The following is a 68,991-nucleotide window of genomic DNA, read 5'->3' as shown; positions in this document are numbered from 1 at the left end:
CACGTTATGGTATGCCATGTTTATTTGTTACATGTCATTAGTCATACGTATATTTCACGTCATGTTACATCATATCATTTTTACTGTACATGTTTATCTGTTGCACGTCATAATTACATATCAGGAGTCACACGAGTCCATCATGAAATATTTTTCAAGTTAATCACGCAAAGGCTACTCATAACGGAATCATTTTGATTGTCAGAGTACCTCCAGTAAAATAATCAAGGCCTAATCATTCTGATTGTCTGAGTATTTCCATTTTTTAAACTAGTACAAGATACTCCTGGCAGAATCATTTTGATTGTTAGGGTACCTCTATTTAAATATTCATGGCTTAATCATTCTGGTTGTCTGAGTATCTCTGACATAATAGTTTGGACAGAAACAATTTGTTTATTCAAGTTCCCAACGAAAACAACTGACTAAATCATTCTGATTGTTAAGGCTTTTCATTTTAACATGTATATGTCAAGTCAGTTTCAGTTATGTTAAGCTCGATTCAATCAAGTCATGTCACATCTATGTTTAGTCACATATTTCCAGTCAATCACATTTTATGTTTAAAAAATCAGTTTATTATTGAACAAGATTCCAAGTTCATGTTCAGTTTCATATTTAGTTCAAGTTAGTTCATGTTCAGTTTAAGTCAGTTCATGTGAGTTCAATTCACGTTCAATTTTAGTTCATGTTAGTTACAGTACATGTCAGTTAAGTCCACATCAGTTTTCTAGTTATGTCAACATCTATCATGCTATTTGGCAAGTCATGTCACTCTCATTCATGTTCATGTTAGCATTCATGTTTTTTAGTGTCATGCATGCATTTGTGTACTGCTTGTTTGAGGTGGTTGTTAATTTGTCGAGATTTGTAATTAAATTTCACTTGGTAGTCCTAACTACCATTGCCCTCAAAATGGTAGATCATGCATCAGGATGGGGAGAGTCAACAGAGGATCACCAAGAGGAGGTCGATTTGGCCACGACTCGATGACAAGGAGCTTAACAGTTTAGTGCTCCAATTTTTAGATAGGATCATGGCTATCTTAGCCGAGTTGCGCAAGCCATTCATCAAGCTAGCTTAGTAGTTATGTTCTTCTTATTACTATACTTAAGGAGCGATATCTCCAGTACTCATGTTGTTAGATACCTTTTGGACAAACACTGTAACATTTGGACACCTGTTATCATATGGTTATGAAGTATGTTTATTTTATTTTGGAATATGTTATATTTAGTACATAGTATTGCTCAAAGAAAAAACATTATCTGCATACTAAGTGCATTGCATCTTTATTTTTCATGAACTGGGACAGATAATTTTGTGTTGCATGTCTCGACACTTCAAGCCCTGCCAAATCCCAAGCAGAGCCTAGGGGCGTCACATCACAAGTCTATCAAACAGGCAATGCCTCCAAATTTTTAAGGCAACTCAAAATCATGAGTGGGGTAATTCTACTCATGACTCTTTAGTTGACGAGAGGCGTAAGCAACTACTCATCCTTCTTGCATTAGTACACATCTAAGGCACAATTTGGATGCGTCATTATAAACCACATAGGATTTCTAGGGCTTAGGCAATGCTAATACTGGTGCAGTTATCAATCTTTTCTTCATATCTTGAAAAGTCACTTTACATTCTTCTCCCTCGACAAATCAAGCGTTCTCTTTTGTCAAAGTATTGAATGGTTTAGAGAGTTTAGAAATTACAAATTGTTTGTGATATCCAGCTAGTCCAAGGAAACTTCTGATCTCATGCACATTTGTTGGTCTTGACCAATTCATCACTACTTCTATCTTGCTGAGGTCTACTACTACACCATCACTTGAGATTACATATCAAAAAAATCTATCTTCTTGTAGCCAAAACTCACACTGACTGATTTTAGCATATAACTTGTGTTCCCTTAATCTATCTAGCACTACACTAAGGTGCCTTTTGTGTTCTTTGTCAGTCCTAGAGTAGATCAGGATATGTCATCAATGAACACCACAAGAAAGCTATCCATGTATAGTCTGAATAATTTGTTCATCATGTCCATGGAAGCCGCAGGAGCATTGGTTAACCCAAACGACATCTGCAGGAACTCGTAATGTCCATACCAAGTTTGGAAAGCAATTTTCAAAATGCCCTATCTCTGGTTTTCAATTGGTGGTATCCTAATCTTAGGTTTATCTTCGAAAAAACCGACGCTCCTTGCAGTTGATCTAAAAGGTCATCGATACGAGGTAACATATATTTATTCTTTATCGTTACCTTGTTCAACTCTCTACATCCTCATAGACCCGCCTTTCTTCTTTACAAATAAAATTTTGGAAACGAACTAGGGCGAATGAATAATTTCTCTAACAGTTTCTCAATATACACTTTTAATTCCATCAATTCTGCTAGAGCCATTCGTCAGATTAAGGTTGTGGTTGGCTCCAATTTATCACAAATTCGATCTCTCTATTAGGGGGTAACTCTATCAAAGCATCTTAAAATTTCAGAAAAATCTTCAACCATTGTTATTGTGACAACCCCAGATTCCGCTTGGGATCGGACGGACATCCGAAGCGTCGGGACCTGCAACACAAGGTTACCTGCCTCCGTTCATGACATAAAAGATGTAATGTTCTTAACATGCATATAGCATTATGCAATATTCGCAGTGGTTATTTTTTTTTTAGCAATACTATGCACCAAACTTATAATATCGCAAATACTTAAAACATACTTCATACATAAAGATATACTAAACAACTGAGATCATAACACTAGTCCAAAATGGTTGAGAACAAAAGAGTGCTGAAGATTGAACTCCACAAAATACAAGTAGTAACCTAAGGCAACTACATCTAAGTCGTATCGTTGCTTAGTCGACAGTTTCCAGTTGGTCGATTCCCGGTTCTCCTTTAGATCTTGTAACAAGATCTACCATTCGGGGGAGATGGTAATTGGGATTACCACAGTGAGATTTGATTACAAATCTTAGCAAGTTAACAGGAAACTTCCACGCAGGTTATTGATGCATGCATGTCAGTAAAAAGTATGAATGCATAATCAAAGTCATAAGTAAGCATAGCATAACTTGACATATAGCATGGCATAAATGACATAACTTGAACTGAAATTGAAACTTTTCTTCACGTGACATGGCATGTACGTGAACTTAAAATGTAATGTGGACTAGCAACATAACATGAATGTGAACTTGAAACATAACATGGACTTGAAAGATAGCATGAACGTGAACATACATAATTTGACCATGAATTTAAACATAACATGAACCTGAGCATGACATAACATAAATGTGAACTTGGAACATAACGTGAACATGAACATGACATAACATGCACGTGAACTTGAACATAACATGAACATGAACATAACATGACATAAACATGAACTTGAAACTTGACATCAACGTAAACTTGAACATAACATAACGTGAACATAATCATGAACTCGAAACTTGACATCAACGTTAACTTGAATATAACATAACGTGAAACATGACTTTAACGTGAAATACATGAACATGGAATCTTATTCAACAGACTTAATTAATAAAAGTGACTTTACTGGAGCTACACGGGTCCCATTGAGCCATGTGTCCCAGCCGATTACCGCATCACAACACAGGTGTCTATACCAGCTGTGAGTGCGTTAATACGTACTCCACAATTGTTGTGGCCCCACGTATTCTACGTGTCACAATTACTGTGTCTCACGTAGTGTATGCTTCACAGTTGTTGTGGCCCCATACGTCATGCTCCACAGTTGTTGTGGCCCCATGAATTACTTGTGCCACACTTACTGTGGACACACGTAACATAATGTGTGGCTCCATCGGCGTTAGTGCCTGGCGCGCTCCGGTGACCAGCTAGTTAGGCCCCATTTGCAACCTATTTAGACACTCCAGCGTGAACTAAGGAGTTCCACTAGGATATTACCTCATCCTAGCGCTTAGGGTCGTGATTGACATGAATAACTTAACTGACATACATGACATTTCGTAACGTGCCGTGACATGAACGTAACATAAACGACAGAAGTCGTGACGTAGCTTAAAGTGGCATGGATGTAAGATGACAGACATGACATAAAATGTAATAGACAACATTTTATAACATGGCATACATGTAACAGACAATATTTCGTGACATGGCATAACATGTAACAGACAATATTTCGTAACATGGCATAACATGTGATAGGGAATATTATGTGACATGATATACATGTAACAGATGGCATACGTAATGTGACATACTTGCAACAGATAGTAACATGTGACAGAATATATTATGTAACAGATAAGATTTTCATGACAAAATAATTCGTGTAATAGATAAACATGGGATGACATAGCATGGCATGGCATATAAAACAACATACGAACATAACTTGTAGTTCCCTTACCCATCACACATACACAGTAACCCGATAGTAAGTTAAGAGCTAACTTACCTCAATCGTTGCGTTCTACGAGATTAAAGTGTGAAACTCGAGGAACTGTAAGAGGGTATTTTGAAAGTTAGAACTTTAATTACTAACAATTAGAAATGTGAAAAGAGACAACTTAGAGTAAAATTACCATTTTACCCTCAATATGTGGGAAAATGACTATTTTACCCCTAACTTAAGGATTTCACATCCTAACTCCAAAAATTACCAAAATTTACATTCCTAAGTTTAAAAATACACTTAAAATAACCATTAAGAAAAGCTAAACATAACATCAAACGTTTTGTAAAAAGACCCAAACTTTTTAACAAAAAGTAAACCCTTAAATCACAAGTTTTGACCTTAATTAAAACATCTCCAAGAATTCCAAAACAAATCAAATCTTACTTCTAACATATTCATAACATCATCTTAAGATAAACCATGCTTTAAATCATCAAACAAAGTCTCCAAAAATCACAAAACAACACTTGGAGTTCTTGGTTTTAAACTTAGTGCAAAACAGAAACTTTTTCTCAACTAACTTTGATCAATCTCTTGATCCATGGCTTAAAGACATGTTATCTTCTAAATCAAACATCACATGGTTTAAAAATGTGTCCTAAAGAAGATCCAACCATCAAACTTAAAATCACATGGCTAAAATTCAATAAAAGATGGATCTAACTCAAAAACATCAAATCTTAGGCCTAACTGAAATCCTCTTGCATAGAAAAATCATATCTTTAAAACTAATACTAAATATCTTCAAAATAACATCCTATCATGTATATAAGAGGCTTAGGATCATCATATAAAAATATCAAAGCCTTTGGAATAGGATTAAGCCACGAAATATTCGAAACTTCACAAAACAAAAACTGTTTTTCTACTTCCAGTTTTCAAGTCTCTAAATCTAAGGAAATCTACCATCAAAAGCTTTATTTGTGCAACAAAACCTCAATGAACATTCATAAACACATGCTAACAACACTCCATAAAATTTTTTGACCAAAATATGTCCATTAGCTTGGTCAAAAATTTCAAAACATATCATACTCTCTAGTTTCACTCCCAGAATTACCTTTCCCTGGTTAAAAATACTTTTGACCGATCAAATGAGCATAGAATGAGACTAATAAGATATCCACGAAAACTAAACTAAAAAATGAACAACTTATATGATGGAATCATCGTGCGAAAATACTTACAAAGGGTCAAAAATGGCAACGTAAAAAGACACAGAAATCTGGCCGAGAGAGCGTTTTTGGGTTTCTCTCTAAGAACGGGGCCAAGAAGTGATAAAATGGAGAGAAGTGTGTCTTGCACGACTTTAGACTTCTGGAGGGGGAAGTTATGGGCTTGAATGACCCTTGATTGGAGGTGGCTATGTGACATAAAGTGGAGAATAGTGAGAGGCATGGACTGCCTGCAACAGCTATGAGAGATAGAGGTTGATGGAGTGGACTTCTCTTCACATCAAGGCACTAATGGGTTCCAGCTAATGGAAGTGGATGGTCTGCCATGTGGGGGAGAAAACTTCTTCAAGAAGCTTTGCCAAGGTGGCCAATTTTGTTGTCCTTGGTGGGCCCCAACCAAGTGGACTTCAATTTGGGGTTTAAATGGGGTTTGGTTAGGGTTTGAGATGCAATCAAGCCCAAAACCAATTTTTCTTTGCCCAATCAAATTTCCAAGGTTTAAAAGGTTGGATAATGATGTCATAACAAGGATTTGATTAATTAATAGCATGTGGAAGTGATTTAATCAAACGATTAAACACAATGCTAGAAATCGGATTAAAAAGTGTTTGGAGGCCAACTTTAGGATTTGGGGAAACCGTTTAGGATTTCGGTTTCAACCAAGTTTTTGGGGTTTCAATTGGATTCCAACCATATAGGGTTTCACTAAGATTGAAACCTTCTTTGGTCTGGCACAATTTGGTTGATCAGATTAAACAAAGCTTTGATTAGGTGGCATGATCTCACACCTTGACTTCCTTCACAAATCCATATAATGGTTCCTCTTTGTGCCAAGTCTCTAATATTATTCACTATGTGTGGTTAAGATCTTGCCTAGTGTCCAAATAAAACTTCTCTAACCTAATTTGGACATTCCACACTGTGATTTTGAAAACACTGCACTAGGTGTGCTTATCGAGGTTACTATTCACTCCAAAAAAAGCATAATAAACTTAGTACTGAAAAATTCTAAATATTCACGTTAACCTATAGTGAAAATCGTTTACCGAAATTCAACCCCGAAGTGCCCCTAAAAATAATTTCACAATTTCTAACAAACGTTTCATTCGGAATTATGAAAATAGGCTATTGCGCCATAAAATCCTAAATCCTCCACTGAGTCTAATGGCGTAGACCATAATGCATTTTGACACTTCTAACTACCTCAAATAATTAAACTCATAAATCTAGCACCATAGTGAGTGATATATTGATTATGATGACAGGCTAAAACCTGAGCAATTGGTTGATTCGTAGAAACTTATGGGGTTTTCACGAGTTTCCTAAAGTCAATAGAAATTCCACTAATGAATTTCTAGAGGGCTGTTACAGTTATTTCCTAAATTTTCTTGTTCTCGTCAGACTTCTCTACAACTAATGCCAAAAAAGTCAATGCACCGATGTAATGCATCTTCTAGCTTGCCATGCCAAGATTAGTGGAGGGCTAATTGTTTCTCCAACATATTGGATTCTATCTTTAGCTAGAAATTCAAGCACGACTTCCCTTCTATGACCATCTATCTTAGCGTAGTGTCTTAATAATCAATCCATTCTCAGTATTATATCAGACCCCATTAAATAGAAAATGATCAAATCAACCCTCAGTATCTTCCCTTCAACTTCTGCTGGATAGTCTTTGACCACTTGGATACAATCAACTGTACTCCCATAAAGAATTGTCGCCACAATCTTCTGAGGTAACAATTTAGTTTGAAGACTACACATTCATGCAAACACTTAGACACAAAGGACTGCGACACGCCCAAACTGAATAATGAGCAAGATGTGTATTTCAACAGCTTGACATTTCCTAACATCAATAGTAATGCAAACTACCGTTAACTAGTAATTAACCAATTCAACCAATTCAAATACACGTAATGATTAGGAAAATACCAATGATGACTCCAGCATCTTTAGTCTTTGAAGGATTGGCGTCAACTTCTCCCGATGTAACAACATACATACGGGCTTGCAGAGGTGATCTTTGTCTCAGTTCGATGCTAGGGTTGGGTGTAGCCACATTTCCTATGGCCTGGCTAGCCACACTTGAAGCAGGTCCTCACAACATATTTGCATTCGCCTCCACTATTTCTATCATACTCGCGGCACACAAGGGGTGAAACTGTTGCTTGCCTCCCAATAACTATACCCTTTCCAATCACCATTTTCTTTCTGCACTTCCCTAAGCATCATACGAAAGAGCCTTATTTCTTTGCAAATTAATCTAAGCAATAATGATTTTCTGCTCCGCCTTGGCTATAGATGCCACATCTACCAATTCTTGGAAATTTTTTATTCACAAACAAGCAATGTGATTGTGTATCCTTGACTGCAATCTCCCTTGGAACTTTTGGGCCTGCATTTGCTCAATGGCAATTAGTTAAGGAGCATAACTTTTTGGCTCCATAAAATAGGCAGCATGCTGTTTCATAGTCTGATTCCTTTGTACCAGCGTTGCGAATTCTTGGGCTTTATGCTACTTGACCAATTATGGGAAGAAACGATTGTCAAATTCTTCCTTATCAAAAGTTTCCTTCTGGTATCCCACTAGATACCAACCTCATCTTGTAATAGATGCCTAGGATATTGAAACTTTCTCTCTTCGATACATTCATTGATTTTGAACACTCTGTCCAAATCGATCAACCAATTATTTGCCTTCATCGGTCCCTTATTACCCATAAAATTCGAATATCGATATACTAAAAGTTTCTCATAGGAGTAGCCTATAGTCTCTGCTCTTGGTTGATTCTGTCTATATGCTTGGCTTGTCGTTGTAGTTGCATTTTCCTAAGAAATAGTTCCTGCTGTTGTCTCATCATTTTCATTTGATGGATGGCTTCAGCAATTGCGTGTCCCCAATCCACAGGAGGATTACACTCCTTTCTATCCTCATCCACTGGTGGTGGATTTTTTTTCCTTCTGTCACGTGCCATTGTCCTTCTTGAGACACATCGGCTTAGTGTATCAGATTGATATCTAACACATTTTTTACACAGTTCAAGCCTATACATTCTAATATGTCAAACCTATGTTCTAGTAAAGGTTCCTAGTGACTTGTAGGTTTACCCAAAGACACCCCCAACCCCTATCTTGCGATTTGACAGCTATTAAAATGTCGGAACATGCAACATTGGGTTATATACCCCCTTCATGATAGTTAACATGCAATGCACTTGACATATTTCTATAAATTTGAATAAGTCACAGGGAAAGTATGTCCATTTAACAAATTGTACCAGAATACTAATATCCCAAATTCAAACATACCTTCAAATAACACACATAATAGAGAACTTAAAACATTGTACTGGAGTATCAATCTCCTTAGTTGTATCATAACTTCAAATATTGTTTCCAAATTCATCAACATAAATGAAACATTAACAAAAAATAGCATCAATAACTCCATCATTCCAATGTGAAAAACAACATCAATAACTCCATCATTCCAACTTGATCGAATCCATCATCAGTGAAACTCATCCAAACCAATTTGCTTTTCTTCATCCTGGCTGGCTACCTTCTAACCTGTCACAACTTCTACCATTTCGGAATGGAGTTAGTAGTAAGACTATCACGGTGAGATTTATTGAAATCTCAGTAAGTTATACAACAAATATATATATATATATATATATTGTGTAAACATGACTAATAATAAACATGAGTATGTATGCATCAATATGAACTTGCTTTACAAATATGTATTTTTTCTCCCATCTAAATTCCTCATCATCTTTCATAAAACACCATAATATACTTTCTTTCGTAAAACATCATGCATCATCTTTTAGTCAGGCTTATGGTACCTTATGACTCCTCATAAAAACCGTGTGCACCTACTGGTTATGTTCACCACACGATAGGTAATTCCCACCTACGACTTTATCTCAAGAATACTCAAGTTTTGTGAAACATTTTTCACCATAAGTACTCTAGCACCCCCACTAGCAAGAAGACTCTTACCCTCACTCCGAGACTGTTACTATCCCATTTGAGGTCGTTGATTATTTTTCGTTAACCCAAGGATTTCACTCTATATTTACTCATTCTAGAGTGGACTTGTAAGTTCCACTAGGATAATACCCAATTCTAGCTTGGGTTGTGATAAAACATTTTCAATACTTGACTTATACTTCATGACATGTGTTCATGCTTCATGAGAGATAAAAATATAAGCATGATATGAACATTTAACTCATAATATAGAAAATAAAACATGTACGCTTTTCAATAAAGGGCATTTATCATCAAGTCATATGAACACTATCTTTGACTAAGTTAGAAGCTAACTTACAACTCTCTTGCTTACAAAATATTCTTCGTGTGCTGAAATAAAAGTATATTAAGAGAAACTCTACTTGCACCCGTGGTTGGGGAACCCCTGCTTATCCGTCCCTCCACGTGGGCAATAATGAAGCGGTGCGTTGCTAAGACCCCCAAAACACAAAAGATCAAACTTGACTTCCCCAGTAGAAGAAACACCCCCACCACAAGGAACAGAGCAAGTTGTAGTAGTAGACGACTAGAATAAATAAATGCACAATTAACTTACCATAACAGGTATCATTTTTGCACATTTAGCAAGTGTATGGACAAGAAAGTTGACATTTTTGAGTTGTAACAAGCCTTTGTCTATTGAGTATTCAGAAAAGAAAAAGGAAACATAGAAAACAAGCCAATTATTTTTGCCTATTGAGTGATTAATAATGCAAAGAAATGTGAATAACCATTGGAAAATTTGATTGATTCAAGACACATTGGGAGAAAAGCCAACTGAGAATAACCAGGAAGACCCAAGCCCACTTGTGTCTTCAGAAGAGCTAACAAATCCAGATGCAACCTTGGATTTGTGTTTTCTGAGCTCTAGCGCTACCTAGCAGAAGCAATGTTTAAGGTGTTTCACTTTGAGTTTCATTGCTTTCCCTCTCATTCTGTGTTGTTTTCTTCTTTTTAATATATCGGCTAATGTGCGATTCCCCCAAAGGTACCCAACCCCATGTAACTGTAGCAGTATTGGTATACTAATGTTAGAAAACCTTTTAATAATCATAAAAGATCATAAGGACTTCTAGTTTTTTACAAAATTTTCACTTTAACCCCTGAACTCTTGAAAATTGCACATTGGTCCCTAGACTTTCAGTAATTGAAATAGCGCTAAATCTATTTTGACCTCAAAACATCATTTTTCATACGACAAACCAAAGAAAACTCTAAATCTGAAACATTTGAGCTTAATCATTCACTAAATAGCTTAATCTAACACTCGTAATCATTCAATCAAAAAATTATCACTTGATTATTATGAGGGCTTGCCAGCGGAAAGGGGATGGACCACCATTGGAGTTGAGTGGAAAGAAAGACGAAGAGCCAGTCGATTGGTTTGGTGAAAAATAGTTGCAGGTGCTGCAGACTAGAGCTAGTCCAACACGTGGGCGAGCATGCACCTTGTAAAAGGCTTGGCAGACACATCCTAGCGCAAAATGGAGATGAACGTCTAATCATATGGTATGTGGGCTAGATAAGTGGCCCATTGTAAAGGCGAGAACGAGGATTTGAAAAGGCCATTGACTTTAATGAGATAAGAGTTACCCCTCCAACGGAAGAAATGGTTACTTGCCCAAGGCGAGCAATGGTCTAGGAAAGATTGGAGTACGTATGGTGTGATGCCCCTAGCCCCCGCTTGGGATTGAACAGTTACTGAAGTGTCGGGACATATAACACAAGGCTACATACCCCTCATACATGACAGTTAAGATGCAATGCACCTATTGATATCTAATAGTATGCATCATATCGCAGTGAAATTCTACTTAGGTCAAATAAACAAGACAAATATCATGGTATCGAAGCACATAAATCCCAAAGCAGAAATGTTCATAATAGTCATCAAAAGACTTAATTGTTCCAAAAAACTCCCAAAACGTGGGACCATCACATCAAGTGTCATCAAAATGCATCATTCATCAAAAGGGTCCCATAACATAAGTCCTTTAGTGAGGCCGATCCTACTTGGCCTTGTCCTGATTCATAATCCTCCTTAGTCACTTAAAAAGCTGCAACACCTCGGTAATGAATTGGTTGATAGCTTCCAACCTTTCCAAAATAGACTGCTCCTGAGAGACCTCGCGTCTCTTCAGAGTCTCCTTATGAATTTGGAGAGCTGGTCTCTTGCATTTTCCCATGACTATCCTCTTGGGTTCCTATCACAACTTCTACCATTCTAAGTAGGAAAATGGTAGTGGAAATAGTGAGATTTTGAGAAAACTCAGTAAGTAAACAAATAACATGTTATAGATATAGTAGGCATATGTAAGCAAACTCAAAATGAATGCATAGGCATGAAACTTTACTTATGCATTTGACTTTTTGAAAATACCATGTACATCATGGCTTTCATAACTCTTTTTTTTCATAAAACATCTTTTCGTCATTTAATCCTTGTTCATTTACATACTTGTGAGCTCGGTTTCTTGTTCATATAACATATCATAGCATAACTTGGAGCTCAAGGCCTTTCTTTGACTTACTTATAAATAGCTACCTCACGGCTCTCCTATGCACCGAGTGTTCCCTGCTAGTTACCACATTAACCACTGCCCACTTTGACCAAGGTGACTACGTCTTACTCTTAATCATTCATATTACAGCAATCTGTTTTCTCTTTCACCATAGGGCACCCACTAGCTTTAGGTACAGCCCCGCTCCGGTATCATTTTCTTTTAGGAATCATTTGAGGTCCGCCGACTATACTTTGTCAACCCAGGGGTTACCACTCTATTTTAGACACTCTTGAGTGAACAGAAGAGTTCCACTAGGGTATTTCCCCATCCTAGCCTTTGGGATTGTGAAAAAATTTTAAAAGACTCATTTTCTTTTTGAAATATTTCACAAAACCAATGCATGTGACATGAACTATGAAACTTTGTACTTTCATGGGACACATGCAATGCTGAAACTTAATCATGACCATATAACAAACAATCATGAATATCCATGTACATTTCACATTACAGCTTATTAAAACATGCGACCATGTTCTTTTTCATAAATTCTAAGGCATTCAATCAACAAATAAAAAAGCGAACATTCACAACTTCACATGTATCATGCAATGGCCGAGACACATAAACACTAGCATGCATGAGAATTAATTTTACACCTTTAAAACTCTAATCACATCATGCTAACCCTTCATCTATGGTCATGGCCGAAACCTATTATTCTTGAATATACATTACATCAACTTTCATGAACTTAGAATCTTCTAATGTCCTTAACAAAACTTTATCAATGAACCTTCACGTATAGCTGAAACATATGAGTGAGCATGCTTAGGAAAAACAAGTAGTTCTCTGAGTTTAGTCCTTTTAAAAGATTAGGTAATACAACAATCTCCATGAACATATTAAGAATCATGCAAAAATCTGAAACCCTAAATATGGCCTTCCACTCCAAATTCATGAAATAAGATAACCATAATGAACCATTTCAATCATAGTTGATCATTCAGACAAGGATCCGATTATATCACATAGAAGAACATCATCATATCAAGCATACTCATACAACCAAACAACAAGTAAGTTCATATTGCATATACATAAAATATCAAGTACAAGTTAGAAGTTTACTTACAACAATCCACAATCGATAAACAAGCAAGCTGAAAATATATATACAAAAATCATTAGGTTTAGTTATTTAAAACCCTAACCCGTGTGTGTATGTGTAAGCTCATGATATCTTGTCTAAGGAAAAGCTCCCAATATTTCAGATCTTCATTCCACAAGTTTGAAACTTGCATCAACTTAAGCCCTAGTTTAAAATAAACCCTAAAACCATGTGTGTATATGTGTGAGCTCATATGGAAAACTCCATAAAACAAGAACTAACTTCCTCTATATCAAGTGTGTGTGTGAGAGAGAGCATGAGTTCATGGTGAACTTGCTAAAACCGAAACTTGCCTCTCATGGCTATGTGTGTGGTGGAATGGAAAGGTGGTTTTTGGCTTCATACCTTATGTGATTTCCTCCTTAGAAAGTATCCTCTAACTTTGCTTGCCCTAAAAATGGTGTTTGAAAGAATGAGTGTAGTGTGGATGGTGTTTGGATGGTGAGAAAGTGATGGAGACTAGAGAGAAAGGTAGTGGCCGAAAGCTTTAAGAGAAAATCCTCCAAGTGACTAAAAAAAATAGGGTTTTCGGCATCCTCTCCCTTTTATAGACATAAGAGGCTTCTTGTATAAGCTAAGTTTATTTGCATGGATGCCAAGTGGCACCTCACCCTTAAGCCTCTTCCCCTTCTCCATCGTTTGATTGTGTTGGGAACACAAGAGAGCTTTTGGACAAGTGGCGCCTCCCTCTCAAAACCGAAACCTCCATCCCCTAATTTCCCTTCATCTTGTGTCTTGGTTCAATGAACCTCATGGCAAAATGGTCTTTTACCTAACTAAGATCTTCCTCAATCTCCAACAAGTGTGTTGTGTGCCAAGTGGCACATGAGGAGTGTGTGTGTGCATGATGACCGGAAAGTCCATTTCTTCCCAAGAAGATTTTTCTTCTACCAATGATTGGCCACAAAGGTGACAAAAGTGCACAAACTTCCTTGCCCTAGACATCCACCTCAAGGGATTTTCTTACAAAAATACTTCTAGAAACCCTAGTAGGTGTGTAGCCCCTTCTTCCAACAAGATCTTACCCTTTCCCAAGATGAGACTCCTCACCTTCCATTTGCATGCATGACATATGACAAAAATCAAATCATGTCCCTCTATGGTTGTTGTGCATGCCCTTTGGGCTTTTCTCAAGTTCCAACTTTTCATGTCTCTTCATCTTCCTTCTAGAAACTCTCCCCATAGTGACAAATGTCACCATACTATCACCTCACAAGACAACCTTCTTACATGTATGACACATGGCAAGAGGGAATCCATTCCCTAGGGTAGGCGTGTACCCTAATTCCACTAGAAGGCCGAATTTCTCATGGACTTGGGCCTTCCTCAAGATCTCATATGCCTTCTATTCCAACATAATTTCTCATTGGGTTATTCCTCCTCTCTTGGCCCAAATTAACAATATTTAATAAAATGCATAGAAAGCTTAGCAAAAATATTGGTCTTCACATATGGAAACTTTCCAAAACGACACGAAAATACTCAGAAGATGGGCATTGTCTTCCACAAAAGCTTATACTCCATCTAAAGGGTCACATCCGCAGTGAGCCTGCATAAGAGGGCATGACTCGACAGGTCATATCATATGAACCCAGAGGTATGGCCCAATGCCACGTGAGAGACCCTCATTCAAGGAAAGACTGAGTTTGCAGGTTGTAAGGAGATGTAGACCATGCCCTGGCCACCTGTCTTTGTCATCCTGCAGTATGACAGTTGAGGCCAAATGACTCCTATCTAAACATACTTGGAGTCATAAGTATGTAAGAAGGATGTTTGACAATCCCGCCCTATAAAAAAGGAGTTGGACATGGGACAAAGTCTCCCTTATGAGACAAGGAAAGAGCAGTGAAGCGACATAGCGATCCTGACTCTAAGAGGTAGGTTAGCTTATAAGACAGTACTGGAGAATGTGGAGTGAATGTTGTATGTAAGAGGCATGTGCATACTCTGTGATCTTTCCCTTTTTGATCATGATTAAATCTAATTTTTTTTCATTATGTTTGTTCCAATATTTACTCCCTAATTCTTGAGACTTAATGTGTTTACTATTTTCATTTTTCTCTATTTGAAAAATCCTTATCTTTGTGTGAGAAACCATTATCTCTATGTGAGAAACTATCATCTCTATGTGAGAAATTATTAACATGTGTCTATCATCATGGGACTGGACGGATAATTTTACAAACCATTCCCGTGAAACGTTGCCACAAGCTTCATACGGGAATGAGAAATCTCAATAATGATTAGGGTGGAGCAGTATCGTATTGGTCTCACTTGATGGAGGGAAGGAGAATTCTCCAGACATATCACGTGTGGTGTCCTCGAGTTGGTTGGCCAGCTAGACAATTCATTGGTGCAACATGTTATCTCTGTGTGAGACATTTGTGTGACAACTTATGTGCGTTTGAAATCAATACAATTTTATGAACTTTGCATACTGGAGCAAAGGGTGATTCCTTACCTAGGTAATATTATGCTTTAAAATATATTGCCTAGAGGGAAACTTTTTGGAAGGTGATTCCTTGCCATACTTATATATGTGTATTTCACAAAAAGGGTGATTCATCGTCGTGTATACATATCCATGTATCTATGCCAGAGAGATTGATTCCTCACCATGCATACATATATGTGTCTTTCCAGTGTTTACATGAAACTGTTCATTGCATATTCATGAGCATTATTTCTCATCAACGGTTATCTTATAGAACCATAAACTTTGATGCAGAGTTAGAACCAATGGTGATTCTCAATGGAGAAGAGTTGATCCTGTCCAGACCCTAAGTACGGAAACTTATCTCTATTGTAGGAACTATGTATCATTTTGAATTGTACATAGTCATTTCAAAGGAATGATCACTTGTACTCAGTCTGCCGCCCTTTAAACAGCGAATGAAATATTTGGATTGTATGTATTTCTAAGTTTCTAATTAATAAGGAATGACAATAATTATTTTTATGATGTGATCTAGACTTATGGTACACCAAGGTCTTAGCGTACTAACTAAACCTCTATATTTTTCGCTGCGATTTTACATTTGTAACTTGAAACATGCACTTCCATCTAGACAAGGCAAGCCCAGTCTCGACCAAACCCGGGGCATTGACTGATAGGCTGGCATCCTTGGTACCACGGATCCTTGCTACATCCTTTACCAAGGAACTAGGCGCCCTAACATTTACAAAGATTTGAAGAAAATATCACACGCACTTTGATATTCTTGAACATATATCATTCATCTACTTGTATTTTAAAGCTTTCTTAAATATTTAAACAATGCACATCATTACAAGCAAAATCTGAGTCCATGAATATAACATTATTGAACATCAAGATACTAACCGAGACATGCATTAACTCTGAATAGGATTTTAAACTCTAATACTTTAAATCTCAAGCAAGACTCATACATCCAAATATTTTATTTCATTTACAAGCTCATCAAAAATCTGTACACACTATTTAAGTCATAAGAATCCAACTTTTACAAAGCCTAAACTAACCCAAAGCTTAGTGCATAATGCCCACTTACTCTCTCTCATGTGCATGTTTTTGTGACAAATGGACATCTTAAGGTCAAGTGGAAAGATGAATCAACATGTGTTTCAAACTGCTGCAGACTACTTTCTAGGGGACGAAGATAACAAGACTGATTACGTGGCAAGGCTAGATGCCATGTGTCAAGTCCGAATTGAGCCACTCTGTGGCACATCATCACAAGAATTATTATTGCTCTATAAATTTTTAAGAATTCAAACTAGAGCAATGATACCAATCATTTTTCTAATTATGAACATATCTCAATTAAATCTTAAAAGTTTTGGTTTTCTTAAGGATCATAATTTAACTTTGAGCATGTAATAATATATTTTCCCTTTTAAGTTGTGGAATGGTATATTAATGCTGGTTCCACCATTTTTCTCTTATCAAACTCAATCTATCAAAGGGTAAAAAGAAGGCTTCTTTAACTCTCAAACAAGTTGTCACCAACACAAAACTCTCACCTAGACAATGCAATACTTATAGTCTAAAGTAGTATTTACTACTTTTTAAAAATGTATTGCTTTATCGTTTTTTGTATTGTAATTTGTACAATGTTAGACAATTTAATATACGTAGTGTAGTATTGTAATATGCAAGTGCATTTTTTTTTTATGTCTTTTTGTAATGGACAAGGTTCATTGTACCATGGTTATAATTTTTCAAATTTGATGTTTTGAAATTAACTTCATTATGTCTCTTTGTTACTTTTAAATCATCATATTTTTCTTGTAAATATTTTAATAAAAATAAAATATCTTAGTAAAAGGCTAATAAAATTACTCATCACTAAAAAAAAGAAATACACAGGCCCATAAAAAACTTTTTTTAAAAGATACCAAAAAAGCCCTTGCAATTGGATGGATTAGACTAAATCCGAATATTTAGTTATAACCTAAATTGTTCGAATATTCAGGCTTTTATCCTCGGCTAAGGCTAGATATCTGCCCGAGTGGATATACATCTTCATTTATGAACCTGGATGCATATATGAGTTTTGTCAGAGACCAGGATCTGCACTTGGATAAAGAGTGCTAGATCAACTTCTATATAAATCCTTGGCAAAATATAAAGGAAAACCACTTCTATATGCGTGTGTTGGACTAAAAAGAAGAAAAGAAAAACAAGTTATATTAGAGCATAATTGACGAATAATGATATGGATATAAAAGGAACCCGTGGGATCGAAGGAAAAATGAAAGTAAATAGTGAATCTCGGTGAACTTCCTAAATAACTCAGTATGGGGAGTGAATATTTGGTTCAATGAATAAAATATGAGGTCTCTATGATGGTAAGCGGCGACATTGGCTTGAGAGTGGAATAAGAGGAGAGAACGGCTAGGATTTTCGACAAAGGGAGAAGAGAGAGGGAAGTGAGATATAAAAGTCTCGACAAAAAGGCTTGGCGAAGGAGTTAAATAAAAACTAAATGAAGTTGTTTTGATCTCAAATTTGTGGTTTGATCTCAATCTTGTTTGATTACTTACACTATGACAAATCCAGTGATTTTTTTTCATTGGATGTAAGCCCAACTTGTTTTTGAATATATAATTACAATGATGTGATCTGTTCCTCAAAATTTTCAAAATTATAGAAAATTAAGAATGTCATGTCAATCAAAAGCCTGTAATTAACATTGGAGTCTTGTGATTGTTAAAGACCCAACCATTGATCCAAAAGTCCTAGAACTTTGGATACTAATTTGTTTAAACTTGTAACCCTTAGGATCATAACATTCCACCACGTTTGCTAATCCAACATCCATGATGGCCCACTCTATCGACACTGACCCGGTGGTAGCCCTTTCCTTTTTGGTGACTTTACTCATCTATTAGTATTCAATGACTTGACATTATGCCTATACATAGTACCAAGGTATTTCAATCCAGCCTATAGGTCGCCCCCTCCGTGACTTGAACTCGTGACGTGATCTTTGCTCTAATACCAATTGTTAAAAACTCAACGATTGGTTCAAATGTCCTAAGACTATTAGGTACCAATTTGACTAAACCTTAAACCATCATGAATGAATTGTCTCAACCCTTCTTAAGAAAACTTGTTACAGTTTTCTTCAATAATATATTGATCTATAATAAGTCTAACGAGGACCACTTGCAACATCTCTCCATGGTGTTGGAGACCTTAGCAAAACATACATTATTTGCTAAGAGGAGTAAATGTAAGTTCGATTTTGCTGAGATTGACTACCTTGGTCCTAGTGTCTGCTGATAGAGTGAAGGCAAACCCTTCTAAGATCAAGTCCATGGTTGAATGGTCAGTGCCTAGATCAGTTAAATCCTCGAGGGGATTTTTGGGCTTGAGTGATTATTATAGAAAATTTAAGAAAGATTATGGTTTATTGTAGCACCCTTGACTGCTTACAAAGGAAAGATGCATTCAGTTCATGTACTGAAGCTTCTGCCGCTTTTGAGGCATTGAAGAGAACTATGGCAAACCACTAGTCCTTGCCTTACCTCATTTTATTAGGATATCTATAATTGAGTGTGATGCTTCTGGTGTGGGAATTGGGCCATTTTTTATGCAAGTTGACCATTAGCTTATCTAAGTCAAGAGTCAAGCCTTTAAGGAGAAGACTTTAGATTTGTCAATGTAGGAAAAAGACCTACATGCTCTTATTTATGTTATTAAGAAATGGAAAAGCTACTTACTGGGAAAAACTTTCTCTATTAAGACATATCAGCAAAGTCTAATGTTTTTGTTAAAATAAAAAATTGGCACAACTTCCCAACAAAAGTGGAATACCTCCTCCTACTTTGCTTCAATATATCTCAGGCACTACTCAGAATGCTGAAGTGGATTTTCAATTAAGATCTCAAAGGAGATCTTTGAACTATTGAGGAGGAATTTGTTAGCAGATCAGGTGGTTATGAAGAATCAATATGATAGACACCATAGACCTCAAAAATTTGAAGTGGGGGACATGGTTTATTTGAGATTACAAAAATACAGGCAGCATAGTGTATCTCAACGTGCTAATTACAAACTAGCACCTATATTCTTTTGGCCCATTCAAAGTATTGCAACACATTGGGAAGGTTGCATATAGATTAGAGTTGCCTTCTAATACTATTGTCCACCTAGTGTTCCATGTTTCTTCTTCGAAGAAGCATGTGGGACTATCAGCAGTTGTTTCACCTTCTTTTCCACTGATAGATATACATGTAGGATTTAGAATTGAGCCAAAAGCTATTTTGCAGCTATGTCTAGTTGACAATGAGCCATTCATTGAGCTTCTTGTTAAATGGGAAAGTGCAGCAGATGAGCATTTTACTTGGGTCCCTGTGGATTAAGAAACCAATACCCTGACCTTGTGGGCAATGTCTTTTGATGGGAAGGGGATGTTGTGATCTGTGAAGGAAGTGGAAGATGGAGGTGCAATACTTGTATGAAGTGGATGCAGTGGAGGGTCGAGGAGCAGTAGGGGAGAATTAAAGATTGAGTAGGCCTAGTTTGGATAGTGAGTTGAGATGAGATGAGATAAATTAAGATAGGTTGTGAATAGTAGTGAGACATTTGAGTTGGGATGAGATGAGTTAGAAATAGTTTGAGTTAAAATGTTTTAAGGGATTTTGGGAAAGGAAAGAGAAAAAGTTAAATAAAAATATTATAAAGTTAAAATATTGTTAAAATATAATTTTTCAAAATAATTTTTGTTTTGAAACTTAAAAAAGTTGAATTATTTTTTGTGTTTTGTTTGGAGGCTTGAGAAAGTTGTTATAATTAGGTAATGATTATATGAAAAAGTTGAAGATTTGAAATTAAAAGGTATTTGTGTTTGTGTTGTTTGGATATTGAGATGAGATGAGATGGAAGCATCTTTATATCGAAACCCAGCCTAAGAGTTCAGTGATTTAAGAGCATTCTCAATGGCTTATGTATTATACAAAAAATGTAAATTATTTAAAGAATTGTTCATAAAATGAGTTCCATCCGATTATATAAAAGAACATGCAAAATACAAATTGCTACAGTAACCCGCTACATGTAGCGGGTACTGTTCATCCTTCAAACAAATTTTTTATTATTTATACTTCATTTACTCTCTCATTTACTTTTACTTTTACATTTCAATACAAATTCTTTTTATTGTTCATCATTTAAAACACCCCTATTTTATTTTTTTTCTAAAAAATATCTTGGAAATATTATTTATCCAATTTTTTCATATTTTGATTTTATTTTTAATTTTTATTTGGCTTATATATTTTTATTTTGTATGTATATGATTGAATTATATTACATTGTATATAATAATATATTGCAAATATAAAAAATAATATAGATATTAGAAATTTATTGGTAGAATGGAAATGTTTAAAAAGATAAAAAATATATTATTTAAATTATATGAAAAAAAATAAATAAGCTGATGATGTTATATTGTAAGAGCACTGGCATTAGATTATCCAAATGATAGTTTTTACAAATATTGGCATAATTAATCTTTAAAATGTTTGCATTGAATTAGTGAAATATATGATCTTATGACTTTGAGCTAGTGATCTACTACCACGTCATATTTGGACTAATACTATAGATAGACCAAATTATTTTATGTCCAGACTCCAACTCCACCCTCTCTCCCCTTTCCCGCGTAATCCCAAGCCTCCCTCTTTCTCTCCGTTTCTCTCCAATTTCTACACATAGTCCCCCATTTCTGATCTCCCACTTCTCTCCAATTTATGCACATCCATCTCTCAAAGAAGAAGTCGACGCACATCTTGAACAGAGAATATGATATAGCTTCCCTATTCACGGGCATCTTCACAATTCAGGATTCCTAGCGAGCAAGAGAGAGAAAGAGAGCCAACTTCATTGCCCCAAGCGATTAGCCTTCCTTACTTGTGCGACCCAAGCCTCTCTACCATGCTTCATCAATGGTGACCACGACGACTATGAATGATGTTTCGCCTTAATAGTTCGTGAAGGCCTACTCGGCTCATCTCAAGCGATCCGGCAAGGTATGTATATCCACCACCACCACACACACACATATATTATGCTTACATAGCCCGCTTGTTTTTCAAGGAAAGATGGAGTAGAAGATTAGAAGCTGTAAGAAAACAAGGCTCTTATTTTTTTGGTAACTAATTTATGGCTGATAAGGGTTTTTGGATTTGGCCCTAATTTTTTTTTCCTCCAAACATGAGCTTTATTACGATGTTATGACCATATTAATGAGATTGGTTTTGATTGAAGTAACCGTGAGTCTTACTTATGATGGCTGAGTCGGGTCTGTATTTTTCGGCTTTTTGTTGGCTGGGGCAACCGAGGAAAATAACAGACAATGAAGAAGTTCTATTTTTATTTTTGTGGCTTCTTTATTATAGTTGTTTAGCAAATAAATAGCTAGGTTAACATAGTGCAATGCATTCTTGTAATACCCTCCTATTTTTCCAAGAATTAATTGATCTAATCTAGTTTCTCCACTTCAATATCTATATGCTTTTTCAAGTGTAGTGTGTTGTTTTTTTTTTTAGATAAGTTAAAAATTTTATAAGCACAATGTAATAGGCGAATCCCAAGTAAGCAGGAAGTATACAAAAAAAACACCTAGTTACATTCTAATACTAGAAAAGCGAAAACAATAACTCGTTTACAACCCCTCCCTTGAGTACAATAGCAGAGACCCAACTAAGTAGAGTGCTTATAAAAAACTTCCAAAATGCATTTCTATTTCATTCCCTTTCATTAAAGCACCTCTCGTTTCTCTCCAACCAAATACACCACATAATACACTAAGGCATCATTTTCCATGCAGCTTCCACTTGGGAACAAGTATGGATTTGAAAGTTGGTCCAGCTTGCTAGAAAATCAACCACTGCTTCTGGCATAACCCAGCTCAGCCCAACCCTTCCTAACACTCCATCCCACAGCACTTTAGCCATTTCCCAATGAAGTAGTAGATGGTTCACTGATTCCGCTTCTTTCTTGCACATAAAGCACCAATCCAAAACAATCATTCCTCACTTCCTCAAGTTATCTATAGTTTGAATATTCCCTATTGCTGATGTCCATACAAAAAAAGTCACCCTTGTCGGAACATGAGCCTTCCAAATCCTCTTCCAAGGAAAGCAAATATGGTGCTGATTTAGTATCACCTTATAGTATGACCGAACTATAAACTTTTTAGAGGTTGTTTGTCTCCAGCATAGTTGGTCCCTGCCCTATCTTCTTATCTCCACTAAATACAACAATCTGAAAAAATCAGTAACCTCCTCTACTTCTCAATCCTGGGCAGATCTGGAGAAACTTACATCCCAAAGCACCACTTCATTGGAAAAACCCATCAACTCTGAAGCTGAAGCTTGCTTATTAGTCGCCAATCTGAAGACAACCGGAAAGGCTCTCGACAAGTCAGTATCCCCACACCAAACATCAGACCAGAATCTGATTTTTGAACCATCGCCAACCGAGAAGTTAACTTGTTTCAAGAAACAACCCCAACCTTTCCTAATAAACTTCCATAGACTCACTCCATATGAACCCCTACATTCCTTGGTACACCAACCTCCCCAATCACTACCATACTTTCGATCAATCACCCCCCTCCACAATGCTTCCTCTTCCCCATGGTATCTCCATAGCCACTTCCCCAACAATGCCTTATTAAAACTACATAAGCTATGAATACCCAAACCTCCATCAACAATCGGGCAACAAACGTTTTTCCAACTCACTAGGGGAGTTTTGGTCTCCTCTCCCATGCCTCCCCACAAAAAATCTCTATACAATTTTTCAATACGATTGGCCACACCAACTGGTAAAGGGAATAAAGAAAGGAAGTAGGTAGGGATATTAGAGAGAGTACTCTTTATAAGAGTAACCTACCCCCTTTAGATAAATATGTCTTTTTCCATACTGCCAACTTCCTCTCTATCTTCTCGACCACCCCATCCCAAATGTGTTTGGCTTTAAAAGATGCCCTAGCGGTAGTCCTAAATATTTTATGGGCAGAAAAGCAACTTTGCACCCAGGAATTCTGCCAAATTATGAATGTTATGGACTTTTCCCACCGGTACCAACTTCGATTTACTTAAGTTCACTTTTAATCCAGAGATGGCTTGAAAATACAGCAGGAGAGCCCTCAAAACTTGAATTTGTTCCCCAACAGCCTCACAAAAAATAAGGGTATCATCAGCGAAAAGCAAGTGTGATATTGTAGCAAGGCCATTAGAATTAGATCCCATTGAAAAACCCGAGATAAGTCCTGCTCCTACCACTGCCTCCACCATGTGATTCAAAGCCTCCATAACAATATCAAATAGGAAGGGAGATAAGGGATCCCCCTATCTCAAACCACTTGAACTAGAAAATACCCACAAGGCTGCCCATTAACAAGCATAGAAAAACGGATAGTTGAAATACAATGGCTGATCCAGCCACACCACTTATCTCCAAAGCCGCATCTTCTAAGCATATACAAAAGAAAACTCCAGTTTACATGATCATATGCTTTTTTCATGTCCAACTTACTAAGGATCCCCGGAGACCCTTCCTGCATGCGGCTATCTATACATTCATTTGAAATCAACACTGAATCTATGATTTGTCGTCCTCTAACAAAGGCATTTTGAGATTTAGAAATGATATTCTCCATCACTTTGCCCATTCTATTTGCTAACATCTTTGAAATAATCTTATAGATGCTACTTACCAAACTGATTGGGCGAAACTCCTTTAACTCCAAAGCACCCACTCTCCTCGGAATCAAGGCATTAAAAGTGGCATTCAAAGTCTTCTCAAACTTTTGAAACTCATAAAATTCATGAAATACCTTCATCACATTCTCCCGCACAATCTCCTAGCAATCTTGGAAGAATGCCATAGAAAACCCATCCGACCCAGGAGCTTTGTCTCTCCTCATTCGACAAACCACCCGATGCACCTCAAGCTCTTCAAATGGCCTCTCAAGCCAACTTGCTGAAAAATCATCCACCACTGCAAAGTTCAATCCATCAATCTTAGGTCTCCAAGCTTCCGTCTCACTTAGGAGAGAACTAAAAAACTGCACAACATGCTCTTAGATCTCGGCAGGTGAGGATAGTAGATTATTTTCAGTTCTTAACATCTCAATAGCATTGTTACGTCTATGAGAATTAGCCATTTTACGAAAGAAGCTAGTGCACTTATCTCCCTCTTTAAGCCAAAGAACTCTCAACTTTTGTCTCCTTGATATTTCTTCCCTCAAAAGAACCCTCACAAGTTTTATTTTTACTTCGTTCTTCCTAGGCAAACTCCCCTTACTATCCCCATCAGCTTCCAAGGATTGAAGCTCATCCCAAAGGGATTTTTTTTGTTGCTCAACATTCCCAAAAACCTCCTTGTTCCATATCTTCAAATCAGCTTTTAAAGCTTTGAGTTTACTAGCCAAAACAAAACTAGAAGTCCCCACAAACTGATATGACAACCACCAACTTTTTACCTTAGCAACGAAGCTCTCCACTTCCAGCCACATATTCTCAAACTTAATGTACTGTTTGCCCTCATGAATACCCCCACACTCAAGAATAATGGGAAAGTGGTCCTATCCTACCCTTGGAAATCATTTTTCGCACAACTTTGGATAGTGAGCTTCCTAGGACGATGAAACTAAAAGTATATCCAATCTTGAACCTCCTCTAGAATTGGACCACGTATACTCACCCCTCAGCAAAGGCAAATCTAGTAGTTCCAAATCAAAGATCAGCTGCGAGAAAACCTCCATAGCTGTAGTCATCGAAGATAGATCCTCCCGCTCACTTGGGAATCGAACTATATTGAAATCCCCACATATACACCAAGGTAAATCCCATACAGAATACAACCCTGATACTTCATCCCACAACAAGTTTCTATCCCGATCCCTATTGGGACCGTATACACTTGCTAATGCGCATGACCACCCATCTTCCATGTTTCTTAATACACATGCCACCAAGTAATCTCCAATGCACTCTTCTACCATCTCGACAACTCTACTATCCCACATGACTAGCACTCCACTAAAAGCACCCGGAGAGGCTAAATAAGTCCAGCCTACAAACAAACCTCTCCACGAGCTACTAATTACATTCCTGTCAATAATTTCCAATTTTGTTTCTTGGAGGCATACGACATCTATCTTCCAACTATGAATAATGGACCTAATGTGAAGGCATTTATTGACATTATTGATCCCCCTTACATTCCAAGACAATATTTTAGGCTTCATTAACTGGAATAGCTTCCCTCCCGTTTGATCTGTCCCTCTCCAATGTACCCTCCATATTGTCATAATTAATAGAACAATGCAATCTTTTCAACTCCCGCTCCTTTCTCACATGACTTCTTAGCCGTGGATCGACCAGCTTCAATGGCAACTAAAAGTGCCATCAATTGTTTTTCATAACCATCATAAAAGAGTCCCACACAACTTTGAATCTCCTCCACTTTTTTAAAACCCAGTCTGAAGTTTCCTTGGACACAATCTGATGAGGAGTCATCTATAACGGTGATGAACTACCCATCTCCTCCTCATAAATAGCTACTTCAAGCTGTGGGTCCAAAACCAACCTATCTTGCTCTTCCATTTCAGGCAGTTCAAACTCAACCTACCTGCTTCCTTCTACATTCAGAAAATGCTTTAGTAGACAATTACCCCTTCCACCATCCTCGTGTGAGTGACCACAGAGGTCAGAACCTCATTTTTTCCCTCAACAGCCTTGACAATTTCCCCTGCCTCCCTTTCCAGAACATGGTGGACCATCTCTAACCCACCCAAGGCTTTATCTGTACCTATCAACTCTTTCTATGCCAGAGGTTGAAACACCTATGCTATTATCTGCGTCGTTATAGTGTCTCGGTAATGTGTTGTGTGTTGTTCTCATTCATATACGTCTACTTTATGCTCTTGTATGAGGTTTTGGTGGTTCTTGTTATACGATCTGGAATGTTTTTTGTTTTTTAAATCAAAGTTTTGGTTGTCTGTATGCCCAGGGGTTTCTGGAATTATTTTTAAGTACAATTAGGATAGGTAGAAAAATAGTTGAAACGTGCATCTCAAATGCATGTTGTTTTGATGCACGATATCTAACAGCCTTTTGGCCATTCTTTGGCATGTTTCTTAATTGGAAGTTTAAGTTGTATCCTACATTGTAATTTGGTGTGGTTGTATGCTGTTTTTATTACATGTGAACTGATTTTCCTTTTCATTTATCTTTTGTGAGCAGATGGAGCTGCCGGAGTGGGCAGATATTGTGAAGACTGCAAGGTTTAAGGAACTGGCTCCTTATGACCCTGATTGGTATTATGTGAGAGCTAGTAAGAATTGTCTCCTCTCTTCTTTCATCCTGGTCTACATCCTAAACAATTTCTCTTATGCCGGTGGTCTGCAATGTGCTTATATATTTTTTATGTCTCCAAATCTTGTGCAGCCTCCATGGCAAGGAAGATCTACCTAAGGGGAGGTCTTGGTGTTGGTTCTTTTAGAACGATTTATGGTGGGGGTCAGAGGAATGGAAGTCGTCCACCCCATTTCTACAAGAGCAGTGATTTTGTTGCTCGCCACACTCTACAATAGTTGCAGCAAATGAACATTATTGACGTTGACCCAAAGGGGTGAGCTCAACATTATTTAAACCATTTTTCTATTGCAAAGATTAAGGTGATCACACTTGGTATAGACAATGATGCGAAGACAATAGATGCTCCTTTTTATGTATAGAAGACAGATTTAGTATGTTTTGCTTGAATTGGTGCTTATATCCCCATCAAGCAAAACATACAACCTTTGAAGGGAGGCTAATAGCTTGAGAGATATTGATAGTTGTCTTCTGATAGCGGTCTTAGGAAGCTAGTATGTTTTCCTTGAATTGGTGCTTAAATTCTGAAGGTCGTATGTTTTGCTTGAATTGGTGCACTTAGATGAAATAATTATATTATAATTTGATTATTAGTTAAGATATGAATTGTAGAATTGCAAAATATGATAAAAATAAATTAGGTAAAAAAATAATAAAAATAATAAATTAATAATATGTTTTTATTATTTTGGCTAATAGATAGATAATCCAATGTGGAATTAGTTTTGAGTGGAATAGCCAAATGTAAAATCCTGTCACATTATGCAAATTTTATATTTGCATTTGCATAATCCAATGTTAATGCTCTAAAAGTCGGTATGTAAAATAGAGAGTGAAATTTGATGATGTGTTTTAAAGGATAAGATAAAGGAACCATTGTGAATGCTTTTAAGGGAGAGTAGGTGCCATGTTTACTTAATATGGGTATTATAGAAATACCCTTTTCCATTGTAATGAGATTAATGGAAACTGGAGAGTTGTATAAAAAGAGAGACTGAATTGTATTGATTACTACCACAAGTAAATACATGATTCTTGTTTGGAGGTACCGATTTCTCAAAAATTAGAAATTTCTTCCTCTTCTTTCTCATTTTGTTTCTTAAATCTCTTTCTTTCTTTTGCATTTACACTGGAATAATACGAATTACAACTGGCGGGACCATAACAATGACATCTTTTAAAGCATTGGATACATCTCTTTCAAAATTAAGGATGAATTCTACTTTATCAGTTGTTTCAAGCATTGGCCAAGCAGGAGTAGGGATGGATGGAATCTTGTTTTACTTTTATAAACTAAAGACGAAGTACTTTATAAATATGAACTTTTAGGGACATTCAAAAGTTTTAACTATTTTGCAGGAGTTGTTGTTCACTTGCATGCGGAAACTAGCTTTGTTTTCTCATAAAGGTCGCCAACAATATATATACATTGTAGAATTAATGACAAAATACATACCCGGAGACCTGTTTAAGTAAGATAGGAATTACAACATATTTCCAGCCACAAAAATCTGCCTAGAGCATTTACAAGCAAATACCAGTAACATTACTAATCAAAGGTAAAATGGTAGTAATATCACATTGCTTTCATATTCAGATAAGCTGACTGAGTTGATGGTCTGGCGATGAAAGAAGTGAAGAGTTTATGCTCCCTTTATCCTTCTTGATTTGCAGAAGCTTGTCATAGACACACCATGGAAAACTAAGGAAATAAGCCCTATCCATTCCTTCATTGTAACGACCCCAGTAAGTATGATGATATGTGACATGATACCACACTAATGCCTTTGCTTTTGCATTATAAGTGTGAGAATCATCTCCCTCATCGAACCAAGTCTGAGCTTCCATTCTTAAGGAATACATAGCATATTTAATTGCATCTCTAATTCCCTTCCTATCAAGACGTTTTGGCATTTTCAAAATGTTGCCACTAAGTATTTCAGCTTCAGTTTTGATCCCATAATAGTCCATCAAATTCCCCAACTTGTAATCATAGTCACTTTTGTATTTCAAAGCATCACTGAGATAGTCCTGAAAGTCGTCTACTTCCATGTCAGAGTCATAATATTGGTTTGTTGTTTCCAAAGTAAAGGGCTTCATAGGACTCGTGCGCAATGCAATGTATTTCACTTCGCGAAAAAGCTTTCCTATAACAGATCTTGATCTGTAGGTCCATTTTTTAGGCTTTTCCATGAAATCGGGATACTCATGGGCACGTAGATGAGGAGGTATTTCAGCTGCAACACCAGTTTTCGGGAAGTCAATTGCAATTGAGTATAGCTCAGCAAGTTCCAAACATTTATGGTTCATTGCACTGCAAGGCTCCCTATCTGAAAAGACAGTGTGGGCATTTTGGATGACTCCTAAATTTTCATTGACTATGTTGTTGATGAAACACTCCTCTAATTCCTGTAGGACAAAAATAACAGGCTTTCATATGTTAGCTGTAGAAGAAAGTTGTTGCAAAGGACATGGAAATGTGAGAGGTCGAGCCTTTCATTCGATCCTACTTAACGTTTTTTACTTCACATGAAGATTCAGCTGCAATGCATGTTTGTTAAATATTTACAAAGACAGAAAAGATTTCTAAATTTTTTCTAAACATATTTTTATGTATAGATGTGCATTTGGAAACAGCTTCTTAGATCCCCAAATCCTTCTATATGCTCATTGGATGTGCAAGTATAGAGGCAACTATATATAACCTAAATGCTTAATTGTTGTTGAAAAAAGGTAAAATCCAACGTAATGAAGGCTAGATGCTAGATGATTGCAGCACGATGTATTCTCTCAACTGTAAGCGGATGTGAAGAAAATTATCAATGATAGCTAATATATATATACAAACACATACACATATATCATTCCATTCATATTGCAGTTAATAGGATAATTACTTGCAGTGACAAACTTGAAATATCAAATTCTAGCACTTGTTCTGTTGTTACTTTTTCAAATTAAAATGTACTAATAAATACCTCTATTGAACCATCATGATCCAATTGCAGAGTTGGTGCTGCAAAATATTCTGCTGGTTGAGTTTGCAGAGGAGGAATTAGATCATGGTCCCAACAGACAAAGTACTTATCTCCATGCAAACTGCTTCCCGAACATTCATTTGGATGAGGTCTAAACACAATTACTCAAATAAGGTCAGTAAAGAGTATACCAAAATAATGTTGCATATGACTTTTGAATATTGTGGATGAAGAAACAGCAATGCAATATAAAAACAAATAGCATATTTGAAACACCCTGCTTCCCGAAAAGACATTTTAGAATTTTCGGGGAGCCAGTGCGCTACTACTAAACTTAAACTTAAAAGCTTTTCTTTTTAACAAAGCGCCAGATGCGAAAGATTTCCATAAATAAGACAAACTTCAATAAATACTGAAAATCCAAAATAAAGTCTGTGGAAGCACTTATTTTAAAAAAAAATATGAAAGACTCATGTGCTTATCAAAATAATTTATTTAAACCTTAAACCATAAAACTAATCATTGCATAATTTGTCCAAGCCTCTGCCTCGCCTCCCGGGGTCAAGTCCTGTCCTGCAGTCTCATCCTCATAAATGTCATCACTTGGGTGGTTTAAAACATAAAAATATACAAAAATGAGTCGAATACTTAATAAGCAACACATCATATAGTAAACATAATAAACATAAGGTTTCTTGAAAAACGTGTATACTCACAAATACATATGTAATTAACATGAACATGAACTTATCTCTCACTTATCATAGGCCATTACTCACTGTTGACCCCCATGAGTTAGGGTTAGCGAATCTAAGTAGATTCTGATTCCGCCTATAGCCATGGGTTGTGGAATCTATACATAAGGAAGACATACCTGATGCACTACCAGCATGCATGACCTGGTAATCAATATGCCCATAACATAGGTACCGTCTTCATATCATAACATAGACCATTACATATCCTATCATAATCATACTTACATACTTGTCATTTCATAGATCTCAAAAGAAATCACATACATACTTGTCATATCATATCATAGATTTCAAATGAAATCGTATTTTTTTATAAATGTTGTGATATATGTTTCCTCACATAAATTCATAACTTTTCATAAATAATTTTATGCATAACCCTCACATAAAATCATGACTTTTCATAAATAATTTTATGCATAACCCTTGCATAAAATCATGCATGACTTTCCATAATTATTTTAATGCATAAATTATCACATAAGATCATCAATATTCATAAACCTTCACATAAAATCATGACTTTCAGATATTACTTTAATACATAAATCTTCACATAAAATCATGATTTAGGTACGTAAAAAGGGGCTTCCAATGAAGGGCATACATGCATAATATTTTTATAAAAGACAAGCAGTTTACTGTACATAAGTGTAAGGGTATGATCATGCTACTTATCTTGCAACGCTAATCCACTATTTTCAGTGCGTAGTCGACTGCCTATAAAAAATAAACACACAATTTTCATAAATTTCTAATTAAACTTGTGCCTTTATTCAAAACCTAAACTACTAAAATAGTCTATATTTCCTAAACCTAGATTCTTCCTAACACTAAAATATTCTCATCTTTTAATCCTAAATAGGCATGGGTATTTTTGGAAAAACAACATACTGGGCATGGGCATTTTGGGAAAAATAATGAAAAGGGGCATTTTTGTAACTGTATCAATTAACCTACTGAAACCTAAAACACATCTTATAATTTGTAGAGAAATAGAGGGTATTGGGAGAGTGGGAGAGAGGCTTGTATTTACAAGGGATGAAACTCACCGAGGGGAGGAGCTGCATGACACCGGGGTTGGGAGTCAAGGCTGCGTGACTGGGTTCCTTTGGGCAGGGTAGTGGGACGCCGAGAGAGAGAATGGAGAGAGTTTACACACCACGTAGCGTGCATGGGGGCTTCGGGCAGTGGTGCTGGGCGTCACTGGGCGGTGGAGGCTTGATCTTCAGCATCATTTGTTGCTGCTGATGGTGGCGTCGCGGCCTAACTGTGGCAAAACATGGCTCTCAATTTGGGTGAGGATGCTCTATCTCGATGGCTTCAAAATAGAGAAGCTCCAGTTTCCACTTTCCATGGAAGATGATAATGGTGGCTACTGTGTTTGGGCTGCTTTCGATGTTGGAGAGGAAGAGCTATGGTTGCTGCGTGTGGGAAAGCTGGTGGTTCTTGGTGTACTGTCGTATGTGTGGTTGTGCGGTGGTCTCGTGTTTGCTATACGGTAAGTGTTGGTTGTGTGTTTGGAGGTGGATAGAATCGAGACTCTCTCGGTGACGGACTCGCGGGTTGTGTGGCTTCTCTGGTGCCGAGGTGGAAGGCAACGGGAGGAACGGCTTGGAGGAAGAGGCTCACGGTGGAGGAAGGCTGTGTGCTCGTGGCTTACGGGGTGTGGGCTGGGCAGCGGCTCGAAAAGGTTCTCGGTCTGCGGCTTGGAATGGAACTACCTTAAGGTGGTGAGGCATTGAGGAGATCAAACTGTATATACATATATATATATAGGTGATAGAGAACATCCAAAATAAAACCTAGGGAAGAGACGTGCAATTAGTGAGATGACTAGACGTGCATGCGGAGCAAATGGATGCGATGAAGCTGTGCATGCAGTGGTTTGCGTGAATGGAAGACGCACGGTGGAGGACTTGGGGAGTGCGGCTTGCATTTTTTGTGAGTGTACCATATATATATATATGATTGAGAACCCAAGAGAAAACCCTGCATAAAAAGAGACGTGAATGTGCATGTGTGACTAACGGAGAGAGACGTGCATGGCTTGAAATTCAAGGAGGAAAATTAGTTAGGGGTTGTATTATGAAGAGAAATCTAAAACACTAACAGTGTTTGGAGTCTAACACACTACAAGAAATCAGGTTTTTTCTAGCGCGTCAAAATCGTTGCAAACACCCCTATTAATCGCTGCATTTGAGCATTTGTGGCGATTTTTAACTCGCTGCATTTTCGTCGAAATTAAAGTGTCTATTTTTATCAATTTCAGCGATAGGTAAAAATCGTTGCAAAAAACTACTATTTTCGGATATTTTTGTGCATCTTAACTGTCCCAAAAATCGATGGAAATGGCCTTTCCGTTTGTCATTAAATCGTTGAGAAAAACTATTTGTAGCAATATATATTGTCACAATTGTTTGTAAAATCGCTGCAAAAGACTCATTATTTTTTCTAGCGGTTATAAATTATCGTTGTTATTATGTAGTCCCTGCCATTTTCCGGCGAATTTACTCTCCGGAAGGTTTTCCAAAAAAGAAAAAGAAAATGCACAAAAACAGAGATGAACTATACCCATTTAGTTTATATGAAGTATAGCTTAGATATAGTTCACCTAAATAGTGCAGCAACCCCTCACATATATGTGAGGGAATGCTGCATTATATATAGTTACACATATATAATATATGTATATATAACTGTAATATATAATTAATTCACCTAAATAGTGCAGCAATCCCTCACATTGACTGTTGTTTTAATACTACATACACACACAGATATATATATATACATATCAATGAAATGAGAGATTGTGCTGGAAAATGATAAAAGCTCGCTACCTATTTATTATTTACTCATCCTCACAACCAATTTTGAAAGTGTCTTTTTTTCCTTAAGTAATCACTATATATAGTGTGATTCCAATGAGTACGAAGCTCATGTGTATGTAGTTAGTGTTGCATATCAAAGTGATCACAAGTGCCCTATGATACATGTTCTAAATGGAACATTAGCATTAAATGCAAGAAAGAAGTTCTATTTCTTAGAAAAATATTGCCCCCCACTTAACAAATAACAGAATCAGTGGAATTTTATCCTCAAGATACAAATAGTCACTAAAATCATTTATCGTTTACATTGAAGAAAAGGATAATAATCAGAGAGTTCTAGAAATAGTAGAACAAAGATATTTAGTTTTAACAAAAGGTCAAGGAATTCCAATCCAAATACTCTGAAATGTTACAACATTGAAACTCTAAAGCAGGGAAGCATATTTCATACTCACAGTGAACAATGACATCATTAGAGACCAGTTAATGGTCTTTAAAAAGTATCTGCGTCCAAAAAGAGTCACAAAATCAACACTTTCTTGCAATACAACAAAATTTTAGTTTGGGAGAGGTACATGAGAAACCAATAAATTTCTATTAAAAATGGAAATGTGAGAGGTACATGAGAAACATGACGTTAGAAATGTATACTACCAGAATACATAAAAAAGTGGGAAGCACAAAACCAGAATACATAAAAAAACGTATTACACATCCAAATTACACATCCATAAAAAACTTATTACACATCTAAGTTTACTCGCCGGAAAAGGAGTTTTAGAAAATAAAAAAAATAAAAAATTCACAAAACAGAATACAGGAAAAAATATTATACACATCCAAGTTTTGCAGGCTTCACAATTTTACCTTACACTATGGATTGCACTAATATTCTTTTTACATACTGAAAAAAAAAAATCCAAAGTCTATAGTAACTACACTAAGAACTGCACCAAAACTAATCTCAGACTTGTTAAAGGGAAAAAACAGAGTTGAGCAAGATCATTGAACTTAACAACAAAGTACTCTAAAAAAACACATTTGCAGGGAGCACCCTCCAAGGATTGAAGGGTATCACAAGAATGCCAAATAAAATTTGCCAATTAACAACAAAATTAATGTAACTTAGTTAACTTTTTGTAGATTTTATTTTCTTGTGTTGCCAACAATCACATTGCATAACCACAAATAGGCAGAACTAATAGCCGAATAATTAAGATCATATAAAATCTTTGTATTCACACTTCTACACAATCCTAGTAAGTGAAGAGACAAATCCATTTTATTCAAAATTTTGAGCATGAAACTTTATGAAGTCAGAAGTTAACTTGTTACATTATGTGTCAAACTAAGACAAGTAATTCCAAATGATTCTATAACTCCATAAAAGCACCAAGCCATTAATGGGATTGATTTGTAGCAACTAAATCAAACCAGAAACATAGTAATAATAGATGACAGTTTTTTTTTTTCACCTCAAACTTGAACAAGTTTAAGTTGTTTCTCTAATCTTCGTGCTTCCTCCTTTTTCTATAGACTTCACTATAGTTTTCGTGGTTTCTATGAAGGTTTTTCTAATGTCACATATCGAGATTTTAAGGTCATTTGGTATTCCTAATAGTAAGAAAACAGAAAGATCTACACAACTCAGTATTAGAATCTATTGTGAATTCTCTTACTGTTTGTTTACGGTCTCTTCATAATTTCTTCATTTTTTCTTACATAAGACTCCACCATTGAATCCCCTCATATGCTCATGATTAAAGTTGGTCAGTAGCTAGATAATTGAGCCCAAATAGAAGCAAAGCAGAAAATAAATGTCGCCTACAGCAGAGGAAATAATTCAGCAATAAATCAGATTTTAGTATTCTTTGTTCTCTGAACATTTCAACCACTTATTTTTCATTTTCTCTTCCTTTATTCCATCCCTCCATCTCAACCTCAAGAGGTGACATGAGAAGTACCAAGTGAACTCAAATTTCAAACAAAACCAGCTCTAAGCAACCAAAAACAGAATCCACAAAAATATTATACACATCCAAATTGTATGTTCGTACTCAAAAAAGCAATTGCACAAGTGGGAAGCACAAAACCAAACTTACAAATGATATAAAAACTAATAGCAAGTGTCACCAAGCAAGTAAAATATCTGAGTTGTAAAAAATGATGTGTAAGCAACCAAGCCAAATAACAAATAATTCATCAATGAGAGGCCCTATTTTTCCCGCTTTAGCAGGTTTAAGGCTTGAAATATACTTCTTGAAGCAATGGATATAAATGTCTAAGGTCATGAATAAAAGCATGGCAAATAATGCACACACATTTGAAAAGCATAAACAAGGTTTGAATCTACCAAAGGAACCCAATGATAAAGCTCATTCAACTCAATGATAAAGGATTAATAGAGAATAGCAAAAAGTTGCACTAAAAATGGTGAATTCGGAAAAGGTTCACCAGTTAATCATCTCTCAGAATTCTGTGGACAACAATTTCCTATGTACCCATGGCCATCTGAGTTTACTACTTGTGGAACTCATAAACATGAAACTGGTACACTAGACTTATCAATGTCATAAAAACTATCCAAGTTCCACAGCAAACAATCCCATTAACCGAATAGAAAAAAATATTGAAGCCAATCAAATATGGAAAGCTCACAAAAGAGTTTTAAGATTCAAAGAAAATCTTAAAACACAAAGGATAAGCTTAAGAGGCCATCTGAATCAGAGCAACCTAAGAACTAATAAGAATTTCTTCTTGGATACACAGGCCATAGCTAAAACAATAAGTCAAGAATAAAAAAAAGAACCCATGCTAGAAACCGTACATATAGTGAAACAAATGCTCCGCAAGAGTATCATTAGGCATGTACTCAGCAACCAGCAACCTCTCATCTCCATCACAGCAATACCCAATCATATTGGCCAGCCTCAGATGCCTCATCTGCCCTACTCCCCACGCTTCCTCCTCATTTGGTGGCAGTGGGTTGCGAACAGAGCAAGGGAGAGAGGCGGGGCCTCGGGCTACTGGCTAGGCGTAGAGGAGAAGGGGCTCCGACGGAGGACTGGCGACGGTGTCGAGGTGTGGGTGGTGGCAAACGGCGCCCCCAGCGACGGCGATATAGAAAAAATTTGAGAGAGAGAGAGAGAGGGGTGAGGCTAGAAAGAGATTGGCGTGGGGCTGGGGGAGAAGGAGGGGGTGGTTGTCGAGGTGAGGTCTCGGTGGTGTGCTGGGGCCATTGGCGATAGGCTGTGCGTGGCGGAGGCTTGAGGGAGAAGAGGGACTGGGGAGAGAAAGGGGGAAAGGGGAGAGACAGCTGGAGGGAACGAAATGAGGGGAAAACCTAATGCGGGGGTTTTAAATTTTATGAGCTTTTCCGGCGCTTTTGACTTGCCGCTAATAAGTTTAAATGGGCACGTGTTTTTATAGCGACAATGTTAGCCGTAAATAGTATATATTGCGGTAATTTTCTTTAATCGACGGAAATTTAATACCGCTACAGTTAATAATATATTGTTGCAACGAAAAAAATCATCGTAAAAGGTACAAATGTCGCTGCAAAAGTGAATTGTACATTTTTCCTCCATGATTTCCCAACTTCGTACTGAAAATTAAGCGGCGACTTGAAAATCGCTGGAAATAACCTCTATTTGCGGCGATTTTTTTGTGACGATTTTAAAATCGTTGGAAAAGGTTTGATTTCTTGTAGTGACACTAAGGCATTTGGAGTTTTTTTTTTTTAAATAGCCTTAACTCTAGGTTTAAATAAAAAAATAATAATTCTCTGATAATTCTCTTATGGCTTTAACTCATTTATTGAGCTTAAAAAAAATATCCATAATTTATCCCTAAAAAGATGGGATCGGGTCATTACAATAATATACATGTTAATGTAAATAGACAATTTATCTTTTAGGGTAGTTAACTTTATATGTGTAGTTTCTACTCGAGAAAAATAGATTTTGTTCTTTATCTATTGATTACATAAGAGCACAAATAGGTAGTCATGTTTTAGAAGAAGCTACAATGGGATATTAGAATCTTACCTTTTTCCCTTTTGTGGGAAAACAACACAATCCACAATGTGATGTAGAGTAGGCACATTAACAACTTTAAGTACTCGTACATCTCCTGGGTGTAGACATGGGTTTCTAACAACAATCACCTCACCTTCAAAAACGATGTTATTTGGGTTTGAACTGCTAACACTAAACATAACGGATGACTGGTTACAGAGCTCTTTACTAAAGCGAGAAACGTGCAAAAATACTTGACCGTATTCCAATGTCCTGGTTTCATCTAGGCATCCAATCATAACTCTTCCATTTGGAACAAATATCCTTGTTCCAAACCTTATGTCCATCGACTTAGATGCATGGAATGTTCGGAGCACCATTGAAAGAAATGGTTCCACATCTGGCTTGTAGTCACATACAAGCATTTCCTTCAAAACTTTTGTAATTTCTTCTGCGAACATCATCTCCAGTGCCTCTTGCGCTCTCAATGGATCTGTTAACATGGCATTCAAATGATCTATAGCCTCCCTTTGCCTTTTTAGAAAAACTTGATCCTTCACTCCAAGGTTAGACAAAAGAGTATTTATATGGCGATTCAGAAAACAAGGTTGAAACTTACTCCATGCCAGAACATCGAGTTTTGTGTCAAATGTTTGTATCTTAACATGCTCTTTCTCAATGACAACTTCACCAACAATGTCGGATCAACAGCCGCAGCACCAGTGTACCCACTATATTGAATCTGAAACGCTGATGGAACAGAATAGCTGCCTAACTTTGTTGCCACTTTGCAAGCCAACTCTTGAGATATCTTCCCTATGCCATTTGAGAAACAATACATGGCTTCTCCCTTCTTAACTTCTACGTTAGGAAGAACTTCAATTTCATCTATGCCAACGCTGACAGTTTCTGTAGAAGAGCCAAAAGACTAGCCCAGTGTGGCACCATATATTGCCACATTCCTTATATCTTGAAAATCACCCATCGATTCTTTGATATCTACTGCAGTTAGGCCTGTTCTTGAAGCAAGCATCCAAATAGAATTATCTTGTACCTAACTAGATGAAAAGGCAAGAAACTCGAACTTCCTATCTCCAATAACTATGCCATTCCTTACAGTGGATATTATTCTCTCATAAACTCTAGTTCACTTATCCTCATTTGCAGATGATGGACGTGGAGATAAAGCAATTGAGGACACTTTATCAAAGTCCTCATTGTAACGCCCCGACCCTGAGGGTCCGGAGAGTTAACTCACATAACCTGAATATCAACTCCAACAATACCAATATATTTCCTAAACCAAGAATATATCCTTCCAAATCTTCAAAACATCGTAAACACTTCAATTTAATAAATCATTCATATTCACTTATCAAATCCTCAATAACACAATCCAAATAAAATATAATTTTTTCTTCACGTCTCAAATAACCAACTAGAATAAAATAAAAATTGACATAAGTCCCATAAACTGTCTAAATCCATTAAAAATCAACAATAAACAAATAATATCCAACAGCTGTACTAATATTGCGAGATACCCAAACTATTCACAGCTAATCTTGCCCACAGACTCTAATATTGATCCCCAGCTGAACCATCAATGTCATCTGAAAATATTATGAAGAGTAAGGGGTGAGTTATCACCAACTCAGCAAGCAGAGAGCAAATACTAGCACGTAAACACGAGCATTTATAACGTTGACATACTAAACAAAACATTGTCTTTCAGAACGTAGAAACAACTTATTTTACTTTCGAAGTGCATAAACCAAAAAGTTGGTGCAAAAACATCAGAGTGAAATTTCTAAAAAGACAACCTTATTCCCCAAAAAGAAAATCCATTGGTATATCCAAATTGAAACATTATATTTATATCATCTCATAGCATCACATCGGGACTAATACCATGTTTAACCCCCGTGGTAGGGTTATAAACGACCATTATACCCGTGGCTGGGCCATATACCATGTTTCACCCCCGTGGTAGGGTTATAAACCACCATTATACCCGTGGTTGGGCCTATTCCATGTTTCACCCCCGTGGTAGGGTTATAAACCACCATTATACCTGTGGCTGGGCCGTAACAGAAACAGTACGAAACATCATCGGAAATCAGATCACACTCATATACAGAATCAGAACTTCATGCCAAAGTTTTCAGATGACACATCATATCAAAACAAAGTACTGAATAGCTTCAAATCATTTCACATGTTCGAAATAAACAGAATCGAAATAGTTTCATTTATTCATAACAAAACTTTTAGATTTTCATATTCACTCTTTTGCATAGTTCAGAAATAAAATGTACAAAATTAGTTCATGTCTACACTAATCATGACAACAAATATTTTCTCTTATATATAATTTATGCATATGCAGAATAAACATCTAAGGTCGTTTTCAGATTTCTTTTCAAAACAAACATACTTATTTTCAAGTCAACCTCATTTTATTTCTTTTATGCAAAACTAGTCTATGAACCCCGCTTACCTGACTTCTGTGTACAAAATATGCTTTTGATCTGTCCTTTAACCGTATCACAACCTAAAACAATAAATGTATACCACATGATTAATAATCCAAGCAGGTATACCATTAAGCTCAATTTATAAAACTTAAATCGGCCCCTTTTAGTCTAAAATTCTCCACAAAGTAAATCCGGACAGCCCACTTCAAACCGTCCATATTTTCACTCTAGCACCACCAAGTAATTTCCACTCAACAGCCACTTAACCCAACCAGACCAGCCTAAAAATAACCCAAAAATTTACACTAAACAGTTCCAATTACTAGCCCAAAATAGTCTCACAATGCCATCCAAAACAATCATACTCCTCAACTTCAAGACTTTCATCATAATCAACCACAATCCAACAGATAAAATACCGAAACAACATAAATGTACATAGGTAACAAATTGTCAAAATTTTACTGCAGTAGTGTAAATTCTGATCAACACCACAATCATATCAGTAACACTACTACATTTCACAATCCAACCATAATATTCAAGAACTACCAAAAGCTTCGGGACCAGCTTACCTAAAAGAGTCACAAAACTTCGAACCACTTCGAATGGGTGCAACCCATAGTAGATTAAGCCCAAAAATTCACTGGAATCTCTAGTGGAAAAATAGACGGTGGTCTGCGTAAGGAAGGATGAAGGGTTTGAGTGTGTGCACGGCAACTAAAACAGAGTGGGTGTGTGTGTGTGAAAACAAATCAAAGCAACACAAAGTAAAAGAGAGGGTCTACGTGTGTGCAAAAGCATGGGGTCGAAGTAAAAAAAATTAAATGTGAAACTAGTGAATGGGAGGGATGGTTACCGAAAAGAAAACTCCACGGAGAATTCGACGACGACACTAAGGTTTCGAGACCCACGAAGATGCGTTGTGGAAGCCAACCAACGGTGATGCGATTTTGATGACTCACGGAGAAAAACTAGCACCAGCCAAGGATGAATAAAAAAATATGTGCAAAGGGGGAGTTTGAGTAGTTCTAAAGTGGTAAGGGAAGATTCCGTGTGAGAAACTGAAAATAACCGTAGAACGTGGGAAGAGGCACATGGAATGGAGAAGATTTGCGGAAACTGCAGCGCAAAGGAGAACCCACGAAGAAGAAAAATAGTGCAACAGAAAAGGGGAAATAAACACTCACCAAACAACGTTGTTCGCGCCTCCTTCCAAGTGATTATCAGTCGTGGGCCGGGCTTCGTGAAATCTGGCTGAGCTTCAACTAGAAATGGGCTTAGAGCCTGAGCGTTACACTCATCGACAAAAGAAACACACAGGAAATTGTCAAAATCATCAGGATAATTGCGCAAGACTCTCTTGGAGAGATTCACCTCTAGACCACAGAAGTATACTTTAGATGGAGTAACTTTAACCCCGTGTACATACACCAGCCCATCGCATAAAGAAATAACAGGATCTCTAGGAAGTAGCGTAGATGTGGCATATCCTTTAAACTGCTCCTTGAGCAATCTCACAGGTTCATAGCAGCAGTCTCCTAAATGAAACAGCTTGTCTAGGGCACTTTCTATGTACTCAATTTTGGTACTCTTAAGATCGACTAACCGATAAAAATCATCATCAATTGTTGGCCCAGGAACACATCCATGCTGAATTAAGGAGTAGATCTTAAACAAGATTAATATGGCAGGTCAAAGCCTATGGGTGGATTCACAATGGGCACAAGACCAGAACTGCAAGAGAAAGGAGACCCTTCCATCAATCCGAGTCGTTCTTCATTTTCTTTATAGTGGACAAAATCAACGTGGAATTTCGGAAGCCAAAGCCTATTTGGAAGCTCCAAACATAGAGCATAAGATTGGCCAATGCAACAGAATGGAGTGAAATCAACTTCTCGAACCCACTCATTATGATGTCCAGTAGATATAGCTTTCTCAGAAATCCTTGGAGAACCGAGTAGCTAGCAATATAAACAAGAAATCTGTTATGTGCTTGAAAGTTGAAAGGAATACAATGGAAAGTTGCTGTATTGGGAAGGTTGTTGTATTGGAGGTGTTGTGCAGAAGGATGGACATTTATGTTAGTTGTTAATACGGTGTCGTTTTCCTTTAATGAATTGGTTACATAAGGTGTCGTTCTTCCACTTGTATTGACACTAGTGATTAGTTACATACGGTGTCGTTTCTTTTAATGAGTTGATTGAGTACGGTATCGTTTTGCACTTGTATTAGCAGTTATGTTAGTTAGCAGACAGTGTCGTTTTATAATCATTTTGGGAGATTAAACACAGTCGTGTTTAATCTCTCCTATGCATTGTATTGTTACAGATGCAGTATAAAGAGGTAGCCATGAGTTGGGATTGAGGCCAACTCTGGTATTCAAGTGTTAATACTCTCCTTCCTTCTATCTCTCTCTCTCTCTCTCTCTCTCTCTCTCTCTCTTGTTCTTGAACATCTTTATGGAGGCTTGACTCCCTCGAAGCAGTCATCACTAATAAAGAAGCCATTTACAGAATAAGGGTCCATTACAATTGGTATCAGCAGTCAGTACTAATGGTAGAAGGTACCAGATTGTATGCTCAGATTGTGGATACAGTTAATCAAGTCAGACAGTAACAAGAAAGACAACAAAAGCAATTAGAAGATACAATTTCCATTCTATGTCAATAGTAAGAAGCAGCAAGAGTGGAAAGGGAAAATCAAGAGAAAAGGTTCTCGGATCTTATGCTGCAGATTTCAAGAATTTCTTGCAACAATTCTGAAGGGCATGGACAGAATGCAAGGGCTAATCAAGACAGTCATCGGGGAGGCAGAGAAGGTGATAATGAAGAAGGGCACACTCGTGACATGGGTGACAGATCTGTTGGTAAAGGGATTATGCTTGACTTTCCAAGATTTTTTGGCAAGAATCCTGCAGCATGGATATATAGAGCAAACTAGTATTTTTTGTATCATCAAGTTCCTCCTGGATAGAATTGTTTTGGCTTCATTTCACATGGAGGAAGAAGCTCTTGTTTGGTTTCAAGATGCTAGTGAAGCTGGCACTTTTCATTCTTGGGAAGAATTTATACAAGCTGTTCAAGTGAGGTTTGGATTATCAGCTTATGATGATCCAATGGAGGCATTAACACGTTTAAAACAAGTTAATTTTGTTACTGCTTACAAGGTAGAGTTTGAGTTACTTTCAAATAGAATTAAAGGGGTTTCTGACAAAAACAAGCTTATTGTTTTTTTAGTGGCCTAAAGGATGAAGTACGGCTACTAGTGAGGATGCTTAATCCAACAACTTTAAATGATGCCTTTGGCTTAGCCAAGATTCAAGAACAATATGTGTGGGCCACTAGGAGATCTTGGAAGGGCACTAGTAATGATCTTGGTGGTCATTCTGCAGGGGGTCAATATAAGGAACACCTAAGGTGTTGTCTAATAATAAGCTGCCTTATCAGAAAATTTCTGAAGCACAGATGCAAGAAAGAAGAAAGAAAGGTCTTTGCTATTTTTGTGAAGATAAGTGGCATCAAGGCCACAAGTGTATTAAGCCAAAGATCTATTTGTTGGAGGGAATGGATATTCTTGGTGATGAAACTGTTGAAGATCAAGCTAAAGTGGAGTTTGTTGAAGAAGAAATGCAGCAGGGTGATATTGCGTCAATTTCTTTGCAAGCAATTGGAGGAACTCCAAATCCTAAAAAAATGAGGATTGTGGGGCAAATTAATAATAAAAGGGTGGTCATTTTGATAGACACTGGTAGTACCCATAACTTTGTGGATACAACAGTGGCTAAGAAGTGTGCCTTGGCAGTTAATAAGGATCAATCCATTCAGGTTCGAGTGGCAAATGGAGATGTTGTTGAAAGTTTGGGTAGAACTACTGCTGTAGCAGTACAGATGCAAGGTACAAGTTTTATTGCTGATTTCTTTACTCTTAATTTGGGGGGCTGTGATGTGGTTATGGGAGTGCAATGCCTGCTATCACTTGGTCCCATACTTTGGAATTTTGCTGAGTTGCAAATGCAGTTTTCTTATGGCACAAGAACTGTGGTTCTTAAAGGGCTGACATCATCAAATGCTGAGTTGGTTGATAACAGGGAGTTAGCTACTGTTTCTAAAGTGGGATCAAAAGGGTTTTGTCTCCAATTACTGGTTGTGGAGCCTATTCAGAAGCAGTCTACTATACCTCCCCAGATTGATCAGTTGTTACAGAATTATCAAGTGGTTTTTGAGGAGCATAAAGGCCTTCCCCCCCATAGATCTCGAGACCGTCAAATTATCTTAAAGAATGAGTCTATTCCAGTATCCTTGAGACCATACATATACCCACACTTTTAGAAGGCAGAAATTGAGAGCATAGTAGCGGATTTACTTAAAACTGGAGTTATTAGACCAAGTCAGTCCCCATTCTCATCACCTGTGTTACTGGTCAGAGAGGCAGATGGTTCTTGGCGGATGTGCATAGACTATCGAATGCTTAATGAGGCCACCATTAAAGATAAGTATCCAATCCCAGTAGTTGATGAACTCTTGGATGAATTATTTGGCTCAACTATTTTTTCAAAGCTTGATCTTAGATCTGGTTACCACCAGATAAGAATGAGGCCTCAAGACATACACAAAACTGCATTTAGAACACATGAGGGACATTATGAGTTCCTTGTTACGACCTTTGGACTTACTAATGCTCCCTCAAGTTTTCAAGCTCTCATGAATGATATTTTTAAACCATTCTTGAGAAAATTTGTAATTATATTCTTTGATGATAGTCTAGTATACAGCAAAGACCTAGAATCTCATTTGACACATTTAGCTACTGTTCTGGGAGTTTTGAAGCAAAATGAGTTATATGCAAAAAAGTCTAAGTGTCATTTTGCATGCCTAGAAATTGAGTACTTGGGCCATCTGATTTCCAAGGAGGGTGTGAGGGCTGACCCAAGGAAATTAGAGGCAATGGTTAACTGGCCATTTCCAAAAACTCTTAAAGCTTTGAGAGGGTTTTTGGGTTTAACTGGTTATTACAGAAAGTTTATTCAACACTATGGTAAGATTGCGAGCCCTCTGACTTCCTTGTTAAAAAATGATGCTTTTTTGTGGAATGTGGAAGCTTCTATGGCCTTTGAGGAATTAAAGGAAGCTGTTGTCACTCCTCCTGTGTTAGCCTTACCAGACTTCACTCAAAAGTTTGTCATTGAGTGTGATGCATGTGGAGTTGGGGTGGGTGATGTGCTTATGCAGAATCATAGACCAATAACTTTTTTAAGTCAAGCTTTAGAAGGAAAAAATTTAACACTCTCTACCTATGAGAAAGAACTGTTAGCATTGGTTTTAGCCGTTAAAAAATGGAGACCTTACTTGTTGGGATCTGTTTTTACAATAAGAACTGATCATTTGAGCTTGAAATATTTGTTGGAGCAGAAAGCAAGTACAACAGCTCAACAAAAATGGATCTCAAAGTTGTTGGGCTATGAGTTTTCCATTGAATACAAAAAAGGGGTAGAGAACAAGGTGGTTGATGCCTTGTCTCAAAAGGATTGTCAAGAAGATGAAGCCGCAGTTTATGCCATTTCATATCCTACACCATTTTGGTTGGAAGAACCTAAACAAGCTTATGCCTCAGATCCTGTAACTCAACAACAGCTGTCCTTGTTAACAGATGGAGTTACTTCACATAATTCTTTTACTGTGAAACATGGAGTGCTATTTAGAAAAGGCAAGATCTATGTCCCTAATTGTCAACAATTAAAACTGAAGTTACTACATTTTGTCCACTCCAATCCATCTGCGGGTCATTCAAGATTTCATAAATCCTTACAAAGGGCAAGGTATGACTTTTATTGGCCTGGTTTAAAAAAAGATGTGAAGACTTTCATTCGAGAGTGTGATACTTGTCAAAGAAATAAGGTAGAAAACATCCACCCAGCTGGATTATTACAGCCCTTATTAGTGCCACAGACTATTTGGACTGATTTATCAGTGGACTTTGTGGAAGGGTTGCCAATTTCTAAGGGATACTCAATGGTGATGGTGGTTGTTGATAGGTTGTCAAAGTACTCCCACTTTATGGCCCTTAAACACCCTTTTACAGCAGAGAAAGTGGCTTTATTATTTTTTGACCATGTTTTCAAATTACGTGGTACGCCCCAGAATATTGTTTCAGATAGAGGAGCTACTTTCACTAGTTCTTTTTGGAAAGACTTGTTCAGATTACAAGGTGCCACCCTTTCCTATTCACCTGCATATCACCCTCAGAGTGATGGCCAAACTAAGGCAACGAATAAATGTCTTGAACATTTCCTGAGATGCTTTGCAGCTGACAAGCCCAGATCATGGTTTGATTGGCTGACTTTAGCTGAATGGTGGTATAACACCACGATTCATACATCTACCGAGTTAACACCTTATGAAGTGGTTTATGGAAGAGCTCCAACCAAGTTGCAATCTTATATTCCTGGGTTATCTACTAATCAAGCAGTGGAAGAAGTGCTTAGAACAAGAGAAGAGCTATTGGCTACTTCAAAGCTAAATTTGCAAGCTGCCCAAGAGAGGATGAAGTATCAGGCTGATAAGTCAAAAAATGAAAGAGAATTTCTGGTGGGAGAGTGGGTGTTTTTCAGGTTACAACCCTATAAACAACAATCTTTGGTGGTTAGGAGGAATCTAAAATTATCTCCTAAGTACTATGGACCATTTCAGATACTGGAAAGGGTTGGGCAGGTAGCATACAAGTTGAATTTACCTCAGACTTCAAGTTTGCATCCAGTGTTTCATGTTTCTTGTTTGAAAATGAAGTTAGGCCAGTTTATCTCCCCTCTGTCCATTTTACCACCAATCAATTTTCATGGAGAATTAGCCCCAGAACCTGAGTGTATTCTGCAAAGAAGAACCAGGAAAGTCAATAATAGGCCATTAGTTGAGGTTCTTGTCCAATGGAAAGGAGTTGCAATTGAGAAAGCTACATGGGAAGCTTATTGGAAGTTGCGTGAAAAATTCCCTCACCTTGTGGGCAAGGTTCTCTAAAGGAGGAGGGTATGTTATGTGCTTGAAAGTTGAAAGGAATATAATGGAAGGTTGCTGTATTGGGAAGGTTGCTGTATTGGAGGTGTTGTGCAGAAGGATCGATAGTTATGTTAGTTGTTAATACGGTGTCGTTTTCCTTTAATGAATTGGTTAAATAAGGTGTCGTTCTTCCACTTGTATTGACAGTAGTGATTAGTTACATACGGTGCCATTTCTTTTAATGAGTTGATTGAGTACGGTATCGTTTTGCACTTGTATTAGCAGATGGTGTTGTTTTATATTCATTTCAGGAGATTAAACACAGTCGTGTTTAATCTTTCCTATGCATTGTATTGTTACAGATGCAGTATAAAGTGGTAGCCATGAGTTGGGATTGAGGCCAACTCTGGTATACAAGTGTTAATACTCTCCTTCCTTCCATCTCTCTCTCTCTCTCTCTCTCTCTCGTTCTTGAACATCTTTCTAGAGGCCTGACTCCCTCGAAGCAGTCATCACTAATAAAGATGCCATTTACAGAATAAGTGTCCATTACAAAATCATTAAGTGAAAAAAAGAGAGTAGCAATTTCGACTCAACAACCATTAATTCCGTGGGATGAGCATAGGTGACCTGGACATGAAATTTCAAACTAGAATGAGATCATCAAAATGTGAAAACAACATTTTATTTGAGTATCTAATAAATATACACATGATATCAACCCAAAACAAAACTAACAGGGGCTAAAGGTTTCAGCTTCCAACTAAAGACTTTCTGATACTGGGTTTCATTTTTTCTTTTTTCAGAATTTGTATAGAATCATCATTAGACCTACTGATGAACTTATGTAATGTTCACTGAGGAACAGTGGCAATTCATATATGTGAAAATGACCTTCTAATTGACGTTATACGGTCGGAAAAAACATTTTGTGATTGAATAGATGAAATTCATAACTACAATAGCGCCAAGAGTGCAGGTAAGAAAGAGTATATCATCTTATGCATATAAGAGAAAAACCAGATTACTAGCTTCATATGCCTATATGTAAACTAGAGAATATTGTATGGAGCACAAATAATTTTCACAAGCTAACCTGAATGAGAAGAAACTTTGTTGGTTGATCACATGGACAATATAGCTCAATCTTGCGAATGTTCTCATAGGAGATTTCAAACTTGTACTCTACGGATAGATGGGAAAAGAAGAAATACCACCTTCTGAGCTTGAAATCAAATTTCACAAAGACATCTTCCTGTTTCCAGAGCATAGAAAAATTATCCCTTGAAACCAGATTTCCAAAGCGCAGCACTATATTAGTATCCATGCTCTATAGAAAGATCCTCGGCTCTGGTACAATATCAATGTCAAGTCCCAAGCTTCAACTGCAGTTCCAGTACACACACTATATCAGACAATGGGTCGGGGTAGGTTACAAAAAGATTAAAGAAAATATTTTTGCTTTTGCTAAGGAGTATAGTTGAAAAATACTTTAGAATTTGGATGCTTCGATACAGAATATGAAAAAAATACAGTGCGTTTACTATTTTCCTGGCTTCCTTTTTGCACATTCAAGCTCAAAAATTCAATATTTTCACCGTTTACCCAATGAACTCCTGGAAACCTTTATCACAAGTTTTACCCTTTGCTTTCTGTAAGTAACTCATAACACAGAGCAAACAGAGTCAACTAGGAAGACTGGAGCACATGCAATTGCCAATTCAATGCATATTACTGCATTTGAAAGAGACTAAATTTCAGAAACACCATTATCCAAAAGCAAAAGCACAATTCAAGCCAATCTGAAAGCACCACCCTGCATTCAGATTTCACAACATATACTCAAAACCAGCAGGTTTCAATGATGCATTACCCATGAGAGGGGAAGAACATTTGTTGCAGAGAGAAATTGAAGGGAATGTAAATGAGAGAGAGCCTAACCTGAAAGGAAAGTACGGAAAGTACTACAATTGCTGCTGTGGAAAAAAACATGGCTCATGAGCAAACCATATAACAAGAGCAAAGAGAGAGCATATGACAAGTGGCGACAGAAGACGACTGTTGTCAAAGTACCCCTTACCGAAGTTTATTCAAGCTAACGTAGGCATTGACTGAGGAGCCCAGCTCACTCTAAGTGACAAGAGGCAGCATGTGATTGCTTTCTAAGGAAAGGAGCATTGACTAATCTAATAGCTTTGTAACACTCGCTTACTAATTTCACAAATGACAAACGTTGTTTAATGCCATGTTCCACCCCCTTCTTTCTATCTTTGTTTGGGTTCCAAGTCTCGGAACACGATTGGGCACTCGGACTCTCTCTCTCTCTCTCTCTCGGGTACTGACAGTGTTGCTTCTGTTTCCCATGATGGGGGAATTCATTCTTGCTGCGAAAGGGTTGGAACAAAAAGAATAGTGGTTAAACAGAGAAGAATTTTTTAGACCAAATTAAGCAGAGAAAAAGTGAAAACTTGGGCACTGAGGGGAGCTGGGGGGGAATTCTTTCTTGCTGCGCAAGTGTTGGCTCAAAAGTATATGATGAAACTGATCGAGATGAGATGACCTCATTGACTTAAGCAGCGTCAGGTAAAAAAGGACAATTTGGTTACACCAAGTAGTCTCGGGCAATAACGTGGCCCTCTCGTCTGAAACTACAGTTGCCATTACCCATGTGAAGCGCAGCATAGAACTATATAGAATATACGAGAAAAACACGTCGACTTCTTTTATGTGTGTGTGTCTGAGGATCCTTCTGTTCTGCTTTGTTTCGTTTCGCTTTCTTTTCTATTGTCTCTTGCTCTTCTCATTTAATTCCCGTCTCTTGCCCTTTCTCATTTCTCTCTGGACGATTAAAGAAGGGCATAAAGGAAGGGACATCGAGATCGGTAGAGGACAGGAAGCATGATTGGGACGTCAAGAGGTGTCTCAAAAATCGGAGATCAATACGAGCAAGCTTGAAGCTTATGCCGGCAAAGGATTCTCAGGTCCGATCATGTGGCGCCCCCGATGGGCCGCTTGTAATTTGATGAAGTGTCAAGATGTCTGGATATGTAACATTGGAATACACACCCAATAGATTTATGAGAGCAATATGCATGTTTTTTTTGTTTTTTTTAATCAAACATATTATAGAATAAAGCGAATTACAAGTGTTTAGAGAGGGTCTTTCCCACTATCAATATACAGAAAGCATCTAGAAATTTTATTTAAGGGTAAGCATCCAAATACTAGATTAGTTGCTGCCCATTACGCAACTGAGTACGCACATTGATTTTGAGAACGATAGATTTTTACTAGTTCCCACCCATTTTGATTGTGGAGAATCTGTTGGATATACGCTATAATGGGTGAGATTTGTCATAGATCAGAATTTTGTATTGCTGTGATGACATTTTGGGCATCACCTACAATAATTGCTTGACTCTAATGGATTGCCATTTTTGAAGCGAGTAGACCTGCTGAAGCTTCTGCTACTAGTGGGTTTGATGTTTGAATTTTTCCCGTTCTAATTTCGAGGATATCACCATCGACATTTCTTTGTACCACTGATGCCATTGAGAAATTATTTCTGACTACTGCATCGAAGGAGAATGTAACACTCGGACCCAATCAAACTCATTTTTTTTTATTTATTGATTTTGTTATTTATTTATTTTGTTCATTTTATTTTGTTTTATTTTCTACACACGTAAAATATTTTTTCTGCATGTTTTATTTAATTTTTCTTTCTTTCCGTCTATGTTTCTTTTTCACCCGTAAGTGTTCGTTTCGTTCACGGCATGCATACACAAGCACGACTTAGTTTCCGCACGCACAGAAGCTGTATGCACACACATGTCTCTCTCGTCTCTCTAGGGTTTCACCTCACATATTTATAGACACACGTTTGTTTTCCCATGCAATTAGAACTACCCAAACACTTGCCGCCGCACCACCTTGGAATCGCAAGCCCCAGCCTCCACCATCCCCTCGGCTTCTCACACCCTAAGTCGTGCAACACCCCAACTGCGGGCCAAGTAGTAACACAACGCGGTTGTATCTTCGGTGACGTCGCTGCCCAGACCATGCGAATGTAAGCCTCAACCACCGCACTACCGTAGCCTGCATCCTTGTACGTTTGCAGCAAACTCCTTCGCACCGCCACCTCCATCTCCACGTAAAACCGAGGCAACCCACACGACTGGCCCTTTGCACGACGGAAAACACTAGCTCGAAGCAGAACCGACCACTGCAAGTCTCCACCGGCAACCGCACGACCTGCAGATAAACCTCGAAAGAAGCCAAAACTGCTCTGTTTTTGCATCAAGAAACAGAGTACTTCCATAGCCAGACCATCTTTCCCAAGCACGCATTCAGCCGCTGTCCTCGATGAAACGGCCATAACCCGGTCTTGCTACGCCCTGCACCACCTTGCCACACTGCTGCCAACTCAAACCACCATACCCTCTCTCTCGGTAACACCTCCATGCACACGCCGTGTGTCAGCCTTTATAGCATGACTTTGTCTCTCTCTCACCGTGTTTCTCTCTCTCTCTCGTCCAGTGCTCCGTCGAGATCATCACCGTCTACCTAGCCCCTCGCTACGTCGCACGCTGCCGCGTGATTTCCTCCGTGATTAAGCCCTACCGTGAATGTTAGGTTGATTTACGTAAGTTTTTGTTAGTCTTCAAAGATTTAAATGAAATTACCGTAATACCCTTTAATACATGATATATTAATGGTCTTTTAATTTATATTATGTAATAGTACACTCTTATATATTTAGGATTACAGAAAATCACTTAAGTATTTTAACATGTTATTTAAGTAAAGATCTATTTTAAGAGCAAATAATATTGGTGTAATGTTGTTTTTACACTTTAGATATGATTTAGTCTATTTAAAAATAGTTATGTTTATTATAAAATATTTTGGGATAATTATATTGTCTAGTATTAAACTTTATAGTTTGTTTTCAATAATAAATAGATCAAACTTTTAAATGTTTAATCATAGTTATTAAATCAACAGTGACAATTTTAGAAAGTGATTATTTGAATTTTTTGTTTTGAGGAATTTAATAGGCTATATTAGAAGCATAGGATTGAATATCGAAATATGAGATTAATTGGAAATTTACGAGAATTATGTGATTATTTTATAGGTGACGATTAATTATTATTCGACATTTTTGAGGAAAATTCTGAAATAGCTAAGAAGTCCAGTCCAGGTAAGCGGGGTTCCAATGCTAGACTTTGCATTTAAAATAAAATGAGCTGACGTTATTTTTGGAAAATATACATATTTGATTATGAAAAGATATTTGAATTTTTTTTTTTTTTATGAAGAGCCGAGAATCACCTGTCCACGAGTGATCCCGTCCCGATTATATTAATAAACCCTCACTTATGGCGGAGGAAAACCATGGTTACATACCAATACCAGGCGTTACAATATAAAAATCCAAAACCAGATATTAAAAAAAACCTAGTATATCTAGAGAAAATTACAAAAACAACCTCCTCACCTGCAAAAAAACCATTAGTACAACAAACATATACAATAAAATCTAATCAAACCAACACAACAACTAAATAGAACCAGATTCTTAATTCTGACAGCACCTCAAAGAAGGTAACCCAAGTTTATCCAACCGAAGTAAACCTCGAGGGGCCCTAGGCAATTCTCCAACTATATTCCAAGCCATATTAAGACCAGCTGCCCCACTCCAAGCCAACCAGTCAGCAACTTTATTACCTTCCCTATAAACATGCCTAACTATGCAAACCATCGAATCCATAAGAGCAAGAGTATCCTCCCAGAAATCTTCCAAATACCATATGCCACATCTTCGCCTATTCCACCAAGAGATTACCACTTGAGAGTCTAATTCTATTTCCACAAAAATAATCCCTAGATTTTTACAAGCTTTAAGACCCTGCAACAATGCTAACAATTCAGCTCTATTATTAGAACCAAAACCAATATAAGAATTAAAAGCATGAACCAAGTGACCCTGATCATTTCTAATAATACCACCCACCCCCGAAGGTCCTGGATTTCCTAGACTACTACCATCTGTATTCAATTTAAACCACCCTAGAGCAGGTTTTTGCCAAGCCACAATTTTAATAAACTATCTCACGGGGGCTTTAGAAGGAATATGCAAAGCATGTAAAATCTGAAGATCATACATAGAACATTTTTTTACCTTTTTCATATCATGGCTACAAGAGCTCATCCAATTTTTTATCATTTGCCAAACCACACTAACAGATTGAATCCGCCCCTCCATACGGGCAGTGCATCTTCTACGCCAAAGATGCCAACTAATAATCGACGGAAGTAACCCCACAAGAATCCCCACTTGACTGGTGTAGACATGAGCTTATTTTTTACATTCTGTTTCTGAACTTTGAAAAAGAGAGCGAATATGAAATTTGTGCATAAATATTGTAAATATGCGTTGGATCTATTTTGATTACGAAGATAATATGATTTTGTTCAGTACTCTGTTTGGATAAGACGTGATTTTTGAAAACCTTTGGCATGACTCTCTGATTCTGAATTTGATTCTATTTCCGCTCTGTTCAGTTACGGCCCTGCCATAGGTGATAATTGTGGCGTACGGCCCAACCACAGGTTACAATAGTGGATACGGCCCAACCACGGGTAATAATAGTGGATACGGCCCAACCACGGGTAATAATAATTGATACGGCCTTGCCATGGGTTATAGTGGTGGTCTCTGTTTTGAGTGCACACCTTAGTGATGGAGTGATTTATGTTCTGCTTGATTATCTGCAGATTGCACAACCCTACCACGGGAGTTATACATGGTTTCTGCTCTAATATGATGTTCTGATGATGATGATGATGATCATTTATGCTATGCCAAAAGAATATTTTTGAATGAAATTATTTCTAAATCTTCACTCTGATATTTTGATAACATGTTTTGCTTCCGCACTCTGAAAATGAAAATGTTTTGTTCTGCATTCTGATTTCTGTAAATGCTCATGACCACGGGGGTTATACATGGTTTCTGCTCTAATATGATGTTCTGATGATGATGATGATGATCATTTATGCTATGCCAAAAGAATATTTTTGAATGAAATTATTTCTAAATCTTCACTCTGATATTTTGATAACATGTTTTGCTTCCGCACTCTGAAAATGAAAATGTTTTGTTCTGCATTCTGATTTCTGTAAATGCTCATGACCACGGGGGTTATACATGGTTTCTGCTCTAATATGATGTTCTGATGATGATGATGATGATCATTTATGCTATGCCAAAAGAATATTTTTGAATGAAATTATTTCTAAATCTTCACTCTGATATTTTGATAACATGTTTTGCTTCCGCACTCTGAAAATGAAAATGTTTTATTCTGCATTCTGATTTCTGTAAATGCTCATGTTTATACACTAGTATATGTCCTCTACTTACTGAGTTGTTGATAACTCACCCCTTATCTCCATATATTTTTCAGATAATTTTGATGGTTCAGTTGGAGAACAAGAGTAGGAAGTGTCTGAGGGTAAAAGTGCTTATTTGAGAGTCGTAGTTAGTAAACTGATTTTATTTTTTGGGTATTTTGATTTGACGAGTTAAGGATAATTTCGAGTTTTGGAGAGTTTTTAATTTATGTTATTGAGATTCTCTTTATTGTCCCTATAGAGGAACTTAGATATTTGGATTGATTAAATGGATTAACATTTTATGGGATTTTCTGGATTTTATGGTTGTGTTATTTAAGTTGATTTTAGATATTAAGAGTTAACTCTCCGGACCTCCAGGAACGGGGCGTTACAATTGAAGCTTTGAAAAGATATAGGAGGAGGTATCCATAGTTCTTCTGGCTTACTCTACTTCCTTTCCGGTGCTTCTTTTTAATCTTCATAAATATGATTCAGTTGATTGTTTGCTTGCTCCATAGATATTGAGGTATGATTGTGGACAAATTCATTTCTCTGCCACCATATAAAATTCATGATAATCACCGTAAAAATTTGAAAGTGGTGAATTTCTTTATCACACAACCCCAAAATTTTTTCCAGATGTATGATCATTTTTATCCAGTCTAATATGGAATTGATGGGAATATTTGCTAGATTTAATGGCCAGATGCTTTGATGATGTGACGCCCCGACTCCCACGTACAAAAGAACAGGAATCGTGACGTCGGGATGATGACAATACGGTCATGCATCCCAACGAAATGTGCTCAAGTGTGTGTGCAACATGCAAAGGTGCACAATAAAAATTCGCAGTGGATATTATAATAGTCAACTAAATTCCAGAATACTAAATACAAATATTCAACACAATTTATCTTTAAAGAGTTATACAATCATCCCAAATATATTACAAAGGCAATATATAAATTGATAAAGACATAACTCGCTAAACAGGAGCAATCCCAGATCACTCCACCAACGGAGCCATGCTAAGGCTCGTCATCATCATCTGCATCAAAATCTGCGATACCATAAAATGGTACCACAGGTAAGTATAAACCAAACAACTCTCGGGATAAAAATACATTAATGCAACCAACAATATGACAAAATACATTTAGTCATAAAATACCATTTTTCCCAAAAATGATTATTTCCAACACACGCCAAAAATCTCATTTTGGCCCAAAAATATAGTTTGTCATTTTCCCAGAAAATGATTCACACAAAACAAACCATTTATCGGACACTGTAGGCGAGAATCGCAGGCGGGACTCTACCACCGTCCCTGCTTACCACCATCCCTACAGCGTGCACCGTAGGCGAGAATCACAGGCGGGACACAACCACCATCCCTGCTTACCACCATCCCTATCGCGTGCACCGTAGGCGGGAATCGCAGGCGGGACTCTACCACCATCCCTGCTTACCACCATCCCTACAGTTCCTTTACACACAATGAATACTTAACAGAGCACTGTAGGCGGGAATCACAGGTGGGACTCTACCACCGTCCCTGCTTACCACCATCCCTACCGCGTGCACCGTAGGCGGGAATCGCAGGCGGGACTCTACCACCATCCCTGCTTACCACCATCCCTATAGTTCCTTTACACACAATGAATACTTAACAGAGCACTGTAGGCGGGAATCACAGGTGGGACTCTACCACCGTCCCTGCTTACCAACATCCCTACCGCGTGCACCGTAGGCGGGAATCGCAGGCGGGACACAACCACCATCCCTGCTTACCACCATCCCTATCGCGTGCACCGTAGGCGGGAATCGTAGGCGGGACTCTACCACCATCCCTGCTTACCACCATCCCTACAGTCTCTTTTCCTTTTACTCACATGAGAATCCAATTTTCAATAAACACGTGAACATGTATGCAATCATGCGAAAACCCAGTTTTCTTTACAAACATGATCATGCGTGCAATATGCGATGTACATGAACAAGCCATAACCAACAACCACAATTCACAATGCAAACAAACACACAACAACTCCGTCCACAATCCATCCGACCCCCGAAACTCCTCGGACTCAGTCCGGCAAAACAAACCAATTCACAGATAATATGTGTTAGTGCAAAAATATATTTAAATCACGAAAGTTCTTTAAGAAAAATACTTACAGCGCTATAATATGATTTCTGGAGGATCACGGAGTTGCAAAAGGTAGCGACTCAGCAACAACACAGTGTAAAATACACTGTGACCGTGGGTCTCAAATACCCACTTTTCAACGGGGACAAACTAAAACCCAAAATTGATAGGGTAGGGCTTAGAGAGGTCGGTGAAGCCAATGGTGGTGGTGGTTTGTCGTGGGTGGCGGCGCAAGGGGTGGTTTTAGGCCAAAGATGCACAAATCGGAAATGGGCTTGGTGGGGCTTCACCGGTGACGGATCGGAGCTGGGGTTGGGTCCATTGGGTTGCTAGGAGGTCGGGGATGAAGTAGTGAAGAAATAGTAGCCAGAGGTGGCGCGACGGCGGCGCGACGGCGCAAAGAATGTTGCGGCTTCGTGGGGTGCGTGCGGGCTACCGGCGGCGAGGTAGGGGCTGGGATTTGGGGGGTGAGGTCGCGGGAGGGAGGGGGAGCTGGTCGGCCTGGCGGTGTCGCGCACGGCGGCGGGACGGCGGCGGTCTGGGTGAAGGTGACGGACGCACGGGGAGAGAGAGGGAGAGAGAGGGAGCTGGGTCGCGCAGGGAGGGGGGGAAAGCAGGGGAAAAAGAAAAAAAGGAAAGGAAAAGAAGAAAAGAAAAAAAAGAAAGAAAAAAAAAAAGAGGAAAGAGAAAATGAAGTGAAAGAAATGAGGTCCAGTCCTCACATCTTGAGTCACGAAAATGATCCAACGGAAATGATTTTAAAACAGCAAATCAATTAAAATAATTTAAACGTAATGATACAATGAAAATTAAATAATTAAATTCCACAATCAATTAATTTGAAAGAAGAACAATTTATATGTACAACAATAAATAAATATTAAGGAAACATAACAATTTAATTCCCACAATTTAAAGATCATAAAATAACCCATTTAAAATACCCGATAATTATAAAATAAGAGAATAAATTTTGAATAAATAAATAAAAATGCTTCATTAAAAATGCACTAATTTACGGGGTGTTACAGATGACATAGAATCCGAGTTATTGGGCATTCCACAAAGAGATGCAGCAAAGTTTCTTCGGCTTGTTTGCATAGTGGGCATTCCAGTTACTCAAGTTGAGGTACGACATTGTTGATTCTTTTTTTGGTGGGGAGGATATTTCATAGTAGCGTCCTAATCAGTAGCTTGTATCGGTCATGTATTCACAATCTCCAAAGAGGTTTGAAAAACTCCTTTATTTTGTCTTGCATTTCTGGTACCTAGTTGCTAAATGTTTCGTGATAAGTAGTTTTGACTAAAAATTTCCCATTGCTAGCTCGTGTTTAGGCAATTTTATCATGACTCTGTGAGATCGTTGTCAGTGGGATTTTTTGTATCTCTTCAGTACTTTCCTGATCAAAGAGACTTTATATTTTTTTCCAAATCCCATGATCTTGGATTGTTTGCAATTAATTTCAAAACTATGATGGATGGGTAGATCTAGTCTATACCTTGAATTGGCTTTGGCTTGAAATTTTCCATAGAGAGCAATATGCATGTTATTAATGATATGAATAAGTAAAAGTAATATCAGTCTAAGATAATTAGTATCCAAGAAAATTTTGAAACCCTCAAATACTGCATCAATAACACCATCCACAAAAAAAGAATAATTTCATTTCAATTCAAAATATTTTTTGATGGGGAGATAGTCGGCCCTAGTTTTAGAGAGAGAGACTACTCCTCTCTAGAGACCACCACCAATTCAAAACATGCACAGAGGGCAGAGGAGCTTCGGCTCCTCCCTCCCTCCCTTCTCCCTCCTCCCTCATCCCTCCTTCATCTCTCCTCCATCTCCTTTCTAGTTTTCTTCTTTCCTTTCTTTTTTTGGTTGTTTTTTCAGGGTTAAGTATGGCAGAAAGCCGATCTGCTGCTCTCCGGCGTCCAACAACCACCACGCCCCCTACTATAGGTTTTCCAAGGCACCAATCCATCAGACGGGTGAAGAATTTTTGCCAACAGCATTATGCATGAGCTACACGAGAGGTCCAAAGTGAGTGCTTGAAATTCATGCACCACCGCTAAGGGTGCTCTTCTGCTGCCACACACGGCTTTTCTGGATCCAGGGCCACCGATTACTTCAGACCTGACTGACTCCCATACTGGTAGGACCCCATGTTTTGTAGCCCATGGTCAAGCCACTAGCCATGTCAGCCACATGCTAGCAGCCTTGCCAGCAATGTCAGCCATGCCCATGGCCCAGCTTGGCCCATGCATGGGCTCATGCATGCCATGAGTCAACTTGGTCCATGCCAACTATATTAATGCTTATTGTTTATTTTAATTTAATTATTTATTTTCCAATGGACCTATTGGTGGTTTCCAAATTGTAATCTTTATAAATAGGATCATTAGTCTTTACATTGGGATCTTTTGGCAAATTCCTTGGAGGAGGATTATTTTGTTTAGGAGATCAATAATCGGTGCTAGGCACTTGAACTTTTTGGGTGCAATTCATGAATCCCAAAGAGAGGATCACACCTTGTAATTCGTGAATATGTGTGATTCATTTATATTGTTTTTGCAACTTGGTGCAATTCGTGAATCCAAATTGTTGTTATCCCTGTTTTTATCAAGTTATCAATTCATGAGGTTTATTTCAACTATTGTGCAATCCGTAAGGCATTAGTTTATTTGTTACCTTTTGTTCATTCAAGTTCTTAAGTATTTTACTTTGTTCTTTAGTGTTCATCATTTTGTTCTTGTTATTCATTCTTTCATTGCTCATTTGATCCTTCCATACTCGACCACTAAAGTGTTTGTCACTTTCCATAAATTCTTCCTATCATCCAACTTGCCCTAGCCGAAACACTTGCTTCCATATCCATAAAACCCTAGCCATAATTCCCACTTATCATTCTCGACCACTAGTGTTGCCCTACTTTCCATAAGTGAACCATTTCCATAATTGTCCTTCATCCTTCACAAACCTTGACTTAACCTAAACCCTAATTGCCTCCCATCTTTCCATTCCTTCACTTGCCATATTCGGCCACCATAAGTCTATCCTCCCTCAAAACCTAGCCGCCCACCTCAAGCCCCATAAGGTAACTCATTCCTTTTAGGAGTCTTGACTTCCTCACATTCAAATTCAAATCCTTGTTATGATTCCAATTAAACAACTGCACCGTTTTGAAGACCAATAAAGGAAGCTAAACTACAAGTCCTCTACAACTTGTCGTTTAGATCAATAGTTGCATCGTTATGTGCAATTTGTTATTTTCATTCTATTTTACTTTCCGCCTGTTGCATTATCATTACTTCTGTTAGTCATGGGCTGCCTCCATATGTAAGCCAGAAATGCTACCGTGAAAAGGATCTGGAAATTATTATGAACAATTGTCATTTTCATTTAGGAGGTTTGGGAACCCTCGAAGTATTCCTGTTGCAATACAATCTTGTGATTTTCTCTTCTCCATTTCAGCAAACATCTTGCATGCACATTTATTGTTCTTTCCACCACAACATTCCTCTATCACCATTTCCATCTCGTTTCCCTTGATACAAACAACAATCCACAACCAAGTTCATTACAATTGGTATCTAGAGCCACCAATTCTTCATGGGTGTGGTACGATTAAATAAACAACAATTGTTATTGCTGGAAATGTTTTTACAGAAATTAGAACATATGAGTGAAATACTCGATGGGATGGAACAAAATTTTGAGAGGATGCAAGAATCTCTCGTATAGTGGCACGACCAGAAGGAGGATGAGGAAAAAAGTGCAATAGAGGTGGAAGAGGTTGAAAGTGGAGTAGCAGGCGAAGAAAAGGTAGCAACAGTGGAGGAGAGGGTGGCGATGTCCATAGAAGTTGTTCCCAAAGAAATTCCTCTCCCTCACTTCCTCTAAATTCCTCACCCTCACCACAAAAATCCAATCTGATTATATTACTACCTGCAAATCTCTCTCACTCTCATTTCTCTACATCGTCCCTAAGTATCTTCGTCTCTCCCCTCACCTCACTCATGATCAAATCGAGACACGGCTATTTGGATGGCTATCGACAGAAGGAGGAAATAAACAAGAAAGAATTGAAGAAGTTAAATATGGGCAAGACCTTCCCAGTGAAGCAAGTTAAGTGGCCTCGACAACATAAGAACACTCGGCTATCATGTTTTGGGTTATGGATTTTTGACCCTGGCATTCACTCCTCCTTTCAAGACCGTTCGTCGACCCACTACTGTTCATTCCCTCACCTTTGATGGCCAGATCTGGTTTTATACCAAAGCCGAGCAGTTTGGAAGTTCCAGTGTGGAAGCTTCCTCTTCTTCTTTGCTCAACGCTGATCTAGAGATCCCTCTCCCTCTCTTGGCTCAACTGAAGATTGGTAATGCGTTGGAACACGAAGGAGCAGTGTTAGATCAGTACACTAGCGGTGAGAGGAAGGGCATGGTTACGGTCGAAATAGGGTCGTTCTGGAGCAAGAGCACAATGGGGATGGAGTTGTTTGATAAAAGGCCGGAAGAAGCCTTTGCTGATTGGAACTCAATAAACTCTGAGTATTGGAAGTGGGTGGAAAAAGCTGTAACAGTTGAAGATATTATAGAGACACATTCTAATTTCCTTACGGTTTATGAGATGAAACTTAAGGTTGACCTCACAGAAAATGGGGAGAAACAGGAATTTATCTTTGATGTAGTGCTGAACGAGGAGGTCTTATACGGTGAAGTGTATCGTGTGACAAGGGAGCCCATAGTCCACAAAATTTTTCGGAGCCAACTCTCTGTGAATGATATCAGAAACATACCAACATCAGATGGTAAGTATCCGTTACTTGATAACTCTAGAGCAAATGTGTGGAGTGATGGTTATGTTCTTTCCTAGGCTAATCATGGTGGTATATGTGGATGGAACAACACATCTCCAGGACCTCTTGATAGCATATTGCGTTCAGAATTGGCTAGCAAAGAATTTTTATATAAAAGGATAAAAAATGTGAAAATCTTGTTTGGCATATGGAATGTTGGACAGGGAAGAGCATCTCATGATTCACTTATATCTTTGTTGGGTTTGAGGGCCAAAGATGTTGGGGTTGTTGTTGTGGGGTTGCAAGAAGTTGAAATGGATGCTGGTGTCCTTGCACTATCTATTGCTAAGGAGACTATAGAACTAGAAGGAAGTACTATTGGACAATGGTGGCTAGGTATGACTGGTAAAACATTGGATAAAGGGTTGACATTTGAACATGTTGGTTCTAGGCAACTGGAAGGCTTGTTCATCTCAGTGTGGGGTAGAAATAGTCTTAGAAGTGATGTTGATACTGCAGCAATTCCATGTGGATTTGGGCGTGCCATTAGTAAAAAGGGAGTTGTTGGTTTGAGGCTCGGATGGTTTGACCGGGTAATTTGCCTTGTCAACTGTCACTTTGCTGCTCATTTAGAAGCAATTAATCAGCAAAATGCAGATTTTGATCATGTATATCGAACAATGACATATTGCCGACCCCCTTATGTTTTCAATACTGCTGCTATTGGTTCTGCTATTGCTACTGAAATGCTTCGTGGTACAAATGTTATTGGCAAGCAACCTGCAAAAGGGATGTCTAAGTTAGTTGAGGCAGACTTGGTCATAGTTCTTGGTAATTTTAATTATCGTCTGGATGGTGTCACTTGTCATGAAGCAAGGGACATTATTTTTCAAAGATACTTCGACAGGCTTAGAGAAAAGGATCAACTCCTGACAAAAAGGGAATCTTGTAATGTCTTCCTAGGGATGCGCGAAGCAGTTATTACATTTCCACCCACATACAAGTTTGATGCAGATGATAAAGTTGTTAAGATAGGAAGCCTTGAAGTCAAGGAGCCGTTGTCATCCTTGGGTTTGGACAAATGGGTCAAGTCGCAAAGGATGGGGAATTGGGACTGGAATTGCTACGATATGGAGTCCAATTTGTAGACCCTGGTAGAAATATGTGTTGTTTAGAATAATAATGGGTGATGACATGTTCCTTAAGGCCTTGGAAGGTTTCCCATGCCAGCTGGTTCAAGAGGCTATCAATGCTCTAAACGTTGAGGACAAGGTTTTTTAAGGGGAGGAGTTTGTTATGATTCCAATTAAACAACCGCACCGTTTTGAAGGCCAAAAAAGGAAGTTGAACTACAAGTCGTCTACAGCTTGCCATTTAGATCAATAGTTGCATCATTATGTGCAATTTGTTATTTCCATTCTATTTTACTTTCCACGTGTTGCATTATCATTACTTCTGTTAGTCATTGGCTGCCTCCATATGTAAGCCAGAAATGGCACCGTGAAAAGGATTTGGAAATTATTATGAACAATTGTCATTTTCATTTAGGAGGTTTGGGAACCCTCGAAGTATTCCCGTAGCAATACAAGCTTGTTATTTTCTCTTCTCCATTTCAGCAAACATCTTACATGCACATTGATTGTTCTTTCCACCACAGTGATCCTCTATCACCATTTCCATCTCGTTTCCCTTGATACAAACAACAATCTCAACCAAGTTCATTACAATCCCTTAATTTAAGGAATTGACAATCACTTAAATCACTCTTCCTAAAATCTCTCTAGTCACCTATTGACTTGCCATCCTAGTTCAAATTCGAATTCCCCTCTTCCCTCAAGATTCCCTCCATCTTGCAAACCTTCCATATCCATTTCCAAATCATCCAAATCTAGTCAACCTTCCAAAGACCAAGTCAACAATAATCCTACCATACCCATTTCGGCAACCCTAGTTGCCTTACACCCAAAACCCTAATTTCCCACTCTTCCACCTCATTCCCAAAGCCTAGCATCATCCTAAACTCCAACCCTAAGCCAACTCTTCCCAATCTCGAAATCAACCATAGCCACCCCACAAAACTGTAGCTACACTTCACTATACCAACCATAATTACCATCCAAGTGGCCCAAACATCAAGGACACCCTTCAAGCCGTTCACATTGCCTCAAACACTCATAATCATCACTTAAATCATCTAAAACTCTAACCTCACCTCACCTCACCTCACTCATCCAACCCTAGCCCATCATCTTGGCGCCACACTCAAGGACAAGTCCCAAGCTGCCCACATTGATTTACCCTCCCTAAACACTTAGCATACCCAAGTTCATCATCATCTTCATCATTCCATCACCCAAACACCAACCCTTTGAGGAAGGCCAAGCAAGTTGGCAAGGTCACTCGGTCATCATCCTCACCAAGGCAAGCTCGTGGTCTTTAGTGTTAGGGACAAGACCAGGGTCCCTAACACATACTCCCAAGGTGGTGCATGGCTCTCACGCTCCATCACAATCACTTTATTTGTCTTTTTTTCCTCCAAGGTTGAAAATGCAATTTTATGTCTTTCTAAGATGTAAGTCTTTTTTTCCCATGTACCCTTTTTGTTATGTATTTTGTTTTAGAAAAATAAAAACAAAAAACACAGTCTTTTAGGCTTTTGTCTATAGAGTGTGTCATCTACTCCGTCTTAGACAGAGTATGGGATTTGTAAACTCTGTTTTAGATAGAATTGTGTTGTCTTCTCAGACAGTGGTTTGTAGAGGTTTGTAGCATGGACTAGATCATGTCAATCACAGTTGTGTATTGGGGAGTTATTAAATATTGTAGTTGGCTTGTTATGTATGTTTCAAGTCAAAGTTGTAATATCCGTTATTAATGAATGCAATATATTTTAAATAAAAAAATAAAACCATCCACAAGTCACAAATACATCCGTGAGTATCAATAATTATTACATGACCGTAAAATTAAAATTCTCCTCGTCAAGATAAAATAAAACAATATACTAGTGGGTGGCCTAGCCAATAAGTGGTTCATTGATAGAAAAATTAGGGATCCACTTCACTCCTCCAACTATAGTTGAACATCTTGCTCGAAGACTCCGTCATTGTAATGGTATGCAAAATCTACGGTTTCGATGATTGGTATTGTAGTGAGATTGCCATGTTAAGCAAGTTAATCCTGAGACAAGACTCATGATAGTATGAATGATAGATATCAACACAGATTAAATGCATGCGAATGATTGAGTAACCATAGACCACGAATTCCTCTAAAGATTGGTGGGCACGTCTTGGTTCCCTTCGTCATGACTGAGTAACGTCTGTCAGTGTGACTTAGGAACTCTTAAGGCTTCGTGTATCTATCATACACCTTAAGTTTCTCTAGCCCCTCTAGATAAGAGGCAAGTCTTGCGACTTGAGACCATTACATATATTCTCGTCTGAGATCGTTGATAGCCAAACATCAATCTAAGAGATACCATTCTATTCTTAAACACTCTAGAGTGGTTAGAGAAATTTCATTGAGATAATGTCTCATTCTAGCTTCAGGTCATAATCCAACTCTCATGCCACTTCTAGAAATCAATGCAATTTTCATACAAATATGCTAGTGATAAAAGATGCCTAGGCGAGGAATAAATGCATTAGTTACAAGAATTAATAACATGGAACTTAAATATCATGCGCAACATAGGTTCATACAACATATGTTTCATGAGCATGGTCGTAGAGTAACTTAAACGACTATACACCATGATGGTATTTTCACCATTTTTGTCAACACAAAATCTCTTTTGGTTGTTCATTAAAAATCCATTTGACACATCCTAAACCACCATTCCTAGGTTACATTTCTAGGGTTATTTAAAGTAGAGGTCTAAACCTTTGCTTAGATATCTCACATGTGGAAAGCCCATCGACTTGCCACTTTGTATTTTTGAGAGGATCTGTTAAGAGGCGAACGTCGTCTCCACGGACAACCTCCCATATAGAGTCATCTTTACTTGGGTATTACTAGCCCGGAGTGTGCCAACCCAAGCGGAGGAGTGGCTAATAGAGCACATTAGTCCCATCGACATGACCACACACTGTCGGAGCATTGGACAGGGGAGGGGGCATGCTCAACGTCAGCCTAGTCCTGTACCAGATCTTGTTCCTCCAATCTAGTCTGGGCCCAGTGTTGCTCCCTATATTGGGAGTACTAGTCAGCCACCGACAGGTATATCTATGGGAGATGTGCAACCTGCTTGGGTTGATGCAATGATCGTAGATATTACTGCACACATCGACCGATAGGTCGCGTGAATACAACACAGTGTCACCGAGGTTAGCCGTCAGTTAGATATCCTAAACAACTCATACTGAGTATTTTTCACTTTTATCGTGTTGTTTACAAAACTTTAACATATTTTGAACTTTATTTGTATTATATGTAATGAACAATATTATTTAATATATCTACTGATTTTGAATTTCAATTCTCAATCTTTTTTAATCTAAAATATCCAAGTTTAATATTAAATCAATTAATGTTCGAACGTTGGAGTAAAAAATTTCCACGTTTGCACGTAAGTAGTCTTAACGTTCGAATGTCTAGAGCTCGTTCAAACATAATTCACTTTGTCGGCTGCCATTAGTGATGGTTTCCACAAATTGTTACAGAAAATACTTTTTGGTGATGGTTTGGGAACTATCACAATTGTCAAACCATCATAAAAACTCATTTATACTATAGTGACCTGCCCTGCCTGGGCGATCTGTGCATCCTACCAAGGGATGGGTGGGCACAACTGTAGACGCGTAGCTTGTGTTTACAGTATTAAGTGGGCGAGTTCAAAAGTATTACATTCTATCAAGTGAAACAGTTCCACCTATGTTTCATTCTTAAATGTGCAAGTCCAAACCTTATATTTGACTCTTTGTATTATCTTCTGGAAAAAAAATCATATATTAGTACTGAGATTCCAAATTTTGAGGTAACCCGATGAGTGATTAGATTTATGCTATGCTTGGTTCCCAAGCTCAGTTGAGTTCAGTCTAATTTTAACCTGAATCTAACATCCAAACACTTAACTCTCAAATTACTGAACTCATCCTAACTCAAAACCTTCTTACACGTGGGACCCATAACTTTTTTCAACTTAAAACATCTTTATATGTGGGACCCATAACCTTTTTCAATTTCTCATTAAAAGTAATAAGCTCATCTTAACATCCAAACACACTTTAAACTCAGTTTAGCTAGGCCACACTTAACTCTCTCCACTACTCAACTCACTATTATTAATAAAGATCTCAGCTCAACATCCAAACACAACCTTAGATGATAAGACCGAGGACGACATTGTAATAGTTTTATTAAAATTTTGTGTCCCACACACCCATCTTGATAAAGTTTGAAATAGCTCAAAACTTATCAGCTAATAGATGAGTTATAATGGGAAAAGAAAACTCTTAAGATATAAGATTAACTCTGTATCTCTAATCACAATCAAACACAAAGTTTTAGATTTCTTAATGATCAGAAGTCTATAAATAGTACTGAGAGGTTAAAGGGTTCTCAACTACAACATTAGAGTGCCTCTAGCCATCGAGAGACACTAGTGAGGCTAAGTTGCTACGGTGACCATTCTCTCATAGTCAGATCAAATTCTTCATCAAACAGATGGAGAAATGTACGTATTTAATTATTATTTTTTATTATTGTGGATCATCGAAAACCATAAATTCAATTATTAATGTTCATGTTAAAATATCTAACATGAGGTATCAGAGCTTTAGATTGTAGATTTTTTATGATCTCAAAAAAGCATGCAATGAACAAATATTTATTTTTATACGTGCTTTCGTATATGTCATTTTATCATGCTACAAAAGACTAAAGACTGTCCTTTTGTTCTGGAATAGAAATTACGATGGAATTCTCTTTTATCTATTCTGGGTTTGATTTTACGAGGACCCACAGAGTGACTTTATGTATATTTTGAATTTCACTTTTGCCATATTGAGTCTGTGCTAGAGGAAGAGAAAATCCCTCGCGTATTTCCTTCTAATCTTGGTTGGGTTTTACTTTCACTTTTCTCTGTTGTGTTGTGCAATTGTTATGTAAATTTTCTTTTCCTTTTTTGCACTGTGTTGCAATGGGAAAATAGTTGAGATGTGTGGTGGCCGGTGGCTTAACATGATGCCAGCATAAAGGGGCTAAGGATTCCAATCATCGAAAACACGGTGCTGTTGTAAAGGGCTGAAAGCCCAAAACCCCTGCCCATTTAAGGTTCCCATCGACTGAATGGGAGGTCGGCGACACTAGAAGGCTAAGAACCTCCTTGTCAGTGTCTCTATAATGACGAGAGTGGGCTATCAAGTCCACTGGCTACGATAGATTTTGTAAAAGTAGTAAAAAAAAAAAAAGAAAAAAAAAGGAGGAAATCTTGAGTGGAGGTGGACATCGGTGGCGGGAGGAGTGAAGGGATGCCATGCTGTCATCCTCTCGCCAGTGATGTCCAAGGTTTGCGCCAAAACTGAAGGAGGTTTTACAATAGTGTGGCACTACAATTTGTGTGTAAGGAAGAAGAAGAAGAAGAAGAAGCCCTGGGTTTCTTCTAACTTCTAAGGGCCTGGGCCATGGGCCTTTGGCCTTGGCCTAGTCCTAGAGAAAGTTAACAGGCCACTGTTGTGGCCCAGCCCGGAATAGAATTAAAAAAACTAGAATAGAAATCGGGCTTGTAGGCCCTGTAAGTAGGCCCGAACCAGGGTCTGTGTTGACCGGCCACACTAATGAAGTAGGTTTCAGCTTGGGTTATTGGACCAGCCAGATTACATTATATTATAATAATATTATTTATTTATTAAAAAAAATCAAAAATTTTATTTTATATGCATGTTGTTATTGTTAAATAAATGTATTAAATTTTATTAAATTCTCTATACATGTTATTATTGGTACATACAGGTATTCAATTAAATTTTATGCATGTTATTATTGTTAAAGATAGGGGTGTAAAAAAAAATCGGTGAACCGGTAAACCGGACCGAACTGGACCAGTCCGGTACCGAGTTTGGTTCGGTCCGGTAATGATTTTATTTTCTAAAAACAGGTCAAAATTGGTCCAGTTCCATTTTTTTTTTAAACTAGACCAGACAGAATCGGACCGATTCATACACATATTATAATTTTTTATATTGTATATAATTTTTACATATAATATATAATTATATATAAATAGTTTTGTATTATATGATAAATTACTAATTAATATAATATTAAGTTTTAAAATCTTATATCACTATAGTCTATTGTATTAATAGTTATACTAATAATATATCATTATATATTATAATATACTATA

The 68,991-nt window shown here is 37.7% G+C and overlaps 2 pseudogenes; one reads left to right on the top strand and one right to left on the bottom strand.

The window, feature by feature from the left end:
* Nucleotides 1-21,788: 21,788 nt before the first annotated feature.
* LOC121258280 lies at nucleotides 21,789-27,678 on the top strand (annotated as a pseudogene).
* A 990-nt stretch (nucleotides 27,679-28,668) lies between these two features.
* On the bottom strand, nucleotides 28,669-49,600 carry LOC121258278 (annotated as a pseudogene).
* Nucleotides 49,601-68,991: the final 19,391 nt, after the last annotated feature.

Source organism: Juglans microcarpa x Juglans regia, chromosome 3S, assembly GCF_004785595.1.
Source record: "Juglans microcarpa x Juglans regia isolate MS1-56 chromosome 3S, Jm3101_v1.0, whole genome shotgun sequence".
NCBI lineage: Eukaryota > Viridiplantae > Streptophyta > Magnoliopsida > Fagales > Juglandaceae > Juglans > Juglans microcarpa x Juglans regia.
This window is presented reverse-complemented; position numbering and strand designations above follow the sequence as displayed.